This window comes from Gymnodraco acuticeps, unplaced genomic scaffold (assembly GCF_902827175.1).
Source record: "Gymnodraco acuticeps unplaced genomic scaffold, fGymAcu1.1, whole genome shotgun sequence".
Lineage (NCBI taxonomy): Eukaryota > Metazoa > Chordata > Actinopteri > Perciformes > Bathydraconidae > Gymnodraco > Gymnodraco acuticeps.
Window position 1 is genome coordinate 2,925,183 of NW_022989983.1, and position 60,948 is coordinate 2,986,130.

At 41.9% G+C, this 60,948-nt stretch overlaps 3 protein-coding genes and 3 non-coding genes across 10 annotated transcripts in view; all 6 read right to left on the reverse strand.

Moving 5' to 3' along the window:
• Positions 1-1,400, reverse strand: part of LOC117543685 (inositol hexakisphosphate kinase 2-like) — a 7,284-nt gene extending 5,884 nt beyond the window's left edge. The window contains exons 1-2 of one of the 3 annotated variants that reach the window (XM_034212136.1): positions 901-933; positions 622-725 (exon numbers count right to left, since the gene is read on the reverse strand). In XM_034212136.1, coding sequence (XP_034068027.1) covers positions 622-715 — 94 coding nt within the window. In that variant the 5' untranslated portion in view covers positions 716-725; positions 901-933. Of the gene's footprint in view, positions 1-621 lie in introns of all 3 variants that reach the window. The other 2 variants (XM_034212134.1, XM_034212135.1) reach the window with 2 other exon arrangements.
• Positions 1,401-17,728: 16,328 nt separating this feature from the next.
• trnaf-gaa lies at positions 17,729-17,801 on the reverse strand. Its single transcript has one exon. It is a non-coding gene; the product is annotated as a tRNA-Phe (tRNA).
• Positions 17,802-19,684: 1,883 nt separating this feature from the next.
• On the reverse strand, positions 19,685-19,757 carry trnaf-gaa. The gene has a single exon. It is a non-coding gene; the product is annotated as a tRNA-Phe (tRNA).
• Positions 19,758-22,013: 2,256 nt separating this feature from the next.
• On the reverse strand, positions 22,014-22,086 carry trnaf-gaa. The gene has a single exon. It is a non-coding gene; the product is annotated as a tRNA-Phe (tRNA).
• A 3,799-nt stretch (positions 22,087-25,885) lies between these two features.
• On the reverse strand, positions 25,886-41,173 carry LOC117543787 (G-protein coupled receptor 22-like). The gene is made up of 2 exons (XM_034212352.1): positions 41,035-41,173; positions 25,886-29,577 (listed from the first exon to the last, which is right to left on the reverse strand). Exon 2 carries the CDS (start codon positions 29,461-29,463, stop codon positions 27,970-27,972), a length of 1,494 nt encoding a protein of 497 aa, XP_034068243.1. The 5' UTR covers positions 29,464-29,577; positions 41,035-41,173; the 3' UTR covers positions 25,886-27,969.
• A 2,604-nt stretch (positions 41,174-43,777) lies between these two features.
• LOC117543777 (cell death activator CIDE-3-like) lies at positions 43,778-54,307 on the reverse strand. 3 transcript variants are annotated; one of them, XM_034212338.1, is made up of 7 exons: positions 54,174-54,283; positions 53,179-53,366; positions 52,552-52,620; positions 52,310-52,463; positions 45,789-45,938; positions 45,070-45,200; positions 43,778-44,318 (listed from the first exon to the last, which is right to left on the reverse strand). In XM_034212338.1, exons 3-7 carry the CDS (start codon positions 52,602-52,604, stop codon positions 44,039-44,041), a joined length of 768 nt encoding a protein of 255 aa, XP_034068229.1. In that variant the 5' UTR covers positions 52,605-52,620; positions 53,179-53,366; positions 54,174-54,283; the 3' UTR covers positions 43,778-44,038. The 3 variants fall into 3 exon arrangements, with proteins under 3 accessions (XP_034068229.1, XP_034068228.1, XP_034068227.1); XM_034212337.1 differs by lacking the exon at positions 53,179-53,366 and having other exon boundaries at positions 45,010-45,200; positions 54,174-54,307; XM_034212336.1 differs by lacking the exon at positions 54,174-54,283 and having other exon boundaries at positions 45,010-45,200; positions 53,179-53,309.
• Between the last annotated feature and the right edge of the window lie 6,641 nt (positions 54,308-60,948).

A 60,948-nucleotide genomic window follows, 5' to 3' on the forward strand; every position in this document is an offset into this window, starting at 1 on the left:
AAATCATGAGCAATATACATACAAAAAATTACCACACACAGACATATATATGTTTTGATGCTATAGAAATTGAGAGCAGAACAAATATTAGTCAGCAGGTTCCCCAAAGCTTGTTTGATTCTTATAACAGCCTTTCATCCCCAAGGTGACTCAAGAAGAACACAAAATAAGGTGAAGGAGTCAAAAGAAGTAAAGAGGAAAAACATCTTAAATGAAAGCACCATTGCTACAAAATAACAATGGCAAGTTGAGGAGAAAAGAAAAGTTGTTATAACCTGTAAGCTATCCCATATGACAAAACACCTGAAGCGCCTTTAGAAATATGTGTGAGAGAGGCATAGAGTATTGCACTTCCGCTTATTAAGAAGTGTGAAAATTGTCCATCATGCTCCATTTGCTTTTTTCATTTTGAAAGATCCTACACAAGGTGTGGTGGTGTGACTGTCAGTTTTGGTTTCAGCCACAATCAACCGTGTACAGCTTTTGAGTGTCTATGTTGTCCTTTCAAGGTGACCTCCTGCTTGGTTTGTAGATCAAAACAAGGAAGAATATCTTCTTTCGTGTCCCTTTCACCATGCTGGCTGTGTGCCAAATAAAGAAATGAGGGCAAACCTGACTTACCTGTGTTAGTACAGCCTGGTACACACATGACATCACAACAGTGGACAGTTTGAAGCTCAGCTGCAGCACCCTCCTGTGGCACACTTGTGCACATGCTGCTGGCACTAAAAACAACACCATGTTTCCTGAAAATCTCAAAATCTCCATTTTACAAAAAGCTTGCAAAACATAATTTCCCTCCACATAGAGCAGGGGCACAAGGACAGCAAGATGCATTGCAACACACCAAAGCACCACAACAACAGCAACAACAACACATCTTAGCATGGCTTGCATTACCTCTATACTGGGGGATAAACTTCCTCAATTCAGCAGGCACACTCTCGTAGAACTGATGCTCCCGTGTGATGAGGGGTTTGCAGATGGTCTGCTCCCCGAGGCGCAGCACACAGCAGTGCCCCCCCACCTGGTGTAGGAAGGGCTCAAGCATCACCCCTTTCTCCATGTAGCTCTGCTGGAGCTGCTTTTGCTGATTTTGCTCTGCCTCCATGGCTTTTGCTGCCTGAACGTCCACAGCTGGACCCATCCTCCTCTGGCCCCGTCCACACTACCGTGGGCATTAAAGCAGGAAGGAGGAAATAGAAGAGAAACAAAATAAAAAGCCAAGTATCAGAGGATATGTTATTCCTCCTTTGCTACTTCTATTGCAGATCTTGAAGTTGAGAACACAAAGTCCTCTAAAACGTGTTTGGGCTGGAGCTGCAGTGGCACAGAAAGCAAACACAGACACACAGATCCTGTTTGTGCCTGCACTTCAGAATGCTCTTTGACAGCTGAGAGCAGGCTCACCACTGGTAAAGCTCCTGCCAGCCTGACACAGATCCCACCCACTTCACAAGAAATCCACCAATCAGGAGCACCGAAAGCAGGTTGTTCCCTTCGAGGGAAAGGAGCAGAAAACCAACAAAGACAGGGGAGGGTGAGAGCAGACTCAATGAGAAAGAGGACAGAAGAATACAAAAAAAGCAGAGAGGGTGAAGCTGAACCAGCTGTTTTTCTCTGTGATGTTTAAACAACCTGACAGAACAAGCGGCACTATTTATTCATTTTAATGGGGTTAACAGAACAAGGGGGAGATTGTACACCACACTGTCCTGCAGTACAAAAGAGAACGTTAAACATAAACACAATTACTTCCTGACTACAGAATACTTGGCTCGATGATATGGCGCTGGATGATATGAGCAAAAACACCACGCAGAGTAAGGACCCTTTCATTGTAATATTGTTATGCTTACAGTAGTAGTAGTAGTAGTAGTAGTAGTAGTAGTAGTAGTAGTAGTAGTAGTAGTAGTAGTAGTAGTAGTAGTAGTAGTAGTAGTAGTAGTAGTAGTAGTAGTAGTAGTAGTAGTAGTAGTAGTAGTAGTAGTAGTAGTAGTAGTAGTAGTAGTAGTAGTAGTAGTAGTAGTAGTAGTAGTAGTGGGAGTTTACATCTAAAACCGCTCTGTGGCCACCAGCAGACTGGCATTGTAAGCCAAGTTGCTCAGAAACACAGGCTGCCTAACAAGTTACAACTAGATTCCTCAGTAAACAATCTGATCTGAGAACATCTCATTCCTTCCTTGTGAAAGTCCCCCCGCGATAACGTGATATCACAAGACTATGTTGAAACAGAGTATGATCAAAGTGCTGAATTAAAATCCCCAAAAAACTACACAAATTAATCAAGTTACCAAATTTGACCCCAACATTCTACCGTAAATCAATCGTGGATTTTTACCGGGAATTCCATGGCATTGAAAAAGTAAAGCGGTATTGTTGACTGGAGACCACTGGTATTCAGGAAGTAGGCTAATCATTACTACCTTGGTGTAATGGCACACCTAATCCATGACAAATGGTATCTGCACTATTTTCTCTTTAGGTGTGGTGAAAACAGAAGAAAGGCATTTTTCTGAACCATGTGCCAGTTTCTTGAAGTTGCACAAGAGTGGGAGATGGCGGACGAGATCACCACAGAAACAGATAGTGCTCGCTATATGAAGGCAGCAACTACTGATAGCCGAATAATCACATCTTCAGAAGTCATCAGGTACATTTCAATCCATAAAGCTTTCCTTTATTAGAAAAACATTATGACCTAAGGCGTCTGTAAACGTGATAAGAGGCCCTCAGAGATAGCGCACTGGATTGGTGGAGGGAGGTCATCTGAAAACACACTTTAGATTAACATGAATCCAATCTATAATTAGCTAAATTTAATAGGTGTAAACATTGATGACGACTGAGACCTATCAAGTACTATCAAGTTATTATTACTCCTTCAGCCTATTGTCTGTTCCATGAAAAGGTTTATACATGGCACCCTGGGGCCACCCTATTATTTGTATGCCCAGTTTATAAAAACTCAGTTTTATACATATGCAGTTTGTCTCTCTTCCAGCTGAGGATACCTGAAAAAGTTGACGAACCTTGTGATAGACTATAAAACGTAATATTAGCCAACAAAAGTTGATCGCGTGTACAACAAGTTTTATGGGCTTGTGATGTTAAATGAAAACAAAAGTTGTTGGGTCCCCTGCCTTTAGTTATAGTGCAAAGTTAATTTCTGCCAATTTAATTGATAAACAGGGTATGGAAACTTAGTTGAATATGGAGATGTGAATGGCAGCTGAGTTCAGGATGTGGATAAGGGAAAGTGGGGTGATGTTAGGGGGTGACTGAGAGCTGCAGCCAGAGAGGGAACTATGGTCCTCATTTCAAAACCTTTCATTGACACAGATTATTGCATCAGACAAAATATCTGATTAATATGCTGCTCCCTGCTGTTTCCACCTTGAAACTGCTCGTTGGAAATCACAGATGAGCTAAAGTCCATGATGTGTTAACAAAACGTATCACATGTTTATCAGTGTATGGCGTGTGTTTTGTGGGCTTGTGATGTTTGTTTTTGTGTAAGTGTGAGTGTTTTCTTGTGAGCATGTGTGTGTGTGTTGGCCACTGATCAGTTGTTCAAGGAACAGAGTCAGAAAGCTGAGCAGTAATCTCTCTAATCCTGCATCGTGGATCACAAGAGGGAAATACAGGACAGGACACACAAATAGAAAATAGCTACACTTAAACACACGTGTGATTGTGGACAAAGAAGTCGGGTGGCCTCTGTAACTTCCTGGGAACCCCTTTACAAACCCCCTGCTTTCATTATCTTTCATCAATGGGCAACTTAAAAGACAGACCATTCAATCATACAAGTCCAACTTGGTAGGGAAAGATCTGTTTTGCAACATCTGACTCCCTGTTATCACGTCAACTTGTCGTTAAGATAGAGACCAACACACAATAAAGGATATTTTGCTGTCAGGAGGCTGCACAACTATAACATCATGATTTGACTGTGGGTCATAAATTCAACCTGTTAACGGAGGATAAAGGTAATCCCTGAGTTTATGACAACGTGCTTGTCTAGTGGCGTAAACATACAGATATGTCAATGTCAACTCCTGTATTGCATGTTATATTAAAATTAGCACAAAGAGAGTTGGAAATGACGGATGGCTGAAGATGGCAAGGGGTCAACATTATAAAAAGGATTAACTGCAAACACCAGAGTTATGGAGTTCCTCAGGCACATGATGTGATGAAATGAATTGCTTGTTGACATCCACAAAGCTCACAGACACGCTGGCGCAAACAGGTGCATGACAAAAAGATTGCCAAATTTCCACAGCTCGACTCAAATTAACTTAAAGTGGACCCATTATGCTATATTGGAAAAATATATTGTAGGACCATATCAAAAACATTTCTGTGAAAATTTTTGCTTAAAATACCAAACAGTTCACCCATTGTAGCCATGCCTCATACTGCTCATACCCCTCTTTTGCAGCCCTGTTAGAGAAACGCGGATTTTGGGTCCTTAGCTTTAAAAAAAAAAAAATTAGGAGGCGGAGCTAATGCCTGATCAGAATTCTACCGGAGATGAAGTTAAATTCTGCTGTGATAAAACGTCATCCTGTTTAAACCACATCAAGGATTATTTCTGAAACAGTATGGAGCTCAAATGCTTTTTATCTTGCGGGTCTATCACCAGGTGAGTTCCTTTTTATATTTCCTGCTTTTTAAACACATGTGCTCTTCAGTACAGGTTAGCTCTGAGTGTTAGCGAGGCTTGCTAATGTAAACAAAGACGAGATTACGTCCAAAACACGTCAGCCATTGTTTAGCAACTTTCTGTGGGTCCGCCGCCGAGTCGACGTCATATCGGCAACAAATCTGTATCCGCTCGTTGTAGCCCCGTTTTTAAAAGATTTGGGTACAGAGGAAAAGAGAAAGGGTTTTATTTTCTGACGCTGCGTGAGTTCCCCGACGCACCGGGGACACATAGTTATGTATAAAAGTCATCAAAAAGTGCATTTTGCATGATAGGTCCCCTTTAATTAACTTTTGGTCCAGGTACTTTATCAATTGTGTATTCTACTGTATAATGTATGCCCTCAATGTTTGCAGGACTTGTATGCTGCTCTCCACAAAACAAAGCCTAGACAACACCTTCAACGCACCACAAATACACAATTGAACAAAGCTGGATGACCTCTTCTGTTACCAAACAGAGGCATGTCTTGTCCAGCGCACATTTTTAGACATTCACTTTAGAGTTACATTACATTACATTTCATTAGGAAACAAAATAAAGCATGTCATGTTGAGTTGTGCCGTGCCATGCAGTGGAAATTGAAACCCAAACTGGAAAGGGAATAAGTTCCATGCAGTGGAAATGACATGCCGAAGAGAGAAACAAAAATAAACTGGGCAGGCCTTTCAAGTGCTCCATAGTCAGAGTTATTCAGAAACAGGACAACATGCTCACCATGATCATCACATTAATGAAGATCAAAGGGCTCACTTAACAAACTAAATCTGTGAGCTTTCATCTATCAACAAAAACAGGGCAGCAAATGGGGAAAGAGTGATAGTAGTTAGGGCGTTGTTTTGTGAATGAAGGCTGCGGGAGCTCCAGAGGGCTTTACAGCTTAATCAGGCGTCCTAAAAATGTGAATGGCTGATATGTCTGTATTAGGAGAACTCTTGTGGAGAAGGATAGTAGGTGAGGAGGGAGGGTAGGATAGAAAAGGAAGGGTGGGTGAGGTTTGTCTTTTGCCCTTGTGTGGCCATGGACATTTGAGGAGGAGGCTAATAAGGAGGTGCTGAGGGAATTTGGATACAAAACAAATTTCAAATTACTGAGGGGTAAGTGAAGGGCAAAGTAACAAAGCACACACAACATATCAAATACTTGGACGGGTCCATTATGTGTTTCTGTAGCAGTAAAGCAGTACAAACAAGCCTACAAACAACTTCCTATACGTCTTGAATAATGATTTTGAGCATGCTCAGTATTTGTCATGCTTCTGAGAACTACTTAATTGACGTTTTTGGTAAAGCTAAACTGAGCTAATTCAAGAGACTTAAAAGATTTAGGATGAGACGAGGAACCTGAATGAATCGGCATGCGACTGGATTTACCTGGACTTATTTACCCAGTGGCCCAGGGCAAATCGTGCTGAGACACATCGACTTACAATACATGTTCTCAAAACACTCAGCAGCCATTAAGATCACACATGCAAACAGGCAGAAACAGGGTCAACAATCCAATAACAACAACACATTAAAACAAACACACAATCTCTATCTGTGCTTGTCTGACCCCCCTGTTGATTTGTGTTTTACAGACTGCATGGTCTCCTCACATGACATCACTCCAGATAAACCACACTAACCAAACGCTCATAGGTCACAAAACACATAAGCTCCCACTAAAAATAAAACATGCTGTAAGTCATTCATGCTGCTGACTTGCTATTAATAAACTGGAGTTTGCTCCATGCCAAATACAAGAGACAAATCAACACAGGGATCAGAGAGAGCGGAAACAATTCACTGGCTGCCACCACAGGACAATTTGACACATTGAAAACAGGTCCAACATTTACTTTGGTGGCTATGGCCGAAATAATTGGTCATCATTTTCATCGGAGAAATTCGACTTAGACCTTCTGCTCTTCGCAGTGTGGCTAAACCAATGTGACACACATGGTCTTCTTTTTAAACCACCTCTTGTAAAGCTCAGCAACACTGGATTGAAAATAGGGATGTTATTATACATCCATGTGTGGATGTCACATACTTCCTGGATTAAGCTCAAACTGTCCTCACTTCTCAGACCCATTGGTCAGACACTCCATTGACACGATGCAGTTCACCAGCTGACAGAGAAGTGCTAATGAGATCATTGTTTTTGGAGCAAAGAAGGACCGATTAAAAGTATTCACAGAGCTTCAGTCGGCAGACTACAAAGTAACTCACAAAGCAAGAAATATGGACTCAGACCTGAATTTTAACAGTCACATTACAACAGTTATTAGGTCTGCATCACCTGAAGAATATATCAAGGATTAAAAAACTAATGTCGCAACAGGACTTAGAAAAGCTTGTCCATGCTTTCATCTTCAGTAGACTCGACTACTGTAATAGTGTATTCACAGGGCTCACAAAAAAATCCATCAGAAAGCTGCAGCTGATTCAGAACGCTGCTGCTCGAGTCCTCACAATCACTAAAAGAGTGGATCACATCAGTCCGGTTCTGAAGTCTTTACACTGGCTTCCAGTCGACCAAATAATTGATTTTAAAATACTATTGCTAGTTTGCGTTCCTAAATGGCTTAGGACCGAGGTATATAAACGATCTCCTGCATAACTATGAACCATCCAGGAGTCTCAGGTCCTCTGGGTTGGGCCTGTTCTCTGTTCTAAGAATAAGAACTAAACATGGAAAATCAGCGTTTAGCTATTATGCCCCAACAATCTGGAACAAACTGCCCAAATTGTGCACGTCCGCTGAAACACTTCCTATTTTCAAATCCAGACTAAAAACGCATCTCTTTGTCGCTGCTTTTAATTGAGCTGTTCATACTCACACACACTGCAGTATGCCTTTTATTCATGTATTCTGTACCTGCTGTGTTTATTTCTTTATTTCATTATCTTTGCTTTTTTATGCCTGTTTTTAAATGCCATTTAATAATGTGTTTATGCTGTATTTATTCTTAAATGTCTTTTGTTTTTATTTTGTAAAGCACTTTGAATCGCCACATGCTGAAAAGTGCTATATAATGGCCTTGCCTTGCCTATACAAATACATATCAATACACATCATGGACTGGGATCTTAGGTATGGTTTCCAGTTGGAAAATATGTATTAAGACATTACATTGTTTGTTTATAGGTTTTTAAATGAATCATCAGGTCATGATGTAACACATATTTTATGAGACATGCTGATTAATCTCTAACAGAAGGTCATTATAAGAAGGGAAAGCAGAGAACATGCCCAGAGGGAGGAAAAGGAGAAGAGTGCTGGTAGAAATAAAAAACAAAAAGCGTGTCAAGCAAATGATTTATGGAGGGTGAGTTGCAAACAGTTCAGAGAGGTAATTCCCTCCCTGAAGCTAAAACAACTTGGCTCTGAGGATTCACCCTTTCTATGGCCTGTGTACAAAACACCCGGAAAAAGACTGTGGATATATGTGCATAAGTTGCTCTATAAAAGTTGAACAGTGTTAGACACAGACAAAGCCCATAAATAGAAACTGCTGTAACTCTCAAACTGATTTCTCCATGAGGGTGTGTTGCTTAACATTTTTTAGTTTTTAGCCAGATTGAGCCATTTTCTCGTCATTAACCCTTCTAGCATTTAGGAAACAGAAAATAATGGAAAATGTGTGTTTTTCATTACTAATTTATTACATCACATTTCCAGTTTATTGTTACGAATAACTCCTATATAGATTTAGTAAGTATTTATAATAATACATCCAAACAATCTAATAGGTGTGAGAGCTCCTGTCTGCCATCAGGAGTTATACTGTATATGGTTATGCAAAGATATATCAAGCAATAATATATTTTAACTGGTCAAAGTCTCATAGTATATTTGTGTAGGTATTTTGAGCAGTTTTTGTAAGAGATATTGTGATTGGGAGAAATAGAGTGATTTCATGTGACCTTTACACTGTATATAAAGGTGGCAATATGTATATACAGTGGCATTTAAAGGGTTGAACCTCTGTAGAAAATGTGGTGGTTTAGAGCAACTTGTTTAAAAGGAAGGCACAGGGGTTAAGTGCATTTCTACAACTGAACTCACAAAAAGTAAATAGCAGATTAACTCAGCCCGGTATGGAAACAGTATGTTCCTCGAAAACAACAACACACACACAAAGCCTGAAAAAACAACATGAGGTGCTGCTTACACATTAAGGGCAGTCAGGCATATACATTTGTGACAAAGGTAACTTCGTCACTGTGAACTGACGGCTTCGGGCCTCGTAACTCAGCACTTTAGTGAACAGTTTTGCACTTTACTAGCGTGATTGCACAGTACCGTTTGGCATGGCATATTTGCACATTTTATGTAATTTATACTAATTATTGAGATAGTATTTATTAAAGGATTAAACCGTATTGATTGAAATGTCGTCTGGCAGGTGCTGGTCGGGTCCTCGGCTCCACCTGACAAGATAGGGGAGTTAGCGAGAGCGCAGAAAGTGCTTATGCTGGGGTAGAATGACAGCGGTTAAGAATAATCCGGGTGCACATAATATGTGGGGGTGTAGTCATCATAGCGTTAAGTGGCAGTAATTGTTCAAGTGCTGACTGCGTTTAGTTGGGTTTGTATGTGTGTACTTCTGTTCAGTTATAAGTTTGTGTTTGAAAAGTGTTCCCCTTCCCGTTATGTCTGTTGCTGTTTGTGTGCACCTGGTGCCCTGTGTTGTCTCCTCCCCCCTCACCTGTGTCTTGTTGTGCTGATTAGAGTGTGTGTATTTAGGCTCTGTTTCCCTGTCTGTTGAGGAGGCAGGGACTGTGGGTGAGATCCTGGTGGCTGAAGGCTGGGCTCACGTGAACAGCAACAGCAGCAGCAGGATTGAGGCTGTATGTGTAATGTGTTCATGTTTTAATAAATGCCCACACCGGGTTGTATTTTCGACGTTCTGCCTCTGCCTCCTTGCTTGGTCGGGCCGCTCAATTGTCAGCGTCACAATTGGTGTCAGAAGTGGGATTCGACCAAGTGAGGAGGTGAAAATGACGAGAGGAAAGAAGAGGGACCAAAGAGAGGAACCGCGGCTGGGGGTGGCTATACCTGGAACTGACCAGGGGGGCCACAGAAATATGTTTTTTAATGTCTGACAGATGCAGACATTACATCACCTCACATCAGATGCAGCACAACAATGAGGCACTGAGCCACTCATTCTCTGAATGTGGACCGGGGGAGAAAGAAGGTCCTGCATTTACAGAAATAGATTAAAGAGTAGTGACTGTAGTATCACAAGGGAGAGGAGTGCTCAGATCAGAGAGCGTGAGAGGGAGAGGCTGAAAATGAAGCGAGACATTGAAGGGAGTCAGACGCCAGACGGACGCAGATATGGATCCTAAATGAGCCGGCAGTGCCAACAAATGCTTCAACAGTCCAGTGATATATATAAACTCAGTAATCCCTCAACAAAGGGGCACTTAATGAGAGCCTGGATGTTAGGACGAGGGAGGGAGGGAGGTGAGGAGGGGAATGTCGCTGGCTTCAACCCAGGATTGTGCCACTCAGAGCAGGCCACTCATCGAACGGAGCAGATTCATGCTCAGTGACCTCTCAATGACAAATACCACATGTTCCCTCTCTGCCAAACGGGCTCCCTAAAGGCCAAACCACACTTTCAAACTGGGCTCACAGCTAATAATAATAAAAAAAATAAGTCACTAATGAGATTATTTAATGAAGTCTCAGGACTCTCCGCAATTGAGAAGTGTTGACTGGCAAATCCGGGTCAGGTTCGGAGACTAAATTATTACATTGGATTATGTAATCATACCAAAAAAAAGAAACTGGATTCTCTTACAGTAACATAATAAAAATAATCAGAATGCTGTTTTTAATGTGGATCAAATGAAGGCAGGTTTTCCTATAAATAAAATCCCTGAGCAGAGAATTGATTTCTGATAAAAGATATTTTGGTTACTTCTTTTCTAAGGATGCTTGTTCTGTTGTCAGTCATCCTGTTTGATCAAAGTGTCCTTGGGCAAGATCCTTAACTCCGGCCAAAATGCTACTTTAGCCTGAGTTTATTATTTCTGTTATTATCATTATTTGTTTAGACCACACATATTTGCATTTAGTCCACAATTGTGACCTGGGTGTGGTTGATGGTATTTAGTGCACCTGTTGTACGTCGAGGTTAGTGGAGGACAAAGACTTTAGCATTTGATTTGTTTTATTTGGAGCGAGTCACACTGATGAGCCAAACTTAGCCTCTTAGCAATTTCATTTATTGGGAATTCAGTCGCTACAATAGCCCCATATTGCTTCAATGCCTGTCTCCAGCAGGGATGGGCAAATGGCGGCCCGCGGGCCGCATGCGGCCCCCACCTCCTCTTTTTGCGGCCCTCAGATTAATTTATAAACAACGTAATTAATAAAAAACAAAAAAATATATATATATATATATTTTTACTTGTAGTACTGATACCGTCCACTAGACTCCTAGTTACGTCGCGAGCTGCGTAGATGATTTCAAATACCGCGAAATAATCTGTGACGCATTTGTGTGTATTGTGGGTATTGTGTTTGTTTCCCGGGGAAACCTTCACAAGAAACACCGGCTGTTGTTATGCCTGCTGTGACGTTAAGTTGCCTCTTGTAATTATGCCTTTACAAGCTTAAAAGTTGTTTTTATCATCTGAATTTTGCGAAACAAGTTTAATATTCTTAAAACCAAGACTTTGTTTATTTCAAATCAGATGAAAACAAACTGTCACGGACCCTGCCGTGTTATCTATGATTACTACGCTTTTCATTCATAATTTCAGCCGGAGGGAGGGGGAGTGGTGCTGAGGAACAGCAGAGTGCGGGCTGACAGGTGTCTGTGTTGACATTCCCCTTATTGTGGAATAAGGGGAATGCAGAGACTGGCTACAAGTGTTTTAGGTTCAAGTTAGACAACTAATGTCTGGGTTAGTGTTCATGACTTCATGTTTATGTCATCTTAATGGTTAATCTCAATACACACACATTTTCCGTGCTTTCCAATAGTTTAAAATAGTTTTATTCCACTGTTTAATAACCTGTTCAATACAAACAGGCCATTTGTAAAAATGAAATAACATTTCTGTGAACTGATATTTGTTTAGTGAGCTTATTAGAGGATGTTCCCATTTTTTGGGGATGTTCCCTTTGATTGTAAAATGTCAATGAAGATGTCAGACTTAGTATATTTGTTAATAATTACATACAACACATAGAATTTTTGTGTGTGTGTGTTCCAAGTGAATCTGCGGCCCCTGGTGGCCAGTACATCAATGATGTGGCCCCCACCACCATCAAAGTTGCCCATCCCTGGTCTACAGTATTGAATTGCTTATAAGTCTCTTTGGGTAAAAGCGTCTGCTAAATAACATGTCATCTATACTAAGATATTATATAACACACCATGCTTGTATTTCTGTCACTAAGCCACTCTTTGCTGACCAGTTACTCATCTCAGTGTGATCTCATATGCTTGAAAGTGAAGATAACATGTGACCATGCATTAACACATACATAATATACATATCCATCCAATTAAAAGCACACTTGATGGTTCCCCAGCCAACACATCTAAATCCCCATCAGCCAGTGCCAGGAAACATGGCGGTGTATGTGAGTATGTGAAATAAGAGCACTCAGATCAGCGGTTTGGGAGATTAACAGATTGATGACTGCGGGGCACAGATTCAGATGCTAGCCGTGCTCTGCCTCAAGAGACGGGGATCACTGAGTGAGGGGCGGCAACACAAAAGCAAATCGCAATGCCCCCTTTATGTTATATGAATGTGCCACTTAGGAAAAGCATTCGTGCTTGAAGGTTATTAGAGTTAACGCAAAAAAGAATTAACGCCACTAATTATTTTAACGCGATTAACGCATGTGTATTTTGTTTCCTCGGCCGCCCCGTAGTTTCAGAGCGCATCGAGTTTAAAATACCATCTACAAGCTGATGCTGACAGCCCCGCTCCTGCCGCCCGCTTGTGGCAGACCACACTTCCACGCTCACCGGCAGGCACCGACTGGCTATTGGGAGGACCGGGAGGGTGTGTGTATGTGTGGCCCGAGCGAGCTAGAGACCTTACGTGCATTGTTGTTATTAGCATCTGGTGAAATGAAAACAGAGGAGCGACATTTCGCCACAACTGCGCCGAACACCTGACTTTATGCAGGCAGCCAGACAGTGGGACATTGTACGAACAGTCAGCACACTCAGCACGGATAGTGCGCAACATGATTGCAGCGTCCAGGCAGCTCCCGTTCGAGCATATGCCTTGAGTTGCACATAGCTCCAACGCACACACACACACACACACACACACACACACACACACACACACACACACACACACACACCACACACACACACACACACACACACACACACACACACACACACACACACACACACACACACCATTTGTATTATATTATTGTATGAGAGAGGTTCCAGGTTGAATTGAGGCGAATATTTGTAATGTTCAGAGGTTGTTGTGTTTAATATTCATGAGAATATTTGTCATTGTTCAAATGATAATAAACATTAGCATAAAGCATATTTGTCCACTCATATGTTGATGAGAGTATTCAAAACTTGAAAAATATTCCTCTAAGGTACATTTAGAACAGATAAAAAATGTGCGATTAATTTGCGATTAATCGCGATTAACTATTTTAATCGACTGACAGCCCTAGTTTTTATATTTGCATCGTTGCTCTAGTTCTAATGGATATGTTTTAGGCCGTTGAAGCATGTTTGCACTTGTTGGCCACCGTACAAATACATTCAGTACACCTGCAAATATTCACATTTGAGGAGCTGGCGCCAGCGATATATCCATGTCAATGTGCATTCTGCTGATACACAACATGTTTTACAATTTGTGTTGTCCACCTGGCCCCATTTAGCTGAGACAAGTCAAGTGATAAATGATATATACGCATTTGTGTCAAATGCACAAATGTGCTGCAACAGGAAAACGAGTGCCTGTGAGATATGTGGCGCTAACATTTATCTTCAGCTTGTCATCGTCCATGAATGCAACCTGGCTTCACTTTTCAATGACACTGAATACTACCACAGCATGGGGCCATAGAGAGCCCCTCTGCATGCAGGGGAATCCTCACCATAACAGGTTGTGTCAGAGCTTAAAGAGTCCTATTGATGGGGTTTCTAATAGACTCATGTGTAAAGGCATGTGCACTGGCTGGGCTGCATTTAAATTCAAACTACAGGATACCATATCAACCTCTCAACCAATTGAAACCCATAGAGTGAAAGACACGTTACCAAACTGATAGCTTTGTAGTAAGAATAGGCAAATGAATTAAATGGCAGTCTTGATCTGAAACAATGATACAACTACATTTATTTTAAATTTGATTCTAAGGGTCATGAGAGTGAGGATTGTTCTGTTTCATATCAGTGGAAAGGTTGTGTTTGAAAGACTGAAGAAATGTGTTGCTACATTTGCAGCATCAGCAAATAAGTACTTCCTGTTCCTCAGTACAATATGGTTTATGAAGAATACAACGATCTGTTGTAGGTCCAATCATGTTTGTACATTTAGTTCAACGGCTCAGGATCAGAGTTATAACAGGTCGTGATCCTGAGTCCCTAGAGAGAGAAAAGGGAGGAGACAAGCTGCCAGGCTCCAGACACATTTAATTGGACAAAAGGGGGACACTCGATCCTGCCATTAGGTTTAGCAGTTTGTGTGTGTGTGTGTGTGTGTGTGTGTGTGTGTGTGTCACTTTTTCCTTTCTAAAAAATGTTTGCTTACTCAACCAAATCCTGCCGATACAACTTGTCATCTCAGTCCTTCTACATGTATAATGAAACTTCACATTTCCTCATTTGTAGGCCTTTTAACAGATGCTGGGAAAACCACAGATGCAGCGTTGGTGTGAGAGAAATCGCACACATGCTCAAACACACACTGACAACAACTCACACATTTACACCAGAGAAGGAAAGAAACAGCATGGCATCACAACAATACTGTCACTGGAAAGTGTGACTGCCCTGCTGACACATGTTGGCACAGCGCTTTAGGATAACTTCAGTCATTAACCCTGGTGACCTCTGTGAGTCAAGGGGGGAAAGGTATGAAATGTAGATCATGGGATGTGAGAGTGAATGTGATGCATGTGAGTTTGTGCACCTGGTGGAGTCAATCTCTTGTAGATGATGTTCAAAATCACGTCACTGTGATCCTCCAGGTCTACCTTGAGTGGTAGCAGAGAACGGGGGAAGGGAAAATGTACTAAATCTGGAAAACAGATCAATATGATTTGCCTTGTGTGGACAATAATTCAAAGACAATTGATAACATATTAAAAAGGACATTTAATGCTTATTTTCAGCCACATATTAGTATTTTGTGCCTCTACTGTGACATGTTTACATGGAGTATTTTTCTCATACTGCCTGTGCTGCAGAACCTCTTTTCCCCCTATGTCTGAAACCAAATAGCATAAAAGGGCCCCTTTAAAAGTTGATCAGAAATCATGAATTAGAAAAGAATATATATAAGGAAATATTGGTTTTACTATGGGGAACTCAAGCTGGGAGCACATTGCATAACATTTTCTTGCACTTTTTATAGTACTTGCTCATGAAATGCATTTGTAAAATTAACAAATGATTACCAGCAAGATTACTTTACCACAGCAGAGAGTCAGGTGACTTGGTGATATTTGATTCCCACTCACTTAGAACTAGAAGCTCCGTCTGAACTAGAAGACGGAGTTCAGAATTGCAAACATTTGTGACTTGCAGCTTTGATTGAATGACGTAGTTCACCCACACATTAGAAAAGGTCAGCTCACTTCAGAGAAAAAACAACACCAATCTATCAACAGCATGTACGCAGAAGCCACAGAGAAACAAACCTCCCCACTGTATCTGGAGCTCGGTCATGGAGCGGAGAGTGGGTTCGTTACTTTCCACTCAGTCCGTCTGAGAAAAACAATGCCGTCCTTTTGTCTATAAGGACAAAAGCGAGGTCATTCTCTGTCCCCTTAGACAACCTCCCCTTGTCACCGTTTCACTGTATTTGCATCATGGTGGGTTATGTCACAACTCCACAACTTCTTAAAATAATACTTCTTTATAGTAGGCCCAAACTCTCAAATGTAGGGACACACTTATGTGAGCAATGCAGCAACTATGCAACATTTAATACTCTGTATCCTCTATGTCAGAGGTCCCAGTACGCTGGTAGATCGCGAGTCATTCATAAAAATAAAAAATCCAGCTCCGTTAAAATAGACAAACAGGTTTTGATCCCTCCTCCCTTGGCCTCCCTGCCACTTAATTCAGGAGTTTACTTGATTGACAGAAAAAGCGACCTATCGCTTTCCAGTCTGTTAACCCAGAATGCAAAGCGATACAAAATCAGTCAAGTGCCGGGAAAACTCAAATTAAGGGAGAGAAACAAGAGACAAACAACAAAATGAGTGCGGGACCGAGCAAAAAGCTAAAGACATACCACTTCCACCCAGAATGGGAGGAAGAATATTGTTTTGTGATGTCACATTCAAAGGTTATTATTTGTAAAGCAAGCGTCGCTCTGCCAAAGAAAGGTAACGTGGAGAGGCATTATCGGAGTGTTCACAAGGCATATGACAGCGACTTCCCTCCGAGTAGCGAGTTGAGAAAGAGAAAGGTCATGTATTATTATTGCTACAAAAACATTATCTCGCAGTCTTAATGTCGCCAACTCGTTTCTAACATGCAAAAAGACAAACAAATGCGTCTATGGTCGGTGTATTTTCGACCTTTCCAATCCAGACGAGATCTCTCTCTCCCGTCTGTGCGCGAGGGGGCGGAGCAGTTTACACACGCGGCTGCTACAAGCAGCAACACACCGAGGAGATGGCGGAGAGAAGCGCTCCAATGTGTGGTTAAATGTTACCCGTCTTGAGGTGGACAATGCTCGTTGCCAAGAGAGTTCAGCATGTGAGGGCGGTAACACGAGCAATTTGTCTAAACATTTATCAAAAGTGCTCCACATCCAGACGGAGGAATGAACCGGGTTCGACTGTCTTTCTAGCAGCTCTGTAGCCCCATCCACGAGTAACGTTTCCACGTCAGGTGTTATGTATGCTAGCAGCAACACACGGAGTTAACTACATTATACAAACATGGGTTAATGATAGAGGTAACAGATTTACTCTTTATTTTGTTAAAGTTTCAGCTATTCTGTTTACAGATCTGTCATCAGATTATTGAATACGATTTGTTAAAACATTGTTGTTTCTTTTGATGTGAAATATTATTTATTTTAGTTAAATAAAAAGCAATGTTAATTTTGTTCACAATTTGTTAAGTTAATTTAATAATATATGTATTTTTGAATCAAGTATTCATCTTTATTGTCTTCATTGTTAGTTTCCACATGCCTAAAACAACCTCAAGCTAAATCTAAAAGTTGATGGCTAAATAAGAGCGCTTGAGAAATTGTGCAAGGCATACAGTAATAGTGCGAATAGTCGATTAATCGTTTCATTAATCGATAGATTAATCGATTATCAAATTAGTCGTTTGTTGCAGCCCTATTGTAGTTATCCCATGTATAAATAAAACGTGTTATTCAGCAACCCTTGCAATTTGATATTTTATTTTTGGTTGGTAGACCTCGGTGAGCTGGTCATTTCAAAAGTAGCTCACCAGCCAAAAAAGTGTGGGCACCCCTGCTCTATGTTGTATATTATGAGAGTTATGTGCGGTGGCCAGGCAAAGACACTACGACAGCCCAACACACTTTCATTCGGATAAATAGGGTGCACTTAAAAAAAAATATTGCAAATATTAAATAACATATTGAATGAAAGTTGAAACAAATCCTTCTATATCCACAGAAATGATATCAAGCCTGTATTCATGATACACAATCATGTAACAGATGGTGGACGAAATGCACATCTTGTGTTCAGTGCAACCAGGTTTATCATTTTTTAACTTTCAATCTGTATTTGTCAACTACCATCTTTGACATTTATTTGTTTCCCTTAAAAGTTGCGTATGCCTGCCGAAACCAGGGATCGAACCAGGGACCTTTAGATCTTCAGTCTAACGCTCTCCCAACTGAGCTATTTCGGCTTCCGTCTTCAACTGTTACCGGTGAAATTAGTTTGAAGCCATTTGCCGGTTCCACTATAGATTATTTCTCTTCCTCTTCCTGACTCCAGTTTAATGCAAACTCAGCGATTTTCTGGAGAGTGTTTCATGAAGCTTAACCTTTGACCCTGTTCTCTCTGCAGTTTGTTAGGCATTTTAAACCTACTTTATTAAATACAATTAATTAATTAAATTAAATACAAAACCAACACATTTAGATTACTTACTACAACATTGCATTCCATCATTGCATGGAAATGATTCCATTACAATTGCAACATTAACTACATGACCAAATCTATGAACAATATTATTAAAGGTGGAGCTAAGTCCATATTGTCAACAACTCAATTACTTAGAGCTCAACCTGCTATGTAAGTCGGACAAAAGGGTGGAAGTTATGCAAGCCTCCAAAGCAATGCCAGGTTGAGCGGGACGTCAGTGAGAGCTTCTTGGAAGTGGAACTAGACTGAATAGGGTTTTGATTAATTAAAGCAAAAACATCCTCTCCCTGCGACCATGCATCCGTCCGTCCGGCTGTCTGCCACCTGCACATTTCATTCACCTACCTCATTAAATTGGCTCAGAGCTTGCCTGGCATCTTCACACATTCTTTGTAGTCCTCCGAGAGCAGTGGGAACAAAGCCACCAGGAAACCAACCCGCACCAGTGGAAAACACACAATTCAAAGGGAGAGGGAGCTGAGGAGATCTTATGTAACCTACAGCACAGGATGGTACATGGCAACAAATGGGAAAGCAGAATCACATTACATAATGTCACATTAATGAAGTTCATACTGGAATCACTGGACATCCTTATCCAGATATCCAGCCAGCTAAACACTCAATCCAATACTCGCAAACATACACACACACGTTTCTTCATGACCAGGCAGTTCCCTAGAACCTTTTCTATCCCCATCTCCTGCATTGAAGGTCACCCACGGAGAGCTGGTTAACGATTCATTCCGGTTTCTATTGGAATGACGCAAATCGCTGATCTGGTCGGTACCCTGTGGTACTGTGTGTGTGTGTGTGTGTTTGTGTGTGTGTTTGTGTGTGTGTGTGTGTGGCCGGCACTCGGAAAGGCAACAGCTGAGAGTCAGCCAGAACGTCCAAGTTTACCACAGGAGGTCCTAACAAACCTTCTGCTGTCCTGCTGGGCTCTCCTGGCATGATCTGATGCATGATGTGACCTAAAGTATGAGACACAACTGGTGTTTTCTTTTTTCCTGTTTTTCATATGTACATTCATGCATAAATACACCCATCAAATTAGCATACCCTACTACAGTGAGACTACGGCTTCATATTATACCATCTACTGTATCTAGGACCAAAGGTTGATAAAGGTTTGCACTGCTGCCTTATCCTTATCATCCACTGTGAAGCTAAGTCATTGTCATGTATCAAGTGATAAACACATAAAGGCATCAATAGTTATAATCCAGTATTTCTTTATTATTATCTATTTATCCTCTCCTTATCCCACTCATCGCACATACCTGAAACACGCACAACTCACTATAACACATGCACAGAAATACACAAAAATAGAAGAAAAAATGTATGTTTTTGTCGGTGTAGCTGGTCTTACGGTATAACACTGTTATATATTATCTGTTTTATTGTGTTGCACTGTTGGAGGAGCCTGTGACCTAAGATTGTCATAACTACACTGTAGCTACGTGACAATAAAAGCCTTGAATCTTGATTATATTCTACTTTCATGTATGTATCTACAAGTTGTTAAGTATCATTTATCACCAGAAAGTACAAGTATTTCTTAATAACTGTGCTTTTTATTAGATCTGTTGTTCAAATACTAACTTTTCAAATTGCCATTAAAAATATCCGGGTCTCTGCCGAAACCAGGGATCGAACCAGGGACCTTTAGATCTTCAGTCTAACGCTCTCCCAACTGAGCTATTTCGGCGGATGGACATTTGCGGTTATTTATGCATTTAGTCGCTGTACCCACCAGAGGTCGGTAGAGCACAAATAATAATACACACCATGTATCATCAGAGTGATGTTTCGGATTAAAGACGTTTTGTATGGATTTGATTAGTTGCTATCACAAAACATTTTGGAGGAAGCAAATTGCTGCATCCTGTTGCTCCTTGATTGTGTTGCAATTTGCTGATAGCTGTTTTTGGCCGTACCGTATCACTGTCCACGGTTAGTAGTGTGCATTCTTGTTACGATTTCATGTTAGGGACACTGCGGGCGCTAATACATCACATTATCGTTTTGTTTATCTTTGCTGTCATGAGGACTTTTGTGCACACAAAGTCAGACATGGTGTGGAAATCTTGTTTACAGTTTGTGTAAACTTGGCTTAAATGTAGTACCAGTTGCCAAGAAGTGAAAAAAACACCACTCATCAACTCACCATTCATTGCTGTGTTCACTCTAAACAGATCTTATCCAAGAGGTACATCAGCATTGTTTTCAAACTGATTAGTATGTGTATTAATAATAATAATATTGATAATAATGCTGAAAATCATACTTACTTCAAAATAAGGTGAAGTGAAATTTCACTTCTACAACATGTGGCTGTTATGAAGAGCACTGAGCATATCTGCTAAGTGGCCCTTCAGCTAATGCACAATCATATGAGCTGCTAATATAATTTTTTTTTTAGATTACATTTATTGTCATTAAGTAGGACAGGTACTATGTAACGACACGGTTTCTCTGCATTTGACCCATCCTAGTGTTAGGGGACATGCAGAGCTGTACATTATCATCATGTCTTGTCTTCCTGGTCGAATGTACTTATTGTAAGTCGCTTTGGATAAAAGCGTCAGCTAAATGCAATGTAATGTAATGTAATGTAATCATGCTGTTGCCTCCCTATGGTTGCCTCACAGCAAGGTTTCACCCTTCCTTTCAGAACTACATGTACCCTTTTACTACTCACCAAATGCTTTTCTGTCATCATCACTGTATACAAGTAAGACATGAAAGGAATGCTAAAATAGCCCAGTCTGTTTTGATTTGAACAGAGCGAGAGCGGTCTTTTCACAGCAAGACAACAACGAGGGGTCTTTGTCTGAAATAATGTGATGAATTAGCTACTTTTCATTAGATATTATACAACCAATCATAAATTGTATCCAAATGCTATTTCAATACATTTACAAAAGGAAAAGAAAGAGCTATGTTGTCACAAATGCAACACTCATAAAGCGCAATTATCTTTTTGCCTGGTCTTTCTGTGTTTGCTGTTCTCAGTTTAATACTTTGCTTTAAGAAGTGTACTCTTTACTTTAAAGGTGGGGTAGGTAAGTTTGAGAAACCGCCAAACCGGCTCGAGATACAATTGTTGTTATATTCCATGGAATGCTCTTAACATCCCGATAGCAATGAATATCTGAAGTGCTTTGACAAAAAATCCATTAAAAAATTCACCTGTGGAAGCCGTGGCGCTGTAAAAAGCACGACCAATCATCTGAGCCGGCTCGGCTAAAGTAACTGCATGGCCGACCTGCCTGTCAGCCTTCCATCTGTGCACAAACTTATCTCGTGCCCTCATTGGTCATGTGCGCGTTCGTGTGTGTTGGAGGAGGGGTTCTGTAAGGAAGTAGCAGATTTCTTCCGGCTGTGTATTTTCAAATTCTGCGCACTCGAGCTGGTTTCTCCAAAATCAAAGGTCACTCAAAAATCATTTCCACAGATGATTTGTTTAATGTATTTTTTGTCAAAGCACTTCAGATATTCATTGCTATCAGGATGCTAAGAGCATTCCATGGAATATAACAAAAAGTGTATCTCGAGCCGGTGTCTCAACACCGTTGAGACAGTTCTTTCAAATATTGGAAAACTTTCCAGTTAATATGTAGGACAAAAAATAACTTTAAATGCCAAAATAAATGTGTAAATAGATAGAAAAAAATATGAAAAATAAATGAATAAAAACAGGAAAAAATAATAAACAGGAGTTGAGAAGTACATTCATGAAATGCAAAATAAATATAGAAATAAAAAAACGAAACATTATAGTTTTATGTAATTTTACATTTTGCTGTTCTATCGACTTCTATGTATTTGGTTTAGCAAATTGTATTTGTTATTTGATTAATCTCCTTCATAGCAAATCTGCATTTTGTTTAGCATATACATCTCATGGACTGTTCTTACACATCTGTTGGTTTCAACTTGCATGTTTTTGTTAAAAGCACACTGCCGAAACCAGGGATCGAACCAGGGACCTTTAGATCTTCAGTCTAACGCTCTCCCAACTGAGCTATTTCGGCCTAGTGCATAACGAAATTACCTCATTAGAAAACAATCAGGTTTTTTCTGTATTATAACACTTTAAACATAGATTTTGCTATATTGAAATGCAACAAATCAACCAAAACTGGAAGCAGCGGCCTGATTGTTCTCGCTAGTTTTACAGTAAGTGCTGCTGGATTACTTTGCCCTGCAGGCTTCATCCCACATGAATGACCTTCTTTTTCCCATACTGCAGAGGTCTGTATCGCCTCCTTCCCACGCAACACAAAGCCCACGCAAAGTTTTGAAACAGCATGCTGGCAGCTTTTTCAACTAATGCGTACAGTAGGCAATAACTCAGAGGGAGGAACATGACATGAACACTGCCAGGTAACGGGGTTGATCCGTGCCTACTGAGGGCACACTGAACATGGAGGCACCCACTTGATGCAGTAAAGCAGGGGTAGGCAAGTAAGTTTGGCCTTGGGCCAATTTTTTGCTGAGCCACAAAATGGTGGGCCAGAACATAATCAAAGCCTAATTCAAGGAATTGATTTTGGTAAGAGGGCAAGAGCCCCTGTTCCCCGGTTCAGAAAGAACGCTGATATCGCTGATAACCGTCCCCATCAACACTCTGATGCACTGCGCATCAGATCCGATGATTGGTTCAATAGGCGCCCAATCCAGAGCCTCTGGCTAGACCCACCCAAAGGGAGGCTCGTCCTCTCTAGCCCCATTTCAGTCCCAAAGCCAGGGCTATTATCTGTATTTTAACAGACTTATCTTTTAAATTGAGGTGTATTTATTGTTCTCTTCAAAGTTTATTTTTCTCTGAAATAGTAGGGAGGATGGTCCTCCCTTTCCTCAATGGACGAGCCTCCACTGAGTAAAGTAGAGTTATTAACTAGGTAGCAGTGTTATTTAACATATTCTGATAAGTATTGTCAAGTTCTCTGGGTTTTTGGCATTTATTTGAGTGTTTGCCCACATTTGAGAGGCTTGAGGGGCAACAGAGAATCCTTTTTCCTTTTCTTTATTTAAACTTTTCAAGGACACATTAGGATTCTTTCAGGTTGAAAACCTTTAAAAAATATCAAAGGACAAAATAAATCAATTACAGCATGTTTTGCTTTGCAATTTCATATATTATAACCTAAATTAATCAGTAACCAAGTATTTTACTCAAACTCAATGTATTTAATAGTTAAATAAGTACTTTAATTGACCTGGTTCCCCACAACCACACATTTGCCATATGTGACCCGCTCTATCGAAATCAGTCGGAAGTCGCAACGGCTCATTTCAAAATAAACGTGGATTTGCGTAAAAAAATAGTTTTTCGGGATTCGGGTGTTTTGTTTGATTTTAAATAAACAAAGTATTGGCTTTCAGAATATGGAACTTTTATTTCCAAAATCACCCGATAAATACATGTTTGAAGCTTGTAAAGGGAAGATGACAGCTCTCCCTCCACTCTGCTCTTCCACAGCGCCGCTTCCCCTCCCTCCGCTGACATTATGAATGTAAGCGGATATGTCAGGACAGAATTTATTTTACCAGACAAATTTGAAATTTACCGGTCATGTTTCAATAATAATAATAATTGTGTAGCAAAGTTTCCGTTAGCAGGTAATCACCGGACTATGACAGGATATGCTGATGTTTAAAACTCAGTTAATGGGAGTAATTTTTATATTGCTTATAATCGTTACAGATTAACCGCCGAATCAGATTCATTTTTCAATAAATGATTCCACAAACAACAAACAACATAATTATTACATTCAAACAAACTACTTGTAGTAGATGAAGTACATTATTCAAAAGTTTACATTAACTTTGGATAATAACACGGGAGAAACGGATCCTCTCTTTTCCTCTCTCCCTCCCTCTCTCTCCTGACAGCCCGTCAGTTTCTCATGCAGCGCGCTAAACAGTGGGCGGGGCTTCAGGTGATTATGCAGCAGCTGATCTGATCTCTCTCTCGGGTCCGGTTATACTTCACTCGTGTTTATGTCCATATCGATCAGATCCAGCTCTCCTGATCGGCCTTTATAGAGAGCACCGATCAAACTATTAAGAGTGAATATCGGCTGATAATGACCGGCGGCCGATCGATCGGAGCATCCCTAATTTTGACCAGCAGGTTTTGAATTTACCGGTTTTTAATGAATTTTACCAGATAAAAACCGGTAATTACCGGCTAACGGAAACCCTGATGTGCGACTCTCTGGTCCTATGTTGTAAAAAAAAAAAAATTAAAAAATAATATTTTATTTTTGATTCTTAAAATTACGGGCCAAATATTATTGCTGGCGGGCCAGCAATGGCCCGCGGGCCGCCTGTTGCCGACCCATGCAGTAAAGGATGTCTTCTCATCACAAAGCCAGGTTAACAGTGACATTTTCACCATGCTAACACTAATATAATACACATAAATGCACCACCATATTGTTGTTCTGATTGTGAGCTATTATCATACAACACCACACATCACTGACCCACATCAAATGCTAAGCAAGAGTACTGTATGTATGTTTTGCAACAATGTACACTTGTGTCCACTTGTGTTCTCTGGCTCAGCAGTATTTCACTGTGTGTGTCCCTTCTGGCACATGTGACATAGGGAATAATCATGTGAGATGTACGGACACTGACACACTTTGTCTTCATGCTGCTCCCCTCACAGCAAGTTCCCTTGTGAGTCAAAGTCTTGCTATCATCACAGCTTCATCCGAGACCAGGGCTTTAAAGACAGGAATATTGTATAGTATGTTATGCTTTACATAACCCTTATATGGGAAATCATATATAGATATTTTTAGAAAAGTGATAAGTGATTGATATGCTACATTACACCCGTATTACACCCTTATTATACCAATGTTATACCATTATTACACCCGTATTACACCCTTATTATACCAATAGCCGCTTTCACACTAAGTACTTTGCCGTACTTAGTGCCCCGGCACTTAGTACCCCAGGGCACTAAGTGAGTACCAATCGCGTTCACACCGGAATAAGTTCCCTGAGGGAAGATTACGAAAATGAGCCGCTGACGTCACTTCGTCTTCTTATTCTTCTTCTTCTTCTTTGGGTTTACTGGCAGGCCGCAAACCACTTCACGGCGTATACTGCCACCCGAAGTCCCCGGCCGGAAGTCCCCGGAGTTGGGGACGGGCTTCAGTAGAAGCAGCTGGGACTCCCAGATCGCCAGAACGCTGACACCTCCTCATCACTCCACCGCTCCCATGTTTTTTTTTTGTGTTGCCATAAGTTATTCTCTCTCCGTTGGTGCGCGGGGCTAATGCTAATGCTAATAATGCTAATGCCAGCAAATACAATGGCGGCTTCAAAAAACTTTTCAGAGTTTTACGAGGCGTGGTTTGCAATTCGCCCAGCAAATATAAATTGGTACTTTTTTCTCCCCAGGATAGTACCACCTCTCTACCAGGCACTAAAAATAGGGGTAAAAGTTCCCGGCACCAAGTACTCTTTTTGGTGTGAACGCGACATAAGGGGTAGCCTACTAACGGAACTAAACGGGAAAAGTACGGGGAAAAGTACTGCAGTGTGAACGCGCCTAATGTTACACCATTATTACACCCTTATTATATCAATGTTACACCATTATTACACCCAAATTACACTGTACTTAAATACACATTGCACCAATGTCCCACCAATATTACACCCATTTTACACATGGACACAGCCTTTGAAATTAGTGTATCTTCCAGGATACAGAACCCATTAAGGGTTAAAAGAGAAATATAGCAGAAAGCATACTTGAATTTATACAGGACGACAAGACAGGAGGAGCAAATCCAGTATTTCACATTTATTGATACAATTCAACATGGCATGGTATACATTCACATAAAAACAACACCATGAAGAAAACATATAAATATAGCATATTCTTGGTTTACATACAGTATAATATTCATCTTTTTCATGTGTTTACATTCAAGAACACATCAATCGTTTGTGTGTGTGAGAGGAATCACATGGTCTCTGAAATGAGCCCCAGTGTGAGTAAAGCATTAGAACACACGCGCAGTCAGGCAGAATAAAGTCAACAATAAACGCTCGTCTTATTAGCGATCCCTCAATCTGCAGGGACAGCTTCTCTCTTGTGTTTGCTGAGGCTGACCCGCTGGAGTGCACGTTTGGATGACCTCTAAATCAAGAAAATTATATACAGACTTGTACAGACAAAGTGACTTGCACTGTATATTTCACATTACACAGCCGGGCCGGCTAAAATGATTGGTCGTGCTTTTTACAGTACCACGGCTTCCACAGATGACATTTTTCAATGGATTTGTTGTCAAAGCACTTCAGATATTCATTGCTATCGGGATGTTAAGAGCATTCCATGGAATATAACACAAAGTGTATCTCGAGCCGGTTTCTCAAACTTACCTACCCCACCTTTAAGTATATTTTTATCTGTTCAATATTTACAAAATGTACATAAATGCTATTACAAAAGAGATCGGCATGCTTTTAACATGCCAAAACCCCAAATAAAAGCATAGAGACACCCTAAATGTAATACCACAGACCTGCAATGAGTGATTGTGCAGATCTTGGTTGGGTTTGATGAACATGGGTTTGTCATTTTTGGTTCTTTTTCTGGAATGCATTTTAATGAAAGGTTTTCCTGTTATTGTGTCAGTCACCTTTCCATTTTACAGTGTCCAACTAGCTACTTCATAATGATGTCAATATTCATAAATCATAAAACTAGACTTTTTACTATTTAAATGACTTGTTAGACCGGTTGGGAATAAAGCTTATTTAAATGTTATCGAGTTTTATAAGATGTTTGATGGCACTGTCATGTATCTATGCTTAATATGAAGTGACATTCATCAGCTGGATAGCTTAGCGTACCATTAGGAGTTGAAAACTGGGAGAATAACGAGTCTGGCTCTGTGTGAAGTCTAAACAGAGGACATTAGTTTATTTGGACGGAGCCAAACTAGCTGTTTCCTGTCTTTCTGCCAAACTAAGCTAATCGACTGTTGCCTTTAGCTTCATATTGACTGTACACAAAGGAGATCAATCTTCCTTATCTTATTCTCTCTCGGAAAAAAAGAAGCCAATAAGCCTTTCTCCCAAAATAGCATGACGTCAATGAATGTGCTTATTGTGTCCAGGCTGCATATGCAAAACACCAATCAAGACATTACACCATTTCATAACAAATTGGGACCAACAGAGTTGCATTTCTAAGAATAAGCATTGCAGGGTTTCATGTAAACACTGTAATAAGTACTTAAGCTAAAGCAAAACAGCAGGCAATATGTTAGCCTTTAATTGTTCTCTAACCTTATCCCCTCCAAAACGCTGATTCATCTACATATCATCAACATACTATCAATGTGCTTTGCCTGTAAATGTATAAGTTCTCCCTTTGTTCTGGAAAACATGATACCATCAGAGCAAAACTAAGACAGCCAAGATAAGTACATTCAAAGAGTTTGTCGAATATTTATTTTTTGTATATCAACATTTTTTAAAAGCTGCCTCGGAGCATCTGAGTGGGCGGCAGATCAGATCATCTGCAGGCTAAACTCATTCTTTGGAGCTGTTGGATGAACACCATAATCTGTCATACAACTCTATATGTAAACAGACTTCACTTTTTGATTATTGTTGTGTAAAATATGTACATTTGTATGCTTTTGTTGTAGATGTATTCAGCTGCAGAGGCTGTGCACCACTGCTGCCTGATGTGAATGTTAGCTTTGTTTAGCTTGTTTCTGCAGCTGCTGCTGGTGGTAACGTTAAGACATTTCCCAGAGGTGGAAATGTGTTTTTCACATTTCTTACACTGGCTTCACACACCAGTGAGTTTCATAATGGAGCGCACCTGTGACTTAATTGTTTTAATAACTGTGTCAGTCTCACAGGACCTCAGCCAGGCAGCGGTCAGTACCTTTGCTTGCTTCCAGCTGCACCTTCCTGCTGGTTTTCCTGTTCTCCACCCAGGAGTTGTGTATGACGGTGCTCCCCGGGGAAGGGTCCACCTGGAGCAGAGACACCACCCTCTTCTTAACCTTCGCACGGAGTGCCCGGCGCAGCTTCTGCCGGGTGAAGGCGTAGAGCAGAGGGTGGGAGACGGTGGTGCCGTACGCCAGGGCTAAGAACCAGAGGCGCAGGCTGACCAGGGCGTCACTGGGGCCGATGCCCAGGATGAGGAGGTTGGTCACAGAGAGGGGGGCCCAGCAGCCTAGAAAGGTGGTGATAATGATGAGGGACATCCTGAACACCCGCCTCTGCCGCTCTCTCCGGTCCCGGTGTCTCCGCACGGCCCTCCTCAGGGCGATGATGGCCGACACTGAGGCCTGGACGCCCAGGGAGGAGGGCATGGCCGTGGCAGCCCCCGTGTCCGAGGTGACGAGCGGGGCGGAGGACAGGGCCGGGGGGGAGGTGGCTGTGGGGGTGGGGGAAGGTGAAGGGATGAGTGGCGGGTGGCTAAGCTGTTTGGTGCAATCTGTGGTGCATTGCTCCCCTCCTACCTCCCCTCCGTCCCTCATTCTGAGTCCCACCCTCCTTTTGTTCTGTCTCTGCTGGGTCCCCATGAACCGCTGGCCCTTCTTCATGTGGGAGCCGATGCGGATGTTTAAAGCCCTCAGTATCCTGGAGTAGGTGAACAGCATGACTGCCACCGTGGTGAAGAAGATGGGCACCTGCAGGATCAGATGGTAATACATACCCAGGCCTGTGTTGAAGCCCTGCCCGCCAACACACAGCAGAGTCTGGTTACGCCACGACGGCACCACTTCGGCACCATGTGACGATAACGACAAAGGCGTCACCTGCTCCTCTTCTCCACTGGACCACTGCACCTCCAAGAACGGGATAAAAAACACCGCCACCGAGGTGACCCAAACAGCCGTCAGGAGCAGCGTGGCCCTCCGGGGGGTCAGCAGCCTGTTGGCCGGCCGCACTGAGATGTCGTATCTGTCCAAACTGATGACAAGGATGTTGATGGCCGTGGCTATGCTGGCGAAGGTGACGCAGGCCTCGTGGAAGCAGCAGATCAGGGCCATGTTGGGTCCGGGAGGCAGCAGCACCACCACCAGGGTGAGGGGCAAACACAGCACACACACAGCTACGTCCAGCACGTGCAGGTTCACCGTCACCATGTTGCTCACGGAGTCCACTAGATTTGATTGGGAGCAGTAGAGCACCAGCACAGTCAGGTTGCTGCTGAAACCCAACACAAGCTCCAGCATGAGGAAGCCAGTTAGCGACACCTGGAAGCCCAGTGAGTACGGGGTGTACCAGGAGGCCGGTGGTACACCATCTTGCTCTTGAAGGAGTCCCATTCCCTCCAGGCCATCCAACGTCCCAGCCCAGTCAGTGGTGGAGGGGGTGTAGCTGTCAGTCTCCATAATGACCTCTCAGCCCTTATATATTGTATCTGTCACACCGCTGATGAGCTCCCATGATGCACCAAGCTGAGCCTCCATGATGCAGGAGGAGAGAATAACAGCTCAGTGACAGCGCTGGGGAGACAGGAACACAAAACAGACAGATGAGAAATTGACTGTGGCGGAGTAAATCAAAAACACACATTTTCTTCCTCATGGCATGACATCTCAACATTACTCCGGATGGAAAAGTCAAAGCCAGGATCATAACCAGCGAAAAAGAAGAAAATACCTCTGCTCTTGCTTTCTGTCTATCTGTCTATTTCTAGGTTGAACAGGTGCTGCATTATGCATCATCCAGCCTTCAATCTGCCTCCAATCAGTATCTGTGTTTACCAGTTTGGCTTCTGAGACCTGAAACAACCTGTCAGCACCACAGACCGCCACACAGCAGGGTAATGATTCGATCTGGATCTCAGGAGCAGGCATTTGAGTGAGATAAGTATTTAGATCAATAAACTGCCCTGTCAGTGGATTAGAATAAATTAGACATTAGTTACAAACATTTGGTTATGATAACAGGGAAATTATTGCTCTGCGTTTTTGGATGTCGTGAGTGTTTGGTTTAGCTTAGCGTAAAGATGATGCTGGGAAAAAAGCTAGCTTGGCTCTGTCAACATTTTACAAAATAGATTACGCTCACTATGGCCAGTATGGCTGAAGACACACAAGAAAGGGGAAGAGAGAGGTTTAATGTTATTTTAAGGTTTTTGTAGGAACGGAGGATAGATAGAGAGATAGATTGATTTTAGACATATGGCCTTGTGTTTGTTTTTGTCGGTTGTTAAAACTTAACATGGGATGAAGGTTCACTGTTTTGAATTCTGTAGAAGACATCAATAAGGGTTTACTAAAACTCTTTCTTTCACAATCAAAATGGTGGAATGAGCTCCCCATTGACATCAGGACAGCAGAACTGAAAACTCATCTCTTTCGACTCCACTTCGAGCGATAGAACTATTAACAAAGCACTTATATACTAATAAAGGACTGGCTTATCTAAAGCCAGTTGAGTAGCACTTGAAATGTTTGGCTCTATGAAACCTGGTGTACTTATATGATTCTGTTTTCTTCAAGTTTGTATTTTGTTGGTTGAACGCACTTATTTTAAGTCGCTTTGAATAAAAGCCTCAGCTAAATGTAATGTAATGTAATGTAATGTAATGTAATGTAATGTAATGTAATGTTAGCGTTACATGGAGGATAAAACTGCTAATCAGTGCTGGAGCTCTGTTAGTTTTCCTATAGCTGTTATACACAGCCTGTAAGCACTGATATGAGACAGTATCTCACTGTTGTATTGACAACCACAAGATTACAGGTAGGGTACGAAACACAGCTGATTACAGGGCGCTGGACACTGATTGCACCTGCGGGAAATCAATTCAGCTTCCTTTCCTTAAAATAGTCAGTTAGAAAAAACTAAAAACGTAGAACACATTTGGTGAAGACCGTACGAGTCAAAAGAAAAAGCAGAAAAAACAACAAACACAACCAAATCTCAAACGTCAACTGCAAGAAACGTTTTTGGGTTGAGCAATCGACTTGTTTCCAAGGCAACCCCACTACAAGAGTGGGGGTTAATGAAGGCACAGGTGTCAAAGTATTGAAGAGTGGGACATCTTAGGTGACGCCATGCGGTTGACAGAAAAATAAAGTTAATCTGTCTACTACAAAACATTCACACAGAAAAGACTAAAACAAATCCACACACTGTTGACCCTGGGCGTCATAAAGCGCAGAATGGAGGAGAAAAGAGAAATCCCCGTAGCAAAGTAATAAAATCACCTCTAAGACTTCCACTGCACACTTTGTGACTGCTGTTTTAAAGGATTGGTTTCGATCTATAAAGGGACATCTCATGGGAACGTAAGGAGAAACGAAAGAAGATATACTGGTGAAGTAAACAGCAAGAGAGGAATTGACAGTGTGTGTGTAGCGCTGCAGCCACTTTGCTGGGCTCATGCTGGAGGTTTCCAGCTGGTTCGTTCGTGAGCAGACTGTCTGATTGCCACCAGAGGCTGGAATTGGGAAGACAAGGGGGCAAGGGTTGGGTTTGGAAATGGAAATGTAGAGAAGTAGTGAATTCTTGTTTAAAAGAGGGCATGCATCAGTTGGAAAAAGGACATCTGAAATGCCTGCCTGAAAGCTGAGACTGATTACAGAAAGGGGAAGGAAGTAAAAAAGAAGCCAGCAGCGGTAAACAAGAGGTCCCAGGGTGCAGAGGTGGCAGCTTCTTTTCCACTCTAAACCCTTACATCACCATAACTACTTCTGGTTTCCTAGTTGCCTCAGGTGCCCAACAGGCTGCCTATGACCCCAAAGACCTGAACTCATGATTGCCTGAGTGAAAAGCATGATGGCTGCACGGGTTGGATGCTAAGCACAGGAAAAAGCAATTTGGTCGTAGTACAGCACAGTGACTGATACACAGGTTTGCCTGTATCATACCTACTTTTTTACTTAAAATGATTTTGTTATATATTCTTTCCGTATGTGCCTCTGTTAAATCTATCTGAAGAAAACGACATTGATGGGAAGCAGAGGTGTGAAAAATCAATTGCTATGACACTGTTCGACCCAGAGCGCCTGACCCTGGAGAGAACTGTGTTGTTTCACATTGTTCTTTATCCACAAGTTGCTGTTTATTAGTTATTTCTTAATTAAAAAAAAACTTGAAACCTTGTCAGAAAGCAGCTACACCACTCCTGGTAATGAGCTGTGAGCAAGAGGCATGCAAGTGTGAAACCAGGTGCCTTTTCCTAAGATGGCGTCCTAATTATGTTGGAAGATGCTCCCCAGGGAGTGCTCCAGGTGACTGGGTGAACATTTTCTAGCTTTCTAAATGGCAATAATCTCACCTAGACCCTTTCTGAGAAGCAGCCAAAGGTCAAATCAAGGAGATTGCCTTTAATCAGCGGTCGCCCTGTTGCAGCAACACCTTTTCCACATTCATAGGTAATGAGGTCGAATGTGAGCGCAATGACACATCTTCATAGAAACCTGAACATCGATGGCCTGTTGCAAAAAGTCTCTTCATTGAACATTTTCCTTTGAAAAAAATCTGCTCAAGTCCTGTCCATTATGTTCTTTTAAATAAAAGGCAAGGTGAATCATCCTTAACAACATCTTAAAGAAAACATTTAGAGAAAACTTAAAGGTAGGGTATAGGTAAATTTGAGAAACCGGCTCGAGATACACTTTTTGTTATATTCCATGGAATGCTCTTAACATCCCGATAGCAATGAATATCTTAAGTGCTTTGACAAAAAATCCATAAAAAAATGTCATCTGTGGAAGCCGTAATACTGTAAAAAGTACAACTGTTGCCGCCCTGTCTGTCAGCCTTCCATCTTGTGCACGCACAAATGTATCTCGTGCCGTCATTAGGCGTGCCGTCATTGGGCGTGCCGTCATTGGGCGTGCCGTCATTGGGCGTGCCGTCATTGGGCGTGCATTGCAGCAGTACTTCAATGAGCAGCAACAGGCGGCCACTTTCACCAGTCTGCTGACGTCATGTGCGCGTTCATGTGTGTTGGAGGAGGTGCTCTGTAAGGAAGTCTGAAGGAAGGGGCGGATTCTTTTCGGCTGTGTACTTTCAAATTTTAGTGCACTCGAGCCGGTTTCTGAAACTTACCTACCCCACCTTTAACATAGTTACATTTCTTCGAAGAAGCATACATGTATAGCCAGGATTATTCTAAACGAGGAGAACAATTCTGTTCCAAAATGAAGACTAAACGAAGCTCTGCCCAATGTGTTCTTGGCGTAAGGGCAACATTTATACATTGCTCCAGCCTCCATGTAATTGCAATATGATGCAAATAAAGGCCAAATTGCCCTCGGCTCCAACTTTTTATGGCGTTTTGTGGCCTTAACGGGGCCTTATTCCGCTTCTGTTATCTGATTCTGTTTCATATTTGTATTTTACGCCTCTACTGTGACATGTCTCCATGCTTTAAAGTTCAAAAAGGTCTTTATTTTCCTCATGCTACAGCACCTCTTTTCACCCTCTGTCTGAAACCAGAGCCCAGTCTGCTCTGATTGGTTAGCTTTCCGGCTCTGTTGTGATTGGCCAACCGCTTGGAGATGTCCCGGAGCGTTGATCAGTAGAAGCCAAGTGTAACACAGTGATGTCACTAGGTTGTTGAAGTAAAGAAAGGAGTCCAATGGAGGCGTTTCAGTGTGATTACCTTTTGCACATTTTATTGTTTGATATCACACTGATGTTGTTCTTCGTCTTATCTCGCTACAGTTGATGCTTGACATTTTCAGTGCAAAATGCCAAAAAGTGTACACATTACTATGCAAAATAGTCAAATATACTCATATTCAAAATCTGCACAGCACTTGCTCTGACCTCTGAGTCCTGATCCCTAATCCTTTGGTTTTGATTCAGTGTATCTGTGCTTTGTTTGACCTCATTTCAGCTCTATGTTATGAAAAAATGTACAATGTCTGTATATGTTGTATGTGACCGGGTTATGGATGCTTCATTGACGTCAGTGTTCTTCAGGATTAACAAGTTGAACACTTACGGCCCGTCCACACTACAACTTCGACAGCTTCAAAAACGGTTTCCAACGCGTCTGCCCATTCACTTTGAATGGGGTGACGTCACTTTTCGCCGAACTGCATTGTGGGAAGCAGAGCGGAGCTTTCCTGGCGTTTCAGGCTGCAAAAGTTGAGCAATGTTCAACTTTTGAAGCTTCTGAAGCTTTCGGTGGAAGCGTCAGCCAATCAAATCATATGCCAGTACAAGCTCTAGCTCTAGCCAATCAAACCGCTGCTTGTGTGTCAGGGGCGGGAGATTCATGTGATTGGTTGTTGGTCGAGCTTCAGACAAGCCCAGCTCCAAGCTTTTTTTGAAGCTGTAGTGTGGACGGGCCGTTAAGCTATTCAGGGATTCAAAGCGAAGTAGTAAACATGTGGTCTTGCTAACAAACTTATAAAACGTGTGTTGGTGTGTGTTGCTTCACCAATGTTTAACAACCATGATATTTCTACCCAGATCTAAGTGATGCACTACAATCTTTTTCCCTTCAGTGTAGGAAGCCAGATTTAGGTGACAAGAGACTTCACAACATGTATAATTGAACAGCTAAAGCCCCATCTGCATCGGCAGCACAAAGATTAAGAGGCAGGGAAGATAATCTTACTATTCCTGTGAGACGCGCTGATGTAACAGGTTGTCAAAATCATAGTGACGAGACAGGAATGCATAAGACATATCACAGTAGAGGCACAAAATACACATATGAACCTTAAAACTAACATAATAGGACCCCTTTAAATAAAGTCAAGCAACAAGTGCTGTCTATATTTGTATATTTTAACCGAGTGCTAACATTATGAGATACAAATGACGTAATGAAATAAAAAGCATGACTTAAAAGACTTAAAATCATGCTAGCAGATCTGTGAAACTTGACTTCAAATCATGACTTGGTATGGTACTTAAAGTACATTTTAATTTTAATATGTTGTGCTTTTACTAAAGTAAACAATTTTGATGCAGGATTTTGATTTGCAACAGAGTATTACGGTGGTTTTGGTACGTTTACTAGCGTATAACATTTCAGTGTTTTCTTGCCTACAGAACCTTTATCATTAAGATATCAACATATTTCACTTCACCTAACAGATGGATATTCACGTATTAGCATCGCGGGTTATAGCAGTTTGAAGTAAAGTTTTTCTTCATTAAGATGCACAGTTATTCTGATCTAATCTAATTACACCATCAACTGAACCGGGGGAAGCTCTGGGGAAAGTATTTTGTTTCTGTCCTGTACTGTTGTTGATGTGAGAGTCAAGTGCGGAGAAAAGAGCCAGTGATCAGGCCCGCCGTTTACTGATCATATTTCATTTGAGCTAACATGAGATGACACAGTAATCCCATTACAAGAAACCCCAGGTGGTCTTTGCAATGATTTTTTAAAAGTTTGGAAAAAAGACAACATCTGTCAGAGTCTGTGCCAAAAAGGCAGCTTCAATCACTCGCCATGACAACGTGTAGTGAAAAATGTTTGTCTTCTTCGAATAAGCTGAACCGAACACAGACTGGCACAGCGGTGGATTTATCAGGACATACCGAGGAGGAAACAAGAAAAGAAAGACAGCATTCCTGAGAGTCTGCTGTGTGAAGGGGGCCGTGGGTAATGACAAAACGGAAAAACTGGAGCGCACACAGAAAATATACTGTACCCACCCTCTATGCAATAAACTCCCAGTGTGTGTGTGTGTGTGTGTGTGTGTGTGTGTGTGTGTGTGTGTGTGTGTGTGTGTGTGTGTGTGTGGCCTAGCATTACTATACTTGTGGGGACCTACATCTGTTTACACAGTCATGTGTGGGGACTCGCCACCCTTATGGGGACAAATTGGAGGTCCCCATGAGGGGAATCATTAATTTTAGGGTGAAGACTTGGTTAGGTTTAGGGTTAGGGTTAGGCGTGTGTTGGTTATGATTAAGGTTAGGATAAGTCTCCAGGAAATGCATGTAAGTCAATGTAATGTCCCCTGAAGTGATGTATACATGGTGTGTGTGTGTGTGTGTGTGTGTGTGTGTGTGTGTGTGTGTGTGTGTGTGTGTGTGTGTGTGTGTGTGTGTGTGTGTGTGTGTGTGTGTGTGTGTGTGTGTGTGTGTGTGTGTGTGTGTGTGTGTGTGTGTGTGCACTGGTGTAAAAGACTCCCTATTGAGACATCAAACCGTTATTTGAGCACTCTCTCCATGATGGAGACAAAAGGTCAAGTCAGAGCAAAACACTCGCACACCACTGCTCGTCCTCAGCACAGCTGGCCTCGGAGAGCAACACACACACACATACACACCCAAACACACACATACACACACAAACACACCCACACACAAACACACACACACACACACATTGATATTAGTACATTTGTGCACAAATCCACACACAGAGTTGTAGAACATGACACCTGCTGAGTCAAAGTGGTTTTGTGGCTGTACTGTAGGTGAATACAGAGAGCACCAGTTTTATCTGGAGCAGCACTGCAGTGTAGGGGTGTAACTGCTAGCGATTATTTAAGTTAATACAAGTTAAATTCAGAATTCCCCACTGGGACTGACGTCCAGCTGGTTTTCCGCCTTCAGTACGCCAACCCTCTTGAAGCTTGACCTTCAGATGTGAGGACGAATACCATTATGTTTACCAAGAGTATCTTAGTGTACGGAACGTTCTAAATAAATTGTTGTATACAGCCAATAGGTCCACTTCACGCATGTACATAACTACACTCTGTGAAACCCTCCTGGGACAACATCATATTTACAAACCATAGACTGACTACAATTATATAGCGCTGTTCCAGTCTATGGGCCACCTGCTCAGGGAAACTTTCACACACATTCACACACAATGCTCTAGGAAGCAATTTGGGGTAGAGTATGAACTCTTATACTTCCCAGAAGCATCTCTCATCCGTTATAACTAAATGTGTCCATGTTTTTGGCATGCTTTCTAATGGTACTGTCTGCAAAATATCTCCACTAAATAAATCCATTCTTGACTTTATAACCCTGTGGTGAACACGTGTCGAGTGTGTTTCTGCTCTTAAATCAGACTGAATTTAACCAGTGTTTCCGAGTATCTTTGAATGTGAAGCAACTGTGTCCGGGCAGGTGTATAGCTCCGAGGCGCAAAGTGTGAAGCTGTTTGTATGAGCAGTTCTCAAAAAACTGCGAACAGCGATATCACAGGTCAAACATTTGTAGCGTTCCAAATGGGCACGTTTCAAACACGCACTGCAACAGTTGCAATAAATAGTAAAAAGTGTTAAGCAGTTGTGTCCACAATCTGTGCATGCTGCCTATCACACTGTAATTTGTGGAGGTTTTATTTTTCATGTGGCTTGATTCAATCCGAATTAAGGCAGGTGATGGACGACCATGGTTATAAAGAAATATCTTGAGGGAATTAGAGGTAATGTTAGCAAGTTAAGCTAACTAGCTTCCACTTTTCTTTAATGGACTAAGAACACAAAGGGTCCACCCAATGTTTAATGTCGTAAAGGGATAGATGTCTTAAATTGCTAATGGTTGGTACTGCACCACTAAAGTCGAAACATCTCCTAGAACTTGCCTTCAGATGTCAGTAGGCCGCCGCTATGGGAGTCATTCATCGAGAGGTTTGAGGATGCCGTTTCCACAACTATGTCTAACTATGGATTTAACTTGGAATTGTTCACTTCAAATTGGAAAAAATTGCTGTGAAGCTGTCCGTTGAGCGGCCCAGACCAAGCAAGGAGGCAGAGGCAGAACGTCCAAAAATATAACCCGACGTGGGCATTTATTAAAATAATGTGCACAAAGTTCACAGCCTCAATCCTGCTGTTCCCCTTGCACACATCCTGCCGCCACCAGGATCTCACACACACTACCAGCCTCTCAATCAGACAGGGAACAGAGCCTAAATACACACACTCAAATCAGCACAACAAGACACAGGTGAGGGGGGAGGAGACAACACAGGACACCAGGTGCACACAATCATCAGCCACAGACCTCAACTGTACTGTGCAATCACGCTAATAAAGTGCCATATTACCCGGCCTGAAGCCGTCAGTCCATAGTGACGCAAACCTTCGTCACAATTGCACAAGCAGCATTATAATTAGACTTACTTACTTGAACAGTGAGGAAAATGCATATTTCAGTTGAATTCTAACTGCTTATGACCTCTAAAATATTCAAAAGTCAAATGAAAGAAGAAGTTCTAACACGCATGTAAATTACTGCATGTCCCATGATCTACACACAAACAAATATCGCTCCTGGATACTCCTAACAATTACTGTGTTAACATCACAGCAAGGGTAAGGGTCATGGGTCTGCTTCAGTCTGATTGGTTTATTGACCCCTCCATCAATGGGGTTGACAGCCATCAATTGTTTCTGTTGTTAAAGCTGCATCTATACTTTCTATACAGAGATCCATTTTCATTTCAGTCTTCGTGGTAAACATTTTGTCTGAGAAGGAGGAGTGAAATCAAAAACATCTGTTTCTTAAAGGTAGGGTACGTAAGAATGGAGAAACCAGCTCGAGTGCGCTAGAATTTGAAAGTACGCAGCCGAAAAAAATCTGCCCCTTCCTTCAGACTTCCTTACAGAGCCCATCCTCCAACACACACGGACGCGCACATGACCAACGAGGGCACGAGATAAGTTTGTGCACAGATGGAAGGCTGACAGGCAGGTAGGCCATCCAGTTACTTTAGCCGGGCCGGCTCAGATGATTGGTCGTGCTTTTTACAGCGCCACGGCTTCCAGAGATGAAATGTTTTAATGTATTTATTATCAAAGCATTTAATATATTGAAGTGAATTACCTACCCCACCTTTAAGTATTTAAAGTGCCTCTTAAAGCAACTGCTGAGGAGAACTAAGAGTGAATGCACAGTTGCCATTTCAGCCACTGACCAGACTAAAATCCATTATTCAGGTGACTGTCCAAACGACAGGCAATTCAGGTTTGAGCAAAGAATCGGCTCTCACTGAGGACCTTCCTGTTGTCCTGTTCCCTGAATTATTTATCACTGAGCTGAAATATGGCCCTGATATAGCCAGCCATTGAAAAACATAAGCTTGGGGAAGAAGCAGCAAACAAAGGAAGAGTGGTTGGAAAAAGAAGAAATAGAGAGAAGATAAAGGTGTGTGTTAACAGACGGATGACAGATGCTGAACAGAAGACCACTTGGTGAAAGATGATGAGGTTAACAGTAGAAGGAGGCAATTAGAAGATGATGTATCCATGTGTGTGAGCTGGTGACAGAGAAGGGATGATGATGTGTTAATACAAAGGCAGAATGTCTTCAGCAGGATTTGGTTTACCTCCTTCATGTTCCCAATCAAAGTGTCGGCGGCAGAACACGGGGACGGCGTGGCGGAGAGACGCAGCTCAGGCCCAAATGCTTTCATCAAGATGTCTCTTTCTCTTTGCTTTCTTCCACCTCCACACTGTTGCACCCAGCCCCTCCCTTCTCCGTTATACTCCTCGTCACGCCTGCTGTGTCTTACTGCATTTAGTTTAACTTTTATAGTCATTATCTGTCCGTCTTCTATACATCTCTCTTTGGTTTGTTCTTTGTCGTTTACACTGTTGTTTGTGACAAACAGCTGAGAGAGAAAGTCATGATCCAGCATGTGGACAATATGAGAGAATAAGTCTGAGTTGTTTGATTCTCAGAATACTGTTTGCTTTACTTGACTGACAAACAACAAATGCAACCAATTAAAAACTATGCATGAGTTATGATTCATTGTGGATGTAATACATGTTATTGATTTGGTGTGAAAAATGCTCTAGTCCAAAATGTTCACCATTGCTAAAGATCAAAGGAGATGACGATAAATGGCTTTTGCTATTATCTGTTTTTGCCGACCGACATTCAAAAGCCAAACAAGTTGTAAAAATAACAACCACAGGAGACAACAAGGGCATTGCTAATCAAGCTGGTAAGTCACAAAAACTGAAACCCGATTATGGATGGCAAATTGCCCTAAAAACACTCACAATGCGTTCATTGTGGCAAAATGTCATCACCATATAATCTTGAATATTGCAATATCATTCATCCTTTATTGATGCAGGGGAGCTTTTTGATAGTTATCTTATTTAAAACAGTTTTTCACAACAAAAAGGATGTTCATTTAATAGATGTAATATCTGTGATTCATTATAAAATGTTTGCTTAAATCAATATGGATTATGTTTTATTGCCAACTAAGTATTATATAATGATTATAGGGATAGTATGTTGAATTGCAATTATTTTGGCCATGATAATGATTACAATACATCTGTATTTTGTATTGAGGTGATTTCTCGCCAGGGGGGTTTAACTCAGCATCTAACAGACCTGGTCGGACAGTGATAAAAGACTACGAGAGGTTTTAAGGCATTTATCGGATATTTTAAGGCATGTTTGGCCCCCAGGCTGTGGGCACACACAACAGCAGCTTTGATGAAGCCCACAGTGAGCAGGATGGGGAGATGCTTCTGCGGTGAAGACTCCCCCAGGAGCGTGGGAGAAATACAGCCTCAGAGCCCGTAAGTGTCAAGCAACTATACTCCCACTACAGCCCGTGGTTTCTAATAAAACACAGATTACTATGCCAAATCGATATTTCGTGGAGCTCAGGGTGCCAAACAGCACACAGAGCGAGGTTAAGTCCATCTCCGCAATAAGTCAACACAGAAAGTTTGAGACAATGGCGCTAACAAGTGGTTTTATTAAGATATGTGCACGATAAGTGATGGCTTAATTGGATACAAAAATTACGTGCGTAAAATTGCAACATACGCTAAAAGTTATTGCATGCTTTTATTGAGTCAAATGTTTCAATCATACATTATTTATTTGGCAATGTAAGTTATTTGACTGGATAAGGGTTGCATACGAATCGCTAGAATGTCTTTATCAGACAATCTGCTGCACACACAAAAACAGACATATTGCAGAATAAAATAAAAACACATGAAATTGCTTTAGTAAAAGTGCTCTCTTACCTCTTGTTTCGGAGTCGTGCGCTCAGTGATCCATGTCCGCAGCGTCTCTTCTGTCCTGTGGATGTGCAGCAGCCGAGCACGCGCTCAACATCACATCCAGCAGCTCCAGCAGATCCAGCAAGGGCCAGCAGGGGGCCACAAACACAGCTGCTCAGTGGGAAGGGCCACTACAGGAGGAGCTCAGGACCCTGTGTGGATGATCACTGACCGACTGGAGGAGGAGGAGGAATCTGGAACGAGTTTATCACATCAGGTCTTGGTTGGTCTTTGAACTTTAAAACCCCCACCCTGAACATTTTCTGGGCTAAATATTAATATTGTTAAATGCATGTGGAAAAAATGTGGAGCTTTGCACAGAGAGCTGCACAAAAAAGAGATGCATTACCCCAAGTGACAACATTGGAGTCACCTGGATTGGGGATGAAGACTAGAGGTTTAATGGTTTGGGTTTGAAGACTGCAAGTGTGGGATTTAAATAATCTAGGAATGGGGGGGTTTATAAGTGAGATTACAACTTTATGTATATATGATTTATGCTTGAGCCACATTAGCATAATACATCCTACTGTCTGAAGGTGGGCGAGTTGCTTTATGGGTATCGTAGGCACCAGGTTCTGACAAGGAAGAATTCTTGAAATACATTTAAAAATTAATAAAAAGGAAACTATGGTGCAAAAATGTTTCTGATCCCCTTTTTTCTATTGTTTTTATTGTTCATGGTCAAACTGAAGTCAGTGGAGCACTATACAAAGGATAACTGCAGATCATGTGATGGGATCACACACCAAAGAACATACCAGGACCATCAATGCAGGGAGCCACTTCCAACCCCCCTACTTCCAGTCATTGTAGTCGGAACAGCCATCTTAGAGCTCTAACTTCATTTTGATGCTTTGTCTTAAGTTCCTGCTAAGTGTCTCCAGGAATACAACATCCATTTCTTTTAATGGCAGAATTCATCTTCTGTTTCATTTGCTGGTGGTGTGGACCCTTTTGTTTCCTTTAGGATCAGACGCTGTGACTTCAGAATTTACAGTAAAGCTCATACTTAGCATTTGATCTGTGTGGGGGGATACTGTGAAGCACAACACATGTAGATCAAAGCACGAGATCTGTCAGACAGCATGCACCTCATGACTCATTCCAGTGCAAACCACGAGCAACATCACGTTGGGTTTGCAATGATAGTGTTTATGCATTCATGACATAAGGGGTGCAGTACCAATACAAAACAATATAATGGTGGAATGTGTTATTCCCATGCATCATTACATTCAAACAAACATCCACGTCCTACAATACATCTGTAAACAAACCAACTATTGTTTGCATTGCACATTAACATGAACTTAATCAGAAACTGTGGCCAGATTTATATTTATTCCGGTTATATTATAGAAAAGAAAGAGACAAAATAAATATAACACCATGGTTTGTAGCCCACATTCACACTCTATCTGTTGACCTGCTGAATATTAACCTCAGACATGTATCTTCAGGTATTATCAGACAGCCAATTCAGTTCAAAACCCGTCCAAAGCTGCCACCGTTCACATCCAGATAGCAAAAGGGAACGATCTGCCACCAGCTGAAGCCATCATCTCTCTTTTCTCTGGGTATAATGGCTTGTTTCCGTCCCTCGCCCCCTGCAGCTGGTTTCTCTTCCTCTGCTTTTCTGAGGCAGGCTGCAGCTGACAGGACGGTGCAGGCCGGGGGACAATTAGGGGAACGTGGGAGGGACAGCTGGACCTGTTGCCAATTACACAGACTTCAAACAGGAGTCACACACACAAAGCCAGCTAATGGGCTAACTCTGCACATACACTATAGGCCCATTTGTAGACCTACTGTATGTATATTTAAATGGGCATTCTGCAAGGGGAAGTTTAAAGAGGTGTGTTTTATAGGATTGTGTGTATGTTAATGGTCTGCAAAGGCTAAAATCCCAAAGTTCCCTCAAAAGGAAGTTTTCTCTCCAATACCTCCTGCCTGAAACACCTCCATTGGACTCCTTGGATTTCTTCTTAAAGCTCTGGCTGGGGTGTAGCGATGGAGGAGTTCTGCTATATAAGCCGGAGCCAGCCCATTTAGGGCTTTGAAAACAGATAAAATAAGTTTAAAATCAATTCTGAGCCGAACTGGAAGCCAGTGGTGACGCTTTTTGTGGCCAGTGAGAAGACGTGCAGCTGCGTTCTGGACTAGCTGGAGGCGTCTAATTGACGCCTGGTCCATACCCACATACAGAGCGTTGCAATAATCCAGTCTCGTGGTAACAAAGGCGTTAATAACCATTTCTAGGTCTTTAAAAGATAAAAACGACTTGGTCTTGGCCAATAGTCGTATTTTAAAAAAGCAGGTCTTGACTACGGTGCTGACCTGCTTATCAAATTGAAAAGCTCTATTGAAGATCACTCCAAGGTTCATAACAGAGGGGAGGATGTTTTTATTGAGGGAGCCCAGAATATCAACCGGAGAGGCTGGAGGTTTGGGTCCAAAAAAGATGACCTCGGTCTTGCTCTCATTGAGGTTGAGGATATGTTGGCTCAGCCAGGATTTTATCTCTGTCAAGCAGTCCATCAACTGCTGTAGTGAGTTGACATTTGAATTGAGAGGCAGATAGATCTGTACATCATCAGCGTAACAATGGAAGGGGATGTTGTATTTTGTGAGAATTGAACCTAGCATGTAAACATGTCACAGAGGCACAAAACACAAATATGAACCTGAAAAAGAGCAGAATATGTCCTTTTAAAAACAGTTGTACTTTTATTTATTCATTACCCAAGGAAAAAGCTACATAAGTGAGTAAACGTGCTTTCTGTAAAATAAAATGTGGTATGAGCGTGTACATAAAGTGCAGAAAAATGTAACAGAGTAAGAAAGTGACAGTGAGACTGATGCAATGTCCGCAAACTGGGACATGAACATGTAGAGATCCCCATCTGTGACCATCTACATGGTGTCCTACGTCTCATAGTGGACCATTGTCAGCTTCAGTTCTTCATCAGTGTGTGATCCTCGCCAGCAGCATGCTCTGCAGCTGCCTGATCCGGCTCTCCTGCGGCAGCTCGATCCGGCTCTCCTGCGGCAGCTCGATCCGGCTCTCCTGCGGCAGCTCGATCCGGCTCTCCTGCGGCAGCTCGATCCGGCTCTCCTGCGGCAGCTCCAGCCTCCTCTCCGCCCGCTCGTCCTCCTCCAGCAGCTGCTGCTCGATGTAGCCGGAGGAGCCCAGCAGGATGTGTCCCGTGGCCTGCATGGTGAAGATGGCCCATCGCAGAACCTCCCTGGAAGCACAGACACAGAAACAGAGAGTGGGCATGGGTTGAGTAATGGGCCACATAACCTGGCGAGAGAACGACTGACAGGAAATACGCACAAACTGAGACGATCTCTTTTGGACACAATCTAATGAAACAATCATCTAAAAAAACAAAACCCTTATACTGCAATGTGAGCACAAAAGCCCAATGTTTGCCATGTCTGCAAAATGTAATCCTCTCCGACAGGAAGCTCCGTGCCAAAACTGAAAACCAGCACATCTCAGCAACGATGACATAACTCCTCCCTAAATTAATCTCGGTAAAGCCTTTGTTCTTCAGCAATCTGATCTTTTCAACCCCGCCACCCACGCAGGTATACACATTAAAATATGAATTTAGACTTGACGTTAGTGGCTGTGTACAGAGCACTGCAACTGGTGGTAATATGTCAGAAAGGATGCTGATACAAAGCGTCAAATTAAGCAGGAAAACAATGGGTTATATATGGGCATTGCAAATGTGATAATCTGCTTGGTATTTTATGGATTATCACCTCATTAAAATGAATACATTATCCCCCCCTAACATGATTAAACTATTGCTAGTGATCCAAATAGCAGTTCAGTGAAACATAGATATGCTTTGAAGAAAAACAAACAATTATATAACAACTCATCACAAAAAGCAGAGATATTTGGATGACTGTTTCACTCACTTCAGCATGTGTTTGGCATTGTGACAGTGAAGGTCGTAGGACAGAGAATAAACACCGTACATGGTTGCTTTCACATTCAGGCAGCCGATGAAATCCTTGGGGTTGTTTTTGTAGAGGTCAAAAGTCAACTTGACCACATCTCTCCGCTGCTGTGGCCTGAGCTCACTCAGCTGGTCTTTGGAGGGGCTGTTCTGCAGGGCGACAGGGACGGGTCAATAGGGAACAGATACGTTTTGTTGACGTTATTTCAGACACAGCCGACTGAAGCAGCTCCTGCCGATGATGATGGGATAGGAAAATGACAATGAAGCAAGGTCAATGTGAGGTGACCGGAATAAACAGGTAGCGGGGGATGCAAATCACTGCATTTAGTCGGAAATTAATGTATTGTCCGTACACACAATTTAAATTTGATGACATCTGATTAATATTCGACCTTAGCTTTTAATTTTCCTCAAAATAATGAATGGAAAAAACGAATGTGTTCGCCCTGTGCACAATAACTGACGTATTACTCCCCTATTCAGTCGGAAGGGGACAATATTTGCTGATTTAATTTATTATTCAACGTGTTATTCTCTAGTCTACAGACGTTTTGTGCTTTCCATATTCATGTTAGCTGCATAAAATATATTTATTTCGATCACTACATCAATGAATCCCTGACATAACCAGCACTGCACAAAAGATGGAAATAAATTTGTGGAGCATAACACTGAGCAGCTGATCCACAGTGTCCCCCAGTGGTGGGATGTGAAAGATGTGAAACACCATCATACCGGAGGTGGGGTCCACTTGCATTCCTTCTCCAGCACCATGAGGACGGCGTTTTCAGGCAGCGTCTGGAAGTACTCCTCTGTGTCCACCCCTGTGCCGTCTTCATCCAGCACCAGGGCGCCGACACACGCTACATTCAACGAGTCGCTGACCTGAGCAGAGGTGGAAGAAGTATTTAGAATCTTTGCTAAAAGGAAAATACTAATACTACACTATGAAAATACTCTACTACAAGTCCTGCATTACACTTTACATAGGCAGGAGTTTTTAACATATGATCTGCGCAGTAAGATATTCCCTGTCAGGGTTTTATGTGATGGTTTTGGATTACTTGAAACTGTGGGTGTTTTAAAATATTTTGACATGCTGTTGGGTAGTTTAATCTTCAGCAATTATTCATATTGTATAACTTCATCTATATTCATAGTGTTGCTGCCCTCTGAGAACCATGTAATAATAATAATAATAATGGGTTCCATTTATAAAGCACTTCATATTTGATTTCAAATCCCGAAGTGCTACAAGTAGTGAGCATGAACAGTATAAATAAACATTACACAACACGGTAGAATTAATAAAAAGCAATAAAAAAAAATAAAAAAATAAAAGGGTGATAAAAAGGTCTAGGCAAAGGCTCTTTTGAAGAGATGGGTTTTGAGGCCTTTTTTAAAAGCCTCCACGGTCTGTGGTGCTCTCATTTGGTCGGGGAGAGCATTCCACAGACTGGGAGCAGCCGAGCAGAAGGCCCGGTCTCCCATAGTACGGAGCTTAGTCCTGGGGGGTTTGAGGAAGTTGGAGTTGCTGGAGCGGGTGGTCCGCAAGGAGGTATGGGGGGTGAGGAGTTCCTTGAGGTAGGGAGGGGCAGTTCCATGGACACACTGGTGGGTGAGGACGGAGACCTTGAATTCGATCCTCAGTTCCATGGGTAGCCAGTGTAGTGCTTTAAGGATGGGGGTGATGTGATCATATTTGCGCACCCTCATCAGGATCCTAGCAGCGCTGTTCTGAATGTATTGGAGCTTCTGGATGCTTTTGTTAGGGATCCCGATGAGGAGTGCATTGCAGTAGTCCAGCCTGGAGGAGACAAAGGCGTGGACCAGCTTTTCGGCGTCAGACAGAGTGAGTGTGGGGCGGAGTTTGGCGATGTTCCTGAGGTGATAAAAGGAGTTCTTGCACAGCTGTTTAATGTGGGCCTCAAAGGTCAGATGGGCGTCCATTTTAACACCCAGGTTGGTGACTATTGAGGAGAGGGTAATGTCCTGGCCGGAGAAGGTGATGGTGGTGATGGTGGATGACCGAACCTGGTGTGGGGTGCCAACTATAATGGCTTCGGTCTTGGAGCTGTTGAGTTTCAGGAAGTTTTGCTTCATCCACGCCTGTATCTCCTCCAGGCAGGCAGTGAGTGTGGGTGAAGGCAGGGCTGCAGAGGAGGTAGGGTTGATCCTGAGGTACAGTTGGGTGTCATCAGCGTAGCAATGGAATGATACTCCATGTCGGCTGATGATAGAGCCAAGGGGGAGCATGTAGAGTGTGAAGAGGGTGGGGCCGAGAACTGATCCTTGAGGGACACCACTGGTGACGTTGTGGGTACCCGACTCTGCCTCGCCCAAGGAGACGTACTCTGTTCTCCCGGTGAGGTATGATCTGAACCAGTCAAGGGGAGAGTCAGAGAGTCCGATGGTGGAGTGCAGACGATGGAGGAGGATGCCGTGATCGACGGTGTCGAAAGCTGCAGTGAGATCGAGGAGGATGAGGAGAGAGGGAGAGCCAGCATCAGCCGTCATCAGCAGGTCGTTGATGACCCTGACCAGGGCAGTTTCTGTGCTGTGGCCTGAGCGGAAAACAGACTGGAACTTCTCAAATAAGTTGTTGGAGTTTAGGTGGTCCTGGAGCTGAGCAGCAACTAGTTTTTCCAGCACCTTTGATAGAAAAGGAAGGTTGGAAATGGGTCTGTAGTTGGCCAGGACTCCTGGGTCAAGGGAGGGTTTTTTGAGACGAGGTTTGATGACAGCGGTTTTTAGGGCAGAGGGGACATGGCCAGCCTGGAGTGAGAGGTTTACGATCTTAGTGATCATGGGGCTCATGGTACAGATGTACGATTTTACAAGAGCGGACGGAAGGGGGTCCAGGACACAGGTGGAGGGCTTCATCCTCCTAACGATGCCCTCAACCTCTCGCTGAGAGATGTCCGTGAAACAGCGAAGAGGCTGTGTTGTCCCAGGCTGTGGGTCAGCAGTTGTAACTGGAGGTGCAGAGGGGCTAGAGAGGAGGGAGCGGATAGTATCAACTTTGTTAGTGAAGAAGGCGGCAAAGTTGCTACACTGCTTCTCAGTGGAGTCGGAGTGTAGAGGACTTTGGGGTTTGAGGAGGTGGTTTATGGTGGAGAAGAGTTGCTTGGAGTTTCCAGTACTGTTGATGAGGGAGGAGTAGTACTGGGACCGTGCATCTCTGAGGGACTGTGCGTAGGCCTTCTGGTGGCTAACCGGTGAACAGTGAGTCCTGAGGCCTTGAGCCGCTGCTCAAGGACACGCCCAGCTGTCTTCATTCTCCGCAGTTCGCCGGTGTACCATGGGGCTGAGCGCGAGAAGGTGACCATCCTGGTTTTGAGGGGGGCGTGCAGATCAAGGAGACTGTTAAGGGACTGGTTGTAATATGCAACTGACTCATTTACTGATGAGAAGTTGTTCCTCAGGTTCCTGAAGCGGATTTGGCGTTTGGGCATGCTGAGTGGGGATTGGAAAGAGAGCTCCATAGAGATGGTCTTGTGGTCAGACACCCCCAAGTCATACACTAGCAGATTGCTGATGGGGGCGGAGTTTGTGATGACCAGGTCGAACGTGTGGCCCTTGGCGTGTCTGGGGACATTAACATGCTGTGTCAGATTGAGGCAGTCCAGAAGTAGCAGAAACTCAGTGCCAAAGTGGCAGGAGGGGGAGTCGACGTGAATATTAAAATCTCCAAGTATGATAATATTGGCAGAGGTTGTGCATAGCGTAGTGAGAAGGTCTTGTATCTCTGGGATGAAAGCTGAGTTGGGTTTGGGTGGCTGGTAGATCAGAAGTATTGTCAGGGCGAAGGGGGGTTTACATTTAAATGCAAGGCATTCAAAAGAGGACAATACAGGCAGGGGCAGGAGTGACAGTTCCAATTCCTTTCGGTAGATGACAGCTAGGCCTCCACCACGACCAGTGCTGCGGGCTTTCTCCAAGTAGCTGTAGCCAGGAGGGCAAGCTTCATTGAGGGTGGAGTAAACCTCTGGCTGATGCCAGGTTTCTGTGAGGCACATGAAGTCCATTTTCTCATCGGTGATGTGGTCATGAATGAAGAATGCTTTATTACTGAGGGATTGTGTATTCAGAAGTTCTATTTTGGCTTTGGAAGATGTGGTGAATCTCTGTAGGGGCCAGAGTAGGCTGTAATCCACTCCACGTTTTCTAGACTCCTTCGTGTGTGGCGGTCTCGCGATGCTCTCCGTGTATTCATGCAGCGGTCTGGCGCGATTTGACCCCGCCATGAACGGGCTCTGATGACGCGTCAGATGTGCGACACGACGGCAGACAGAGTGGATGGATCAAGCCCCCAGGAAGTGCGCCGGACTCAGATGAAAATATTCGTGCTGGCCAAACGGTGGTACTACACTTCCGTTTGGTTGCCAGGCCCGGAAACACTTCTTCCCATTGACTTACATGGGGAAAGAGTGGTCTGTAACTCGTTGGATAATTTTTTTTAAACTAAATAAACTACCCAGTATGAACACTTGTATAGCCCTTATTAAAAACATTCGTTCCTCAAGTTGTAAAAATGTGCTAATAACGTTATTCTGAGAGTTATTTCCCTCTGCATTATGAACGCGCATCTAACCCACGGGACCGCGCCGCCCGGCACGTTCATGTCAGAGCCCTAGAGAGATATCTCTCTAGGGCTCTGGTTCATGTTACGTGTCCCGACCAATCAGAGCACACTGTGCTCACAGGGAGGGTGGGGCTGGAGCTATTGGAGCTACAACGAGCCGGTAAAGGCAGAGTGAAATTCAGTGAATACACGTAGCCTAGTTTACAGAGATGCTGTATGAGAAACCAATGTGAGTTGCGTTTATCTTTACCCATGGATAAGAACGGATCCATATCGTCTTACTGCCATCCCACGGAGCTGTAATAATGGATATATTGCACATGTTTGCTGTAATTCATTATCATACTACATGGGCTGAATGATTACATCTTGTACCGTAAATGTTGTATTAAATAAAGTTAATATTACCGACATTATTAACGTCCCTGTAGCTTCGTATTGCACTAAGAAGCTTATTGCACTGTATATATATATATATATATATATATATATATATATATATATATATATATATATATATATATATATATATATACAGTGCAATAATTATTTCATGCTAAATGAAGCTCTGTTGGATATCACTAGATCCTGTTACAGCGTAATATAAGTACATAACGATTGATGTACATTAGCATCATTACTAGCTAGCCGCTAGCTGCTAACTGCCGTCTATGGCAAGCCATTTGAGTATTTATTCAATTTCCTTGATATCAGACGGCAGCGGCCTACACTAGTTGGCTCTTTGATTTCACTTGTTAGATATATGGTCAAACTAGTTAGGCACTCTGCTTTACTAGTTAAATAAAATATTTCACTAGTCGCTCTTTTTCAGCAACTCGTGGCACTTTTGTCCGACTAGTTACCACGTATGCCTTACTAGTGACGCCAGGAGCAGCACTAGTAACGCCAAAGTCCCAACGTGTAAGCTTTTTGATGAACTAGTGGCCCTCTGACCGTACTAGTGACCCTAAAAGTCTTACAAGTTAACTAGTGCGCTGCAAAATCTCTGACATGTTAACTAGTCACACAAAAGAAGCACAACTAGTTAACATGTCAGAGATTTTGCAGCGCACTAGTTAACTAGTCGCACCCAGAATCACTCACTAGTTAACTAGTAAAGGCAAAAAGTTCACTAGTTAACGCCTCTTTTGACCTTACTAGTTAACTAGTGGGGCTCAAAATGTCTACACGTTAACTAGTGAACCCGTTGCCTTTTACTAGTTAACTAGTGAGAGAAGTTTAAATTCCACTAGTGAACTAGTGAGGCTTAAATAGTTCACTAGTAGCACTAGTGGATCCCAAATGTGCACTAGTCACACTAGTTGCACAGAATGCTAATGAGGAGGAGGGGAAATAACGCATCAAGGTCTCCTATTGGCCCTAAGCTATAGAGCGCCACCCAGCCCAAATAGTTTATTTAAGAGCTTAAATACACTGTGTTTTAAAATATGACCATATTTACAAAAATATAAAACAAAAGTATTTTGTTATTATGATCATATGACTGTAGGCTATATCAAATTAGGTAAGAACATTGAAGACTTTCTTAAAATTAGAAAGTTGCCATTAGAATTAGAATATCATTGTGATAACAGAGTGACATTATTGATGGATTGAAAGAGGAAGTAACCCTCTTCGGATCACAGCTTTGAGAGATCGCCGTGACTTCCGTAAATATTAGTCTTGGCAAATATGGAGAGGTTGTTTATCTTCATACGGATCTATCGTTACCCTGATTTTAAGATCTGTCCAGTGTTTCAGCTTTATTCATTTCATGAGCACCGCTGATAAAATGTCCCACGATCACTTCCTCTACTTTTGTGTCTCGAGTGCCGGTGTTCTCACACACAAGCATACGCACACTCGCACCAACAAAAACAAACACACACAAAGCGGAGCAAAGCAGAAGCAGAAACATGTATTTCTCTAGGCAAAACACACTGACTGACTTCCCACGGACAATATGTTAACAGTAGGCACTAAATACCCGACTGATGCACCTCACGTCTTCAAGACGTTACTAAAAACATCGCAGAAGAACGCCCCCTCAGGCTCTCCCTCACAGAGCTGAACTGACCAATCAAAATCTGGTCCCGCCTGCTTCATTTGCATATGGCTGACTAGTTAACGTGTTGGCCATATGAACGGCAACTAGTTAACTAGTGGATACATATTGCAGCTTACATGTTAACTAGTGAAGGCAACATTTTCACTAGTGAACTAGTTGAAGCCTGTGTTGGTCTTCTAAGCTGACTAGTGAGGCTCAAAATGTGCACTAGTTAACTAGTGAGGTCCAAATTGTCCACTAGATGCACTAGTACAATTGTTTTTACCTTACTAGTTAACTAGTTACACACACTTTATCTCACTAGTTAACTAGTGAAGCCTTAGAGGAGTCACTAGTGAACTAGTGACACAGATGTTTTTCTTACTAGTTAACTAGTGGAGGGCATTTATTCTCACTAGTCAGGTTTTGTCATAAACATGTTAGACTTTGACCTTATATGTTACACATTTGTCTTACATGTAAGCCCTTTCCTTCAACTAGTTTGGCTTTTTTTAATCTGCTGCTTAACACAGAGGCCACCACTTTTCCTAAAACGATAGAGTGGAGCATCTCCTAAATATGTATATAGAATACATCCACGCTATAATATCAAAATTCCCTTACCTTGTTAATCAGGCCTTCTAGCGTGTCGGCCATGATGCCCTTCTTCATGCTGCGGTCGGCATTTGAGACCCTGAAGGGCTTTGGCCGGGGAGCTCGACCCGTCAGGAGCTGCTGAGTCATGGAGGCTCCAGCTGAGAGGCCGGCTGTCACAGAACTGAAAAAAATAAAGACAAAACCTTATTATTAACTATTAACTGGCGATTGTTTACTATCCTATCCTCGTCATGAAGTAGGGCTCTTACCTGGAGAGGGAAGATGGAGTCGGCAGGGTGAGCATCTTCATGGCGTAATCCATCTGAGATCACCTCCACCTGTGATTGGAGGTACAGTAGCATCAGGTTTTAGACTTTAACTGCAGGTTCACATCATCACGATCAACATTACTAACAGGCTTCACAGAGGGAGCTAGTAGTGGCTTAAAATGTCAACTGCAGTTTGAGAATATAAACAAGCATATCAAGTAAATTCTGGTACAGGATGAATAATGTATTGCCTAAGTCTCCATGTCAATATAAGGGCAGCAAGATTAATTTATGTGGATTATGTTTTCAATTTATCAAGAAAATAATTCAGAAAATGTGTAAAAATTATCAGTGTTTTCTAAAAAGGCAAGATGACATGTTTAAAATGGTTAGTCTATAAATAGATATATTCATTTGACTTTCAACGAGGAGTAAAGACAACATATGTTAACATTTGAGAACCAGAGATTTAAAAATTATCAAAATAGATGTTGTCAATTTAACAGATGACAAACTCAAGTTTACATTTTATATAACTCACGTTGTACACACAGTAATGATCTGCTTAAAAGAAACAAAATCCACAACATATAACAAATAATCTCTTTATTATAGAAATGACCTGACCGTGTTTGAGTATAATCCTTATAGCGGTCGATCCTGATGTGCTGCTTACTCCAACAAACCTCTCCAACACTCTTCTCTTGTTCCTCTTTCTTGCTCCACTTGGTCACTGAACTTTGTGCTATTGACTGTCGCAAGCTTTATTGAGTAATTCTCCATGAACACTCCCACTGATCTTACCCTATAAAAAACTTGGATTCCAGTTTGTTATATTAAGAAACAGTTACATTAATTGATCCTCTTACAATAACCGTTATCACTTGAACTCATTTCTATTACATTAAAAGTCACTCAGGGTAGAGGTCATGTTTGTTTAGTGGCTCTTGAGGTGAGCAGATTTTTTACATTAGGACGTTGTGGGCAAAATGTTCGTTTCCAACTATATGTTCCAATAAATCTGATTTGAATGGGTCTTTTATTTCTTTATCATTAGTTGTATGGTAAAACTATAAATGGTCGCAAATACAAGAAAAAGCTCATTGTAAATCCATTCATAATGCTAAAATACATGTATTTGCGATACTAAAGCATGTTTAAATTCACATTATTTCAAAGGGGAACACTGATAGTTTTTGTAATATATACCTACTCAAACTTACATTTCTTAAATCACTTTGAGAACAATTTTCACCCTTTGTATGTCATAGGTCACGGAGAATATGTGACATAGGCTAATGTAATCTCTTGGAAATTTCCCAAATGAGGTCATCGTTCATGCGCTATCTTGCACATTGGTGTGTGTATCCGGTTATAGAGAGAATGGGTGTAGTTACAGTGTTATCACTTCTTCTTACACAACTAAATTAAGATTATACAACCACTTAAACAGGAAATAGGAGAAACTGGTCACCTTCCACCTCCATAGCATACATTTGTAGCCTGACATGAATGCACTGGTCTTTATTAAATGTGTGCACTAGCATGTGTATGACAAAATAACACGCAGTAAAATACACTGTGACAAAGAATGGGGTTACAGAGAACAGATTCAGACTTACTGTTCTCTTGAGTGATCCTGCTGTCACATACAGACATAAACCGGTCACTGCCTCAGCGTTAATTAACAACACCTGGATTGGATTGATTAGAGATGTTTATTAGAGACTGGAGTAAGCGCCATTTTGGCTCCTTTCTCCCCCTCTGTTTGAATAGCTGCTGAGCATTTGGAGAGCAGTCTGTCCAGGAAGTAAGGGGAACAACTAAATATATTAGACGATGTGAGGAGCCGTTTTTACCGAGCTGTAAACTAGTATTGTCCATTTCTGTAAATAATATGATGTGGAAGGGGAGAACCAATGAGGACATCGTGTGGACAAACGATGCACTACTTCAGGACCAAGGCAGGCCCACTGATGTGTAATCCCATTTTATGTAAGTAAACTCTACCTTCAGTTATCTAATGTTCACAGGCAGGCTCTCTTTGATATTATAAAGTATAATATATAAGTAAATGTTCTATGACAAATGGGCACAACACCATATTTAGCTGATATAACAAGTACTATTGTGGCAGGTCTTTCTCTCATACAATGATTTATTTAAAGAAGTATTCCAATACCTGCACAAGAATATAGCATAATATCAAATATAGCTCCTGCAGGGAAGCAAGGTTTTTGACCGATGTTCAGTTAAATAGCATCAACTTAAATGATAGTAGCCTATATGTAATAACAACTGCAACTACTCGTAGGAAACACTGTTGAACTACCAATTTGTGGACATTAATTGGGAATTGATTTGGGCTTCAAAATAAATATAATATGATTTTTTTTATGACATACTATACTTGAAATAATATATAGTGTGACATTCTAAACTATGACTTTTTATTGACAAATGTACTTAGCTGTTTGTGACACAAGCTGTACTTTTAAGTGATATTATTTCACTTATTTTATGTATTACTGAGTAGCTAGTGTAAGGGAAACTTCTGTAGCAATGGAGAGTCAGGACTCAGAGAGACACGGGACGAGCAGGAGTTCTGATGTCAAACACTGGCAGTTTATTACAAGCATCGGCCGGAGAATTCATATCACAAGTCACAGCATCAGAAAGTTCTGACTGCACCGGTGGGTTGCCATGTCAATTCTGAATCCCTTCTCATCTTGGCAGACCTTTAATTAGCTTCACTCAGTCAACTCACATATTGGGGGGAAGGTGTACGTCACCACCTGGAGGTACTGAATTACTTATTTAACTTTATGGCTCTTGTGACCGAGAGTTGAACGGTCATAAAACTCATAATGTCAGCAATAGCTGACAGTTCCCATTCCTTAAGACAGATAACAGACTTCGGCTTCGTCGTAAAACGTCAACAGGCCGAAAGGTCAAATATCTTAAGTAAAGACTAAATTAATCCCTCACAGTTCCTCTCTTTTTATCATCTTTGATAACCTGAAAACATTAGTCTAATAATAATTTGGTCAATACTTAAATCAATAGGCGTCTTCAGAGTTGAGTGTGGTCCCACCGTACATCAATTTACATCACAAAGTAGAATAAGACTGAAACATTCAACCACAATGATTGACATTGATCATCTCTCATCAATGTTTGGATCATCTGTTGTCAAAAGCACAATAATGAACGCACATAAAACACAGACGCATTATAGCAAAAACATCTTCTTTAAAATAATATGTTTTAACATGTAATCATTAGCTGATCTCACTTATCAAACTATAAAATCAAAACCAGCTTGCAGTTTGAAAATTTAGTTTAAGGCAATCACTAGTCAAATGCATTTAAAACATAGGATCATAAGAGATCCAGGTGAAGTATAAAATCACAGTTAAGGTATAAAATTCACAGTGGTGATTTGATCAATTCGTAATCTGCAAAGTTACAGTGTCCTCAATTCAGGATTACTTTACGTTTACTTCATTACATATTAAATCAAAAGACTATGGCATGATAACATAATTACATTACTTCAACTATCAATCATTATGTCATTTCAAAATCTGAAGGGAAAACTAAACAATTCTCAAAATGTTTAACAATCTGAAAAGGAAAAGTTAAGCAAATATTCAAAGACTTTTGTAAAACCTGGAAAGGAAGTTTTAAATATTTAAAACTTGAAACATCATTGTAGGTTTTTCTGTGCATGGATAATACATTGAAGAGTAGTGTTGTTAAACCTGATTGCTGGACAATTAAGGATATTAACATTATGTTATAATATTAGAAATATCTTATTGTTCAATACCTTATAATCTGAAAATATCAATTAATTAATTTGTTTAGTGTGAAAGTGTAATCTGATCCGACAAAATGTATTTATCACCACTATTTAACACATGTCTGTTCATCGGAAATATAAGAACAATCATTAATTGTGCATCTGTAAACATCTGGTCATTCAATTCAAATGTTATCTTTGTACAAGAGCTGGAAGAACATGTCCTCCTGACTCGTCCTCCTCCTCTCTTTATGACACAGAATGTCTGGTGTGTAAAGGCATCCTGATACTGTAGATTCGCACTGAGGTGCTGATTGGCTCAAAACTCTTCTTCATCAGAGCGCCATATTTCAATCCCCCCCAATTGCTCTGCTTTTGTGGATCATTCAGTGAGCACTTTATGATCCCCCAGTGAAACGGAGGCTCATCTGCCTGCATTCCTTCTGCTATCTGCTTGAGAGCAGAGCCTATTCCAAGTGGCACATCCGGTTTCCCCCCCCCCCCCCGTGATGGGAGAGGTTATGAAAACATCTGCTCCTCCAAGAAACATGGAACCTTGTATTTATAGAAGCCTCTGAAGCCATCGCTCGTCCTGCAGAGTTGTCTGTTTGAGCTCCCCCGAGCAGAAAAATGAAGAAGCATCCCATCTCATCAGAAAGTTGAAGATTAGAATCCTCTCCTCTCGAACGACCTCGTGCCTCCTTGCACGTGGCTGGGGGTGCTCTCTGCAGCCGGAGAGTGTGATCCTCTCATCTCGAACGACCTTCTGCCTCCTTGCCCGTGGCTGGGGTGCTCTCTGCAGCCAGAGAGTGTGACCCTCTCTCTCTCTGACCCTTGGCATTGAGAGCTGTCCTAGTTATTGGGTTAACACTTGATAGGGATGTTTTCCTGAGTGCAAACAACTCAAGGTAATGGATTAGCACATTATCATTCAATTACAAAAATAGGATAGGCCCCTCAGAATTATTTGGGAGCCTTCCTGACACATGCACATGCATAAATATAAGGTTTGTGTTAGTCATTTAACATGCAAGAATCATATACTCATCAGTCCAAAGCAGAGAAATGTTATTTTAAGTTAAATGTGAGCTAGTCCCTGTGGATATCACCCCTTCTCAATGATTCTAAATGTTATATTAATTCACCATTTACCGTTTGATAAAAGATTAGTTTATTAGAAGTACATTTCCTCTTCCATAAAACATAGGTTTGAGAAATGAATGTTCCAATATGAAATCAATTACTCAATATAATTGACTCTCCCCTCCCTTTTCTTACATATGTCACATATGAAATAATAACTTAGGAGTCTATTTAAGCATGGTGTAGTTTATAATCTATTAATCGAGAAGAGTCAGTATCAGTATGCAACTCTAACATAACATAACATAACATTTGAATCTAACATTTGAATCTACAAAGCTCTCTGTCTACCGGGCCATTTTCGTTCCTACCCTCACCTATGGTCATGAAGGATGGGTCATGACCGAAAGAACGAGATCGCGGATACAAGCGGCCGAGATGGGTTTTCTCCGCAGGGTGGCTGGTGTCTCCCTTAGGGATAAGGTGAGAAGTTCGGTCATCAGGGAGGGACTCGGAGTTGAGCCACTCCTCCTTCGCGTCGAAAGGAGCCAGTTGAGGTGGTTCGGGCACCTAGTTAGGATGCCACCTGGGCGCCTCCCTAGGGAGGTGTTCCAGGCACGTCCAGCTGGGAAGAGACCAAGGGGTAGACCTAGGACCAGGTGGAGGGATTATATCTCTTCGCTGGCCTGGGAGCGCTTTGGGATCCCCCAGTCAGAGCTGGTTGATGTCGCCAGGGAAAACAAAGTTTGGGGCTCTCTGCTGGAACTGCTACCCCCGCGACCCGACCACGGATAAGCGGGAGAAGATGGATGGATGGATGGTATAATGTCGGAGGAAAATAAATGGCTCAGAGGCTCAGAATACTGAAATCTGTATTTTTTGTCATCTTTTTTCCTTGTAATTTGTTATTATTTGGTGCAGGCACGAAACATATTACCAATACAAATGCATTGCTTCTAAAATCGGTCTGTGTCAGAATACTGAAATCTGTATTTGTTTTTAAAATCTCTTTTTCCTTCTAATTTGTTATTATTTACATTGCTTTCAAAGTCGTTCTGTGTGACACGAAAAAAATGGGGAAATCGTGTTGGTGAACACGAATCAATAGATTACTTTTTTGACTATAACACAAAATGCCGTGAGACTGGGTTGCAACACACCAACACTGTGCTTAATTTGGTCCCGAAAAGTATGTCATGCACAGATAGAAGCCTCTCAGCTTAAAGATACAAAAATAAAAGAACAGAGCATAAAGTAGAATTTATTTATCTAAAGACAGTTCTAATTTATATTATGGCGCCCTTACACAATTTGAGTATTTGCTTGCTTCAGAAGGGGAAGTTGTGATGCATCATGTGAAAAATCTAATAACTTATAACAAATGTTGTGTATCTCCATTTTACCCATATAGGGCTCTTGCTCTTCTCTTCAGCTGAAGATGATAGTCAAAGTGCAATACCGAAACCAAAAGAAGTACACCAAAATTCCAGAAGCTTGTTTTGACATCTTCATCACTGAAGGCAGGTAAACCACTTTACTGCATATGAATCAGAATACCTTTATTAGTCCCAGAGGGGAATTTTGCGATCCACCCTCATTAACCTACTGTTACATTAGATCAGGGGTCTGCAACCTTTTTGACCAAAAGAGCCATTTTGCTCCTTTTTCCAAAAAAAAATTGTCTGGAGCCGCAAAACATATTTCATAGTTTTTTATTGTTATATCAGACAAAAACTAGTTTTTTTGCATTTATTAGGCTATTTATTACATGATATAAAACTGTTAACCTCTAATAAGAAACAAATAACTCTTATAAGGAGAATTACAAATAATACATAGTCCTCTGCACATTTGAAGGAAGAAAAAATATTATTAAAATGGGCCCACTTTGAAATAAATAAAACATATAGCTGCACCCTAAAAAGAGTTAAAGGTAGGGTAGGTAAGAATGGAGAAACCAGCTCGAGTGCGCTAGAATTTGAAAGTACACAACTGGAAAAAATATGCCACTTTCTTACAGAGTCCCTCCTCCAACACGCACGAACGCGCACATGACCAATGAGGGCACGAGATAAGTTTGTGCACAGATGGAAGGCTAACAGGCAGGTAGGCCATCCAGTTACTTTAGCCGGGCCGGCTCAGATGATTGGTCGTGCTTTTTACAGCGCTACGGCTTCCAGAGATACATTTTTGTATGTAATTATTGTCAAAGCATTTAATATATTCATTGCTATCGGGACGTTAAGAGCCTTCCATGGAATATAACAAAGTGTTGTCTGGAATAAATTACATACCCCATTGAATTATGACTGAAGATCGTCAGCTGTCTTCCTCTCCCTTGTTGTTCCTCGATACGTAAAGGCTGCACCATCGTTGACAACTTCTCTATACATATCAAACATACCGGTAAACCAGCATCGTTTGCTGTGAAAGCATAACTCTGTCCACACAGAATTAAATCCTGTGTTGCTCCGGTACTTTTCTTTGATTTATCCATAGTTCGCTCATCGAGCCGGGGGTCAGGTTATTCGCCTCCAAGAAAAGGCGCTCGCGCGGGACCGTAGCAGGATGTGACGCATATTTTAGTTGACCTAATTAAAACCGTTTTGTTTTTTATTTATGTGTCAGTATCACCTCAAAATACAAGATACGAAACATTTTCAACCATGCAACAAAATATAAATAGTCCTACAAATACTTTTATTTTATTTCCTTCTTATTTTTGTGTAAGCTCAAGGGAGCCAGAGCAGAGGGCTTAAAGGGCCGCATGCGGGCCGCGGGTTGCCGACCCCTGGATTAGATGGACATGGTGCACTGTTGAGGCAGTTCCCTCTCTCTCTGTCTGTCTGTCTGTCTGTCTGTCTGTCTGTCTGTCTGTCTGTGTGTGTGTCTGTGTGTGTGTGTGTGTGTGTGTGTGTGTGTGTGTGTGTGTGTGTGTGTGTGTGTGTGTGTGTTAAGCTTATATTTGGTCTTCAATCCTTTTAGTGAAAGAGAGGTTTTCCATCCCTGTGGACAGCATCTTATCAGTGGAGGATGAGACTGGCACAGAAGTGGACGACTACGCATTTCCAGATCTACTCACTACCAGTGGAATATGCTTTGTCATCAAAGATGAACTGAATGACAGTGGTGGTGAGTGACGACAATAGACCCTTTTCTCAGCAGCTATGTTGACGTCATAGCAGGGTAAACACAGGTGTAATAGATCAAATAAATGTTGGCCCGATCTATTGTGTCACAGCCATTCCAGTGAGACAGCATATTATCAGGGTCCTGGCCTTTCTACATCCTAAATTACATCTCTGTTTACGCAGCATGTCAACATGGCTGCTGAGAAAAGGGTCTATTTTACATTTCTCAATTGTATTGTATGCTGATTATCCCCATGCAAGTGTCAAGCACAGAATCAAATGTGTGGTGTGATTGACACGTGCATGGGTACAGGCATACTCAACTGATTTAGTGAAAATACATAATTTTGTACTTACTTGGGGTTCTTGTTGAAAGCC

Excerpts from the sequence above, each read along its gene's own strand:
- LOC117543787 (XM_034212352.1), bottom strand. The coding sequence starts at position 29,463 with ATGGAGACTGACAGCTACACCCCCTCCACCACTGACTGGGCTGGGACG.
- LOC117543777 (XM_034212337.1), bottom strand. The coding sequence starts at position 52,604 with ATGGATTACGCCATGAAGATGCTCACCCTGCCGACTCCATCTTCCCTC. Across the intron at positions 45,939-52,309 it reads TAGAAGGCCTGATTAACAAG|GTCAGCGACTCGTTGAATGT; the intron begins GTAAGGGAATTT and ends ACCTCTGCTCAG. Across the intron at positions 44,319-45,009 it reads AATGCCAAACACATGCTGAA|GGAGGTTCTGCGATGGGCCA; the intron begins GTGAGTGAAACA and ends CTGTGCTTCCAG.